We start from the raw sequence: 72,089 nt of genomic DNA on the forward strand, positions 1-72,089 counted from the left end.
TTGTCCCTCAGGGCCTTTGCGTTATCACAGGGTTTATCGAGATGAAGCATTAAAGGTAAGGAACACAGTGCTGAGGTGTCTGAGTCAGACAGGGCAGAGGATAATTCCACTTGGCCGTCTGGAGTGAAGGTGATAGATGCTTGCAGGTGAGAGAGAACATCAGCACCTAACAGGTTTATGGGACAGGTGGATGATACCACAAAATGAGCAAGCAGACTTGGGCAGCTGCCAACCCGTAGAGGAGTAGACAGGGGACTCTGCCTTGGAAGGCCATACACTCCTACACAGGAAACATCAATATTGGAAAGGAAAGAGATGTCAGGCAGGTCTTGTTCTCTTAGAACACTACGGGCTGCACCTGTGTCAACAAGAAAAGTGGTGGGGTGGCCTTCGATGGGTAAAGTTACAGTAGCTAGAGGCCCCCTTTGTTCCCCTGAAGACACTGCCATAACAGGGGTTAATGACACAGGCTTGCCGATGTCCTATTCTTCTTGTGTTGAATCAGGTGAAGGAGGGTTTGGGGCCTTTGCAGTAATTGCAGGTCTGGACACTTGCCTGCCAGCATATGGTCTTTGGTATTTAAGGGGTGCAGGGCAGTCACTCTTAAAATGGCCCTTTTCCCCACAGTTAAAGCAGATTCCATCTTCAGGCCTGGTGCCTCTTGGGATCGGTGGTCGTGACACCATAAGAGGGGTAGGGTTAGATCTTCTTGGGACTTGTGCTGCCTCTAGTCCTCTGGCAACCAGAAGCAGCTTATCAAGGGGAACAACTCTATACTCAGGGCGCACAGCAATAATACCCTTGCGTATAGGGTCCTTGATGCCCTGGACAAAGGCACCAGACAGCATTTGAGCGTGTATTTTGTTACTGAGTTCAAACCCTAAGTCTGTGAACAACTGGAAAAGTCTAGCATGAAACCTCTCTACTGATTCGCCTTTTTCCTGGATAATGTCATTAAGGCCAGCTGCTAGATCCGCAAGTTTATCCTTAGCCCAGGCTCTCAGTTGATCACAGAATTCAACTCCGGACATATAATCAGTATCACTAACCAGCCAGTTAGTGCATAGGTGGCGGGCAATATTAGGCCAATAGGCATCCCCAGCCTTAATGGCACAGAGACTCAATAGATCTCGCCAAGCGGCGGAATAGGTTTGTTGGATCTGAACGACTGCCCTATAGAAGGGCATGGGCTGCTTTTCAGGGTCAGGAAGTGATTTCATCAGGGTACTGGCCTGTGTTGGGTTAAAGGTGACATACATTATAGGGGCCTTGTCTCCCGGATACTTGCGACCAAAAGGGTCGCTTAGTGAACGACGGGGTGGTTGGGGCGATACCTCCCTGGATTCTAGTGGGATCTGGTAACCATGAGAACTAAACGTGTCAGACTCGTCTGCACGGGTTACCCGGACTCCCGGAGGGTGTACTACCTGTGGTGTCAGGGGCGGAGGTAGGAGAGGTACTCCACCAGCCGGGGCTGCTGGTGAATCATGAGTTGGAGGCAGCAGATCATTCGGAAGGACTGGCATGATAGGTGCCGTATTACTGGGGGACACCATATTGGAGGCGTGAAAGGAAGTGGCGTTTGGGTTAAGTGGGGAAGTGGTGGCCATGCTGGATGTGGGCACGGTGTGGGTAGGTGTGATCGGGGTCGGCTGTGTGACTACAGGAGGTACAGGGGAGATGGCTGAATAGGGCGGGAGTGCGGGGTATGGATAGGTGAGAGGCCAAGGCATTTGGGCAGAGTAGGTGTAGGGCGGTGGTGATGGGTAGGGATGAGGATAGGCGGAGGGATATAGAGGGTACGGATATGACGGCGGGGAAGGGGAAGGATGGGACGCGGGTGGAGTGGGAGGAGTCGAGGGTGGAGTAGGAGGGACTGGTGGAGTAGGAGGGACTGGTGGAGTAGGTGGAGCCATCAGCATTCAGGACTGGGCAAACGGGGGCAGTGATAGGGAAGGGACCAGAGGTGGGAGCCGTGGTCAGTTGCATTTCAGTCATTGCTGATGTGATGCCAGGAGTGGCCACCTCATGTGCACCATAACCGGGCGCCGGCTGGGAGAACTTCCCAGCAACAAAGTTTTTATAATACACAAACAATCTTAAACCTTTATGATCAACCTCTTCCTCAATCCATCCCTCTTGCTGAATAGCTTTCGCTACTCGATACCAGGCTTCCGCTGTACGGACTAAATCATGGTCCGACAGCTTCCCTTTCTTTTCTGTCAGTAACTTACGCCAGCTCTCTGGCTGCAATCTACCGCACGGAGGTACGGCAATTCCACACACTTTAGCAATTTTATCAACTTTCTTAACCATCTCTTCTCCTTCTCTATCTTCTACCAAATCACATGCTAACCAACCCTTATTGGGTTTATCTAACTTCTGTCCCATCCTCCCTATACAAGGCGTCCCAGATATAGAGAAAGAAAAAGGAACAGAATGTCTACAGTGCTCGACTGCTACGTAAGAGTGCAAAACGTACGTCTTCCCAAAACGTAGACTAGTCACTGATTCTGCCTACCCGAGGTAGCCGCGGATTGGAGCGTGGCAAGAAGTGTGTGACCAATCACTTCTCTCAACAAAGAGAAATAGGAGGGGAAAGTGTAAATAGTACAGAGAGTAAGATAAAAGTAAGCACAGGAATCTGTGTGACAGACAATTAAGACAACATTTCAGTGTAAATACAGTGCATGCATCACAGTTCAAATAAGTTCAACAGTAATCCCTTTCCTTTACTCGTGTGGCCGAAGCCACCTCCCTCAACCTCGTAGTGTCCCCGCTCGGGGAATGACTGCAGATTAGCCGCACTACCTGACGGCAACAGAACACAGCAAACACCGGCCCGAGTTCCGTCCACCTCCCTCGTTACAGTAGTTCGGACCCGTAACCACCTCTTCCCTCACTCCCGTAGTGTCCCTGTTGCGGACCCACCCGCAAGTCACACTACCACGTGGTGATGGAGACAGCAATGCCTGCCCGAATCCACACGCCACAAAAGAAAAGAATTGGAATGTTACCAGCCTCAGCGCTCGAGGCTGGAATGTACCACCTCTCTGCAAGCAGAGAAAATAAGTGTCCAATGAGGCTAGCTAAGATGTCAGAGCGACACTATGGGGAACCCCCAGGAAGCAGTGAGTCTACACCGACCTCCACAGATCCCCCCTCTTTTTCCTTACTGCCGTAGCTACTCTGCACCTAAAATAGGTAAACAGGTAATAGAGGACCCCCAGGAAAACCTCCACAGGTCCACCCCCCTCTTTCCTTACAGCCACAGCCACTTGGCTCCTAAAAGGGGTAAACAGGCAAACACTCTACCCCGGCACTAAGCTAAGGACAAACCAAATCAGACACACCCAGGTAACAGATAGTCAACAGGTGCAGGTAATATAAGTATTAACAAGTAAGGTGTAGGGTCTCTGGGCAAGCTATTACCTGACTTTGATGTCCTCTCGGCAGCCAATCTCAGACGCTGGGGCAGGTCAATCACAGGGGCTGGAACATACCGGCCAGGTGCTGCAGCAAGCTCTACCGTGTATTCAGAGGTGATCAATCTCCTTCCTTCCCCCAGGATTCATCCACCCCGCGTCTTCTTAGCCTTAGCAAGGCATAACCCAGAGCCCCACGGTTGGGCGCCAAAATGTTAAGGATTCTTTTAAGCAAACCAATAAGTTTGAATGACTATCTGTTCCTGTCCAAATTAGAAATAATAAAGTTGCGTGCACGCAGAAGTAAATTCACACTGAGACACGAGGTTCAGGTTAAATGAAAGAACTTCAGGAAATGTAATGGCATCTGTTAAAATGTGGGTGCGCAGACCCTTATAAAGGCATACTTACATCACTAAAGAAATTTAAGATAACAACAAGTAAACATTATTAATTGGTTTAGGTGTTAAGTGGTTAGTTAAATGCCCTCCCTACTGGGTGTACCATCTTAGGTCACTACTGTCGTCATGAACTTCTCCTCCAGATTCCAGCACCATCTTGTTAGCACGAGGAGTTCACTCGATGGGAGGGGGGCTTTAGCAGCCATTTTGTGTAGTTGGCAAGTTAGTCTCAAGGTTAGTTTCTCAAGGCTTTTAGTAACTTCACATTTTATTAAGACTAGCTGCTACAGTCTTTATTAAGACTAGCTGCTAACTTTGTTTTCCTGACACTATAGTGATCCTTTAAGAGTTTAAGGGGTTATTTTGGCCTGGGGAAGCCAAATGGTTATACACCTATGCTCTAAACCAGGAATAGACATCCTTTGCCACTCCAGATGTTGTGGACTACACCTCCCATGATGCTTTGCAAGCCTTAATGGAGATGTATTCAAAAAGCAAAGGGAGTGTCGAAGGTTACCTACCCCTGCACTAAACCAAAAATATATAATACAGTTCCTACCCCATAACTATAATATTTAATGCTATAATATTTAATGCTCTCATCCAACCCCCTTCCCTCTCCACAGTTCCTAATAAATATATTACAAATATAATTCCCTCACCCCTGTAGCCCCCTCTATTTACATTTCCTTCTACACACACACACATATATACATATATATATATTGGGCCACAAATATAAATGTAAAAAATATAATTATTGCCTCATCTCAAATTCCCAAGTCAGCTCTTTCCCGTCCCCCTCTCCCCCCTATCTAATACACTGCTGACCCCCCTCCCCCTAATTTACTGCTGTCACCCCCCTCCTCTAATATACTGCTGTCACCCCCCCTCCTCTAACTGCCCCCCTTCTTCCCCTCCCCAATACATTACTAACCCCCTTCCCCAATACATTACTGCCCTCCCCTTCCCCAAAACATTACTGCCCCCTCCCCTAAATACATTACTGCCCCCTCCCCTAAATACATTACTGCCCCCCTCCCCAATACATTACTGCCCCCTCCCCTAAATACATTACTCCCCTCCCTAATACATTACTGTCCCCCTCCCCTCCCCAATACATTACTGCCCCCTCTCCCCTCCCCAAAACATTACTGCCCCCCCCCTCCCCTCCCCAATACATTACTGCCCCCCTCCCCAATACATTACTGCCCCCCTCCCCAATATATTACTGACCCCCTCCCCAATATATTACTGCCCCCTCCCCAATATATTACTGACCCCCCTCCCCTCCCCAATACATTACTGCCCCCCTCCCCAATACATTACTGCCCCCCTCCCCAATACATTACTGCACCCCTCCCCAATATATTACTGACCCCCTCCCCAATATATTACTGACCCCCCTCCCCTCCCCAATATATTACTGCCCCCCTCCCCAATATATTACTGCCCCCCTCCCCAATACATTACTGCCCCCCTCCCCTCCCCAATACATTACTGCCCCCTCCCTTCCCCCATACATTAATGACCCCCTCCCCTCCCCATACATTAATGACCACCCCCTTCCCTAATACATTAATGACCACCCCCCTCCCCTCCCCAATACATTAATGACCACCCCCTCCCCTCCCCAATACATTAATGACCACCACCCCCTCCCCTCCCCAATATATTAATGACCACCCCCTCCCCTCCCCAATATATTAATGACCACCCCCCTCCCCAATACATTAATGACCACCCCCCCTCCCCTCCCCAATATATTAATGACCACCCCCTCTCCCCAATACATTAATGTCCACCCCCCTCCCTAATACATTAATGACCCCCCCTCCCCAATACATTAATGACCACCCCCCCTCCCCAATACATTAATGACCACCCCCCCTCCCCTCCCCAATATATTAATGACCACCCCCTCTCCCCAATACATTAATGTCCACCCCCTAATACATTAATGACCCCCCTCCCCAATACATTAATGTCCACCCCCCTCCCTAATACATTAATGACCCCCCCTCCCCAATACATTAATGACCACCCCCTTCCCTCCCCAATATATTAATGACCCCCCCTCCCCTCCCCAATATATTAATGACCACCACCCCTCTCCCCAATACATTAATGACCACCCCCCTCCCCTCCCCAATATATTAATGACCACCCCCTCTCCCCAATACATTAATGTCCACCCCCCCTCCCTAATACATTAATGACCCCCCTCCCCAATACATTAATGACCACCCCCCTCCCCAATACATTAATGACCACCCCCCTCCCATCCCCAATATATTAATGACCACCCCCTCTCCCCAATACATTAATGTCCACCCCCCTCCCCTCCCCAATATATTAGTGACCACCCCTCTCCCCAATACATTCATGTCCACCCCCCCTCCCTAGTACATTAATGACCCCCCCTCCCCAATACATTAATGTCCACCCCCCCTCCCTAATACATTAATGACCCACCCTCCCCAATACATTAATGACCACCCCCCTCCCCTCCCCAATATATTAATGACCACCCCCTCTCCCCAATACATTAATGACCCCCCCCTCCCTAATACATTATTGACCACCCCCCTCCCCTCCCCTCCCCAATACATTAATGACCCCCCCCCCCCTCCCCTCTCCAATACATTGATTAATTAATTAGGTCCCCCAAACCCCTTTATTCTTACCTTTACAAGTTCCAACAGCTCAGGGAAAAAAGGCCGCGATGCAGTTTCAGTAGAGCCGCCGCCGCGCAGCCGCCGGATGTGACGTCATGTCGTCATTTGCCGCTCACATCCGGCGGCTGACAGGAAGCAGCAGCGGCCGGCTCAGGTGTGGCTGCGGCCGCGCGGTTGTGGCTGCGGCCGCGCGGCCGCATAGGGTAACAGAAATGTTAAAGCGGCCCCAGGGCAGCCAAATGTTAAAGCGGCCCCAGGGCAGCCAAATGTTAAAGCGGCCCCAGGGCTGGCGGCCTACCGGGAAATTTCCCGGTATCCCGGTAGGCCAGTCCGGCCCTGGTAATAGTTATTTAGTGACTGGTGTAACTGCTGTGTGTGTACGGGAATTCCCTGAGTGTTTTGTTGTGTGCGTTTCGCTTAGTAACTGTACCACGTGGTGCTGTTGCCGAGGGAACGGGTGTGACCGTTGGAAGAGTGTTTGTTTAGTTTCTGTTGGAGACGAAGCTTCATTGTTAAGTATGGGCGCGTCAGATTCAACGGTTTTGGATCCCTTAGGATGTATGTTAAAAAACTTTAAAAAGGGATATACTGTATGTGATTTTGGGGTAAAGATGTCTCCAGCACGCCTTTATGTAGTAGGGAATGGCCTACTTTGGTTGCCGCATGGCCACCACGTGGCAGTTATGATCCTAATCTGGTACAGCGTGTACACGTGGCTGTATCAGGTAGGCCTGAACTTTACGGCCAGTTTCCATATATTGACTGTTGGAGGCAGGCCGTAAATGACTCGCCAAAATGGATCCGAGTATGCCACGAGGAACAATGTCGCCTCATGGTGGCCAGGACTCGCTTGTCCACTAAGGCCGTAATTACGCCCATTTTGGACACGCCCCCTGAGTCTGAGATCCCCATGCCGCCCCCTTACTCCTCCTCCACCGGAAGAGGAAGAGGAGGTGCTGTTGGAAACACTCCTCCCCTTACCCCGTTGTCCCCACCTACTCCCTCCTCTAGCTCTGAGCCCAGCCCTCTTGTTTCAAACCCTCCCCTTCCGATACCTACTTCCGTTAACTCCACCTACCCAGATTTGGCACCATATCTAGTTTCCGGTCAGGCTCCTCCTAGCCCGGCCCGGAATATTTTACTTACCAACCTTCCCCTTAGTAAAGCGTCCCCATCCCCTTGTCTTACTACCCCTCGACCGGAACCCCTAACTGACGCATCTCAACGAAGCCCCATACTAACCCGACAAATGACTGGTACCCTACAACCCCGACATTATCAAATGCCTCTTCGACTGACTCCTGGCCCGACACACATTAACGGTGATGGCCAGATACAATATGCTGATCCAGTCTTCGTCTATGTCCCTTTTACAACCACCGATCTATTTAATTGGAAACCCATAACTCCTCTTACACCGAAAAGCCTCAAGCCATGACGGATTTGTTTACCTCAATAGTCCAGACACACATCCCCACTTGGGCTGATTGCCAGCAATTGTTGATGACATTGTTTAATAATGAGGAAAGGACAAGGATAAATCAAGCAGCAATTAAAGCGCTGGAAGAAGTGGCCCGTACACAAAATCAGGCCAACCCGGCAGCATGGGCCGCAGCCCATTATCCAAACACCGATCCAAATTGGAATGCCAATGGCGCAGACATGGTCCATTTAAAAGCTTACAGGGATGCTATTATTGCTGGCATGAAAGCTGGAGGAAAGAAGGCGATTAACATGTCTAAGACGGCTGAGGTATTACAGAAATGTGATGAATCGCCCAGTGTCTTTTATGACCGATTATTGGAGGCATACCTTTTGTATACCCCCTTTAATCCGGAGGCTCCTGAGAATTCCCGGATGGTTAACTCTGCCTTTGTCAGCCAAGCCTACGGAGATATAAAGCGCAAGCTACAAAAGTTAGAAGGGTTTGTAGGGATGTCCATAACCCAACTAATGGAGGTAGCAAATAAGGTATACATGAATAGGGAAACAGAGACAAAGAAGGAGGAAGAGCGTAAGATGCGTAGAAAAGCAGATATGCTAGCGGTAGCTATCGCAGGCGTAGATAGAAGGGAAAAGGAAGTGTATAGGGCAGTGATGGGGAACCTATGGCACGCGTGCCACAGGTGGCACGCCGGGCCCTTTCTGTGGGCACGCGGCCATAGGTTCACCAATAATGCAGAGTAGGCGCCTGCCTGCCCGAAACGGCAGGTGCCTACTCTGCTTCCGGGTCGGGAGGCAGGGGAGGGATCTTTGCAGCAGCTCCCCTGTCCTCCCGCGAGCAAGCTGTGTGGAGCGTTGCCGCGCATTACCATCCCCTACATTGGATAATTCGGACAAGTTGGTATGGTAGGTTTCAAGCTGGCTTGTGGCCAGAATCTGGGGGTGTAGGGATATCTCAGAATTGGATCACTTTATTATGTTTCATGATGTTATTTATGTTATATTGTTACGGTGTTAAGTTGTTAATTTTAGGGTAATTGTCATTGTAATGTTGTGGGGGGTTAGTTATATACTGTTTCATAGGGTTTGTTTGACAATGACTTTTTATATTAAAATTTATATTATAATATATTAAAAGCTGTGGACATAATTTTACCCAACATAGTGGCGTCCGTGCATTATTGGGTATGTATAGGGTTTTTATTCTTTTTTTTTTTTTAATTCTTTATTTTATTAGTGCATGTTATGACATATAAGCTTGTGATGCCACGACAGCATTGACAAGCGCAGTACAGTATCATAGGTTTATACAGCGTCACGGCAAGTTAGGATTTGCACATTTTTATAAGTTAAATAAACAAGCTGGAACATAGGCCTGCAGTTGCGACCTGAGGAAATACAAGATATATACCAGTAACACTAGTAACAAATAAACAAGCTTGATCATTCCTTGGAAACACTGACATAGTGTATAGACAGAAACTTCTATAATTCACGTGTAGCTTGGAATGTGTACTGAATCGTACCGTGAGTGGACGTGGAGTATGGACCTATAGGAGGTAGGTGTTCATGCTGTGTATGTTACGAGCTCTACACATTGATGGTCTGCAGGCTTTGTCAGTGTGCCTGATAGTGGTGTAACTGGGTCATGATTGCTATGAGGGCAGCAGAGCATTAGTAAAGAAAGCCCTGGTGACTAAGATTCCCTCGCTTCGCTGGGTGGTATATGGGGGAGGACAAGTGCGTGTCGGTATCAGCAGACCCGCAGGGGTGGATGTGTGTAGTGGCTGAACAGATGTAAGGGCCGCTGAGGTCGTGTGTATGGTAGCTTCAGGAGCATTTGTGTATTGCAATGTGAGAGTGGTCATCGTGTATAACAAAGGAACATTAGAACATTGAACTATGTGGATACTACTGAAAACGTTGGTAGACGTATCTGCAAATGGTGTAACAGTTCAAAACATTGAGGCTTCTTATTCAGGAAACCTGGTGCAGTCGAGGTCACGTTCAAGTGACAGTGTCCCATTCCCCTCCGGGAATGAAAGGAGGTATGTTGTCAACGTCCCATACTCTTTGGGGCTGCGTCGCTGGATCCGGCACAGGCAGGCCCAGATCTTGGTAGCTTTGTAGGTTTTTCCTCATTTAGTGCACATCAGTGCTCTTGAGTTAGTCCATCGATAAGGGAGGCCAGCCTTTTGTAGTGGCTGCGTGATTGGGCGCATTGTTTTTCGCCACAGGAGTGTGGCTTTACTGAGATCTTGATAGAATGTAAGTGAGTGAGTCTCGAACTGGAATGGGGTGTTCCCCCGTAGTGCCTGCAACAGTCGTTGTTTATCCGCAAAGGATCGACAGCAGAGTATAACATCCCTAGGTTGGGAGTTTGGCGTTTGTAGGGGTGTTGCGATGCTGTAAAGTCCGTCGTGGGCAAACAGTTTAGCGTGCTTGGTTGGGAGAATAGCTGCTATGAGTCGCCTGATGAGGTGAGGCAGTTCTTCTGCTGGTACGGTGTCCTCAATTCCTCTTATCTTGACGTTGTTTTGTCTGCTTTTGTCTTCCAATGCATCCAATCTGGCTGCGATTTGGGAGTGAGAGGTTTGTAGCTGCTTTAAGGCTTCCCCCTGGGTGGCCATGTCTCGCTTTGTATCAGCAGAGTCCTCCTCGGATGCTCTGAGGCGTTCTGTTATAGCTTGCATTTCGGCTTTGACTAGGTTGAGTTCTGCAAAGAACATGTCCTGGAAGTGTGCCAAGAGGTCGTGGATGTCCCGCTTTGTTACAGGTGGTTCTGTTTCAGGCGTAGCCTGAGTTCCTTTCCCGGGCACAATGTCCACCACTGCGTCAGGTGTAATTTCCCGCCTGGGGGATGGCGGCTCCCGCGTGCGGGTTGTTGAGGTCAGCATCTGGCTGATATCATGGTTGGAGGCTGCCGCGGCCGGAGCCGGTTTTTGTGATTTGCGGCCCATCGGGAGTTCTGGTATGGCCCCTCTAACGTCCGCTGCCTGAGGGATCGTGTCCCAGTAGTCTCCGTCCCAGGAGGTGATGCGTGGCTGTCGCGGTAGTCCCGCTCGGTAGGCCCGAGGCGCCTTGTGCCGGGTTTCGTGCCCGACGGGCATAAAAAAGGCATCCACGGGTCCGGAATGTAAACCCCTATGCGAGGGTCTCTGTTCCACCTCTGGTTGCTCACTAATGCGCCATTTCTTGTCGATTTTTCGAGCAATGATCGAGGAGCTGGGTGAAATGGCGTCTGCTCCTGAACGCCGTTGGCTCCGCCCCCCAGGGTTTTTATTCTTAATGCCCAAGCGTACGACTATGCGCCTGTCAAGTAAGCTGTCAGGGAATTTATGTGTTCAAATTTCCAGTAAGTGTGTGAGAGCAAGAAAAAGCCAAATACATAGCATGATTCTGACGCTCTATGGCTTAAGGATGTAGGAGACCCTGAACCAAACCATTTACTAACTTATCAGTTTTACGGAGAGTTAAACAAGAACAAAGAAGTTGGTAAGTTTTTTTACACAGACCCCCTAACTTCAGTCCTTCACATGAAATATTTATCTCCCTATTACAGCAGTATGCATTAGGGGTGAGTATGGGCCAAAAATTTGGTTTGGTTCAAGACTTCGGCAATTCAAAATTTTGGCACTTCCCTATCCCCAACCCCCAACCCTAACCCTAACCACCACAACCACTTATACATGTAGGGTTAGGGCTAGATTCCTGTCATGATTCCCGTAATTTTCCCTCCCTCTCTTGTTTTGCCACTTTTCAGAAATCCAAAGCACTTCCATAATTCAGCAATTCGGAAGCATCCGAATGTCCGAATTGCCGTAACATTCGGAACGAAACCAATTGCATATGTCTAGTATGCATGACTCTGAACTTTACAAATTCTTTCAAATTGGGATAGTCTGATATTCAAATACATAGACTATAAAGAGGGAGTAGGACAAGTAAGAATAGATAGCTCTAAAACTGGAATGAAAAGGATCACCACATTTTTAGAGAAATAGGGGAAACGAGAACATCCCATCTTTTATATTTTATATATTAGAGTATATTAACTGCCATTGGTGCCAACAGCCCTGTGTTGTTTTCGCAAGCTGGGTTAAGGACACGTATACTACATATATATTGGACTTACACAGGATACTATTGGACTTGTTGGATATAAAATTGGGCATTCCCAGATATATATGTATATATATATTTTTTCATTGTATTGCATTTTATCACTCAGTAAGGTTTTTAGCTCCTGGATATTTGCACTATATTACACGGTGTTCTCTTTTCCCCTTTACAAATTCTTTGTCCACTATTGGTCCACATCACAAATGTGTATATACAAAACCCCGTCTAAACATCATTCCAGTGTTGCTGCCTTTAATTCCACGGATTTCCTTGTCAAAAAACTGAAACGTCCATGAGGTGTATCAGGACACATTTTTTTGTATAAAGGCGTTCTAATACCTGGCTAGTTATCTGGGATGGGCGTTCTAATACCTGGAAACACAGTGGAAGCCATAAAGTGGCTATGTTTGTCAGTGAAGTGGTTTTTATGCCACTTTTAGTGGCGTATATATTTGTAAGTGCAGAGCATTATTTATTTTATTTACATATTTGATGGTTTTACACTATGCCTGTTTCTTATATGTGTTTTAAGCAATCAGAATTTTTTGATGGCATTTAAATTTGTCTGCTATTTAATCAGGACTAGTCCATACTCTGTAACACTTAGAGAAAGCCTGTTATCTTTGGCGAAATGCATCAGTGTTTATTCTTTTTATGGTTTTCATCTTTATTTTCAATACATTTAGTTATTTTTAACCATATCTGGACCTTCCTGATTTTATCCAGAAGATTGTATCCAGAAGATTCTAACATCCGATTCCTTGGGGGGGAACATACCACCCAAGCTATAAGGATTCGGCAAAACCCATTGTTGCTCTCCACTAGTGAGTATATCTCCTTTTATCGCCTTTATTTATTTTACTACAGAGATCACTGTATATATTTTTTTCTTTTATATATTTTGAATATCCTGGTGACCCTTTGCTGCTATACTCCTGGGCACTGACAAGCGCAAATGCTGAATACCTCGAGATAGGGAGCTCATACCACACCAGCTACAAAACAACTATCAACCAGAAAGACTACCACACGCAAGATCAATATATTCCACAGATCCATAGTCGGGGATTATACCTCCCGAGCGCATATATTTGGAGCTAATTACTAGCTCCAAAAAAGTGTAAGTGCTTTTCCTTTTATTTACCTCACCAACTATCTGAAAATACTACTTCATACTTCGTTTTTGTCCCCTGTTTTCCATATTGTATTGTATTTTCCTGGTTGGAATTTTACACATGGACAGGGCCCTAAAATAGGAAATCACTCATTGAGTTCAGAGTTAGTAGGTGGCCTGATATTTTAAGAGTCTATAATATAGTGTGATAACATATATGCTCCATAATGACTGGAGAGTGATGGAAGTTGCATTCTGTAGTATCTCTAGTGTAAACATTAAATTAGGAGACTAACCATGATGGTTAGAGGTATTCTTTGTGGGAATAAGTCAAGGTTACAGTGCAGGATATACACCTCTATATTGTGTGCTGTGCTGACCAGTGCATTATGGCATCACTGTGATGATGTAATAACCATATCTCATCACTAGAATTACTCACCATTGTGAAAGAGTTGTTTTGATATTAAGATATATATCAAATTGCTCGAGAACGTTCTTGTTTTCATACCTAATCTTTACCTGAAATTGGACATTAGAGGGCGCTACTTTTCGCAGGACTAAGTACCGAGGCAGCACAGGGCAGCCTGATGGCTGGATTATTGCCTTTCGTTGGGCTCCTGCTATGTACCCCAGTATTACTGCTGGCAGAAACACTGGGTAAGTGCTTGTGGAGTACGTGTGCAGATTGTGTGATACTTGTACTATTATCTAGTTTGACTGCCATTAGGATAATGTTATATGTCTAAATTAATGACATAGTTTCAGCTTGTTTCAATAGTTAGTAAGGTATACAATTTGGAGAAAAAGTGTAAATGTCTCTGAATGTAGTGTAGCGATGTACAATGGACTGTAAATGTAGCAGGACGTTTACTGGAGCGAAGCAGTGGTCAGTGCATTGGGCTGTAGGAGGGAGTACAGTGTACCTGATTTCATTTACCCGTAGCTTTATATCAAGTTGTTTCTGTTACCAAGTAGGTGCGTACCTGGGGTATTTGTCAGCCCCCCAAGAATTGTAACATTTAAAGGGACACTACAAGTATTATAACTACTACAACATACATAATGAAAAATGTTTAAGGAGAAAAATGTTCAAAAATGGTTTCAAATGTCCTGAGAAACTGAGGAAAAGAAAATTAGTTCTACTGCGTTGACTTATATGCTCCACCTAGATAGGTGTCCTATTGGTAAAATATTTACTTTGTGTCTTTTAACTAATTTATATCTCATACTGTTTCTTTTTTAGAGATCTACCCGGACTATATTTTGTCATTTGCCTTTAAACCATGTATTTATTGTTATTTATACACTGTGATAACTTATATGCCCCATATTGGCTGGAGAGTGATGGGAGTTGCATTCTATAGCCTCTCCAGTGTCTACATTAGGCTAGAATATTAATAACAATGGTTAGGGGTATTTTGTGTGTTAATGACTTAAGGTTACAGTGCCCTGACCAGTGCATTATGACATTACTGTGATGATGTAATATCTATCTCATCACTATAATTACTCGCCATTCTGAAGGAGCTTTTTGATATTAAGACATATATCGAACTGCTGGTGAACATTCAGGCATTGCTAAGATATTAGCGATAATTACTTATAATAATAATTAGGAAGCACTGTTATTCACAGGACTAAGGACTGAGACAGCACAGTACAGCCTAATGGCTGGATTATTGTCTTTCATTGGGCTCCTGCTATGTGCCCCTCTATCACTACTGGCAGAAACGTTGGGTGAGTACTGGTCGCTTTGCTATGCTGTTCAGCTCAATGCTGAGAGAGAACATGATTTAACCAGCACCGATTTACCTGGAATTGGGCTTCTCCTATGGCCTTTATGCTGAGTATGCGGGCAGCGAACATACATATTGTGTGATACCTGTGCTACTATCTGATTTGACTGGTGTTGGGATAATGTTATCTGGTCTACTTACTAACATCCGAATCGCGTAACGAACGGGGCATAACCATCCAGTACGAGGCCATTCCTAAATCTGGACATTGGTCACAGTATGTAACAATTTCCAGATCAGGCATTTTAGGCTGAATTATGCCATTTGGATTTAATTTGGCTACAGTTTGGTTAGTGAATAACCCTCTCAGTGTCCCACGTTGCTGGTTAAAAAATGATGTGTCTAGTAGACCTTGGTGATGGTTTATGGTTAATCCCAGGATCCTGTAAAAAAATACACCATCCATGGACAATATTGTTATGTGAGTCTGTATTATTTATAAGTGCGCAGTATACACCTTGTCCATTACAGGGTGACACCTCGGATATTCATTATTTTTTTCACAAGGGACATTTCTCTGTTTCCTACAGTGGATGGATGTGGCCACGTGGTCATGAATGATGAGGGTGGAACTCTTACATCAAAGAACTACCCTGAAACATACCCCGACCACTCAGTTTGCCAGATTACCATCAGAGTGCAGAGCGGTAAACAGCTGTACATCAAAGTGGCTGATTTGGACCTGGATATTGACTCTGCATCTCTGAAAATCTACAAGGGTTCATCCACTGAGGAATATGGTGAGTCTCTATAAATTCTACAGTATGGTGGGATGGAAAGCAAATGCTGGGGATTTGGAACATGTACTGGTTTTATAAAATTCTCACAGTTCATTGGAAATCATTTTTTCAGATTAGGATTAAGTACCAGACGTGATCAGCAGCATTATAGAATACAGTTTATTACAGACGCTATCCATACATATAAAATACAAATGATATTCTGCATCTCTAAGCTACTGACACTTCCATATATTATTTCAGTGAGTTACAGTGGAGATCTGAGCAAGGCAAAGACGGACATTTTCTTAGATGATAATACTGCCACCATTCGTTTTGAAAGTGGCCTCCACGTGTCTGGCCGAGGATTTCTGATTAATTATGCCAGCAGTGATCATCCAGGTACTGTGTCTACTAAACTGTGAATGTGTGTTACGAAGGATTCAGTTTGTGTCTCGGGGCTCCTTTGTACATGTCATGTCAATATTGTCCGTCACTGACAGTGAGAGCATTAAATTCATAATTCTTTGACAGTAGCTTCAAGATTGACCATACTCTGCAGGCATGAACACTACTGCTACATTACCTGCGGAGAAATGTGACCCGTGTTTGATCTCTCGGCTATGGCTCTTACTGCTGTAGAATGCTGCAAGTTAATTTGTTTTAAATAAATACGGCTCTTAAGGTGTTAAAATACGTGTGCAGGAATCTCACCCTGCTCCTGTTTTTTATTGATAGATTTCATTACCTGCTTGACTCGCTGTGACTATAAAGAAGACCCAAAGTTCAGGTACGCTTGATTTGGCTAATTATACCTTCATAGAACATGTTGATGTTAAATAAAATGTGATCATAGAATATTGTAATGCCTTTCTATTGGTCTGCAACAAGCGTTCTGAGATCCCTGTCTTTAGACTTTATGCTTGACAAAGAGGGGATCTCCTGAAAGCTTGACACTCCAAAAATGTCCAATAAAAAAACTACGCTTATCTAATACTTACAACAGGGCTACCCAATCCAGATCCCCAGATGTTGTAAAACTACAACTCCCATGATGCGTTGCATGCCTTTAGAATGCATTTTGAATGACAAAGCATCATGGTAGTTGTAGTTCTACAACATCTGGGGATCTACCTGTTGGGCAAGCCTGCTTTACAAGAATTTGTTTTATGAGAAAATGATGGTAAATGCAGGGAATTATTCACCAACATTGAACTGAGGTGAATCATCAATCAACCTTTAAAATTCAGGCAGTAAATCAGCTGAGCGGAGAGTGTATGTGAATTGGGGAATCTGAATTAGAATTCAATATGTCAGTGTGATAATATACCGGTGTACAGTACGAGTATTAAACGTAATCTCTTCTTCTGTGTTTTGATTACCCTTTGTACAGCACTGCGGAGTAAGTTAGCATTTTAGAAACAATAACATTATTTCTACAATTTCAGTAACTATTGTCCAGCCGGCTGCTGGGATGTAGCTGGAAACGTATTTGGAGATGTGACTAATGGATACCAAGAGGTGCGTAAACTGAGCTGTGCGAACATTTCTTCCTAGTGCACATTTTCTATTGGGCAAAGTATTTAAACAAAGCATTCGTGGTAATCCCTGCCCATAGTTCCATCTGACAGTGACTGGGTCCTGTGTAAAGTCCCCTCGCTTGTGGAGTTGGTGTACGATAGAAGTTGGTGGGGAGCTTGACTAACCTTTGGGGACTATCATGAGAAAAAACATCACCAATAGAATAGCACTAAACATTTCTACAAGGGCACTCTAACACCATAACCACCACAGCCCATTATAGTCCTTATGTTGGGAGTCTCCTTGTGCTGTGCCATCGTTACGATTTAGATTATTTTCACATGGTTAGATAGACACCCAGGTCTACACAGATATCAATAAAGTGGACATTTCTATTAATAGTGATCTCAACGTGGTGCTTTTTTGAATGGAATTCATTGGCTTAAAATGTCAGCTGGCACACTCGGTCAATGAATTAAGTCTAGATAGGGACACCATTGATATTTGTAAAGAGGAAGGTGACCCTGCTTTAGCTGTAATATATCTGTGAAGAGTATAGAACCCCGGGTGCGGAGCAGTCACTAATAAGCAGTGGGGGGTACGTCCTGGGTCACAGACCTTCCTTCTTCCACCTGTCACTCTGCGTTAAGTGGGATTGTGGACCTCGGTAGAGGAGCTTCATTACCCTCTTCCAAATGAGAGAAAGCAGCTCTACGCACGCAGGCCATGGAACAAATATCTGTTTTAGAAAATGTAGGCTGTTCCAGACATTATTATTATTTTCCTGAAAACTGATAAATAGTCAACAGAAACAAATGATCTACATCAGTTTTACCTCGCGTAGTAATAAGAAAGAATTATTGTCATCAGCTGATCTAACTCTCATCACTCCAGGCAGCCCAGCAGTGTCATTCACAGTATCTCAGTGGGAATTACAGCTATCGCATACTACGCGGTGTGATATTACACTGTGCGATATAGAATTTCAAAATATGATCTTTCCTATAAAATGCCAGTTATGTGAGGGATTAGTTACTTTAATTACCCAAACTAACACATCACACAGATTACAGGAGGGATCCAAGTATCAATACGTACTAATAAACTGACTTCATTTCAAGGCATCTAAGTGCTTGTTTACTACCAATCTGTGTTAATATTACAGACGTTAATACATTTGACAGATATTAAGCTTTCTCTTTTTATTTCTTTGCAGTCGTCCTTCGTTTGCAAATCGGCTGTCCATGCCGGCGTTATCGCAGACAATCTGGGCGGTCAGGTTCTTATAACTCGATTACAACGCACATTCCAATTCAAAGGGATGGTGACCAGTCAGATTTTGCCAAAAGGGTAAGTTGGAATTATTGTGCTATTAAATAAATGATTATTTATACACAATATCCTTATTTAGAGCAGATTGTAAAATTCCTATTGGACAGGTGATGCTAGCTTCTCACTGATTGGTTGTGTGTGATTGATTAGCCGGAGAAGCCGGCCCGGCTACCCTAAGAGACCTAATGTGGGCTATAGAATCCTCCATGTTCATCATAGCCCATATGTTCATGCTACAGGGACACAATCCATATATATTTCATAACTAGAGGGCTGTCAAATCAAGTTCATTTATATTAACCCCTTAAAAAAAGAGGTTTAAACATACGGGTTTATATGATGACACACGTGAGGATTGAGTTTATTTATTTAATTGAACTTATTACTGCTGGACAATGCTTTTAAATATCTGAAAATAACAGCAAAGCACTCCCTGTAGTTTATTTTGATGCTTGTGCCAGACCTGTCCTGCTATAATAAAGGATTCGTTACCTACCTCAATTCTAAAAGGAGCTTTTTTAATTTGATTTATGTTTTTGCAGTGTCTCCGATTCAAATGTCCAGTTTATGTTCAACAATCCGGGTAAGAAAAATACCTTGTTAATGCCCGTAAAATGTGCTTAAAGAGACACTCTAAGCTGCATGTGGACAATGTTTAATCTTTATATAAATACTGCATTACAAAATGTACAATAAAAAATAAGATAGTGATCTTAAAGAAACACGGTAACGCTAGGAATATATATAACTATATGTATACAGTATGTATTCCTAGCAGTATATTGTCCCAGTCACAGCTTAGGTGGCCAGGGCAGCACTGCCAGGGTAAACAAAGGCTTTTTATTTATAATTTCTCCCTCGTAGCTCTGCTTTCCTCAATGTAGCTCTAATTTCCGTAGGAAAGCAATGGGGGGCTAGTGCAAATGTGCAGCAAAACGCTACGCTGCACCAATCAGATGGTTTCTCTTAGACAATCTGATTATAACTGCACAGTGGGAACTTCGTGGGTTCTCGATCACCTCAGGGGGACTTAGCCACGAATGTTATGGAATGGTTTTCGGCATGAGGTGACCGTGCGGTTCCCAGACAACTTGGATCGCAGTTTTGAACCACTTTGAAATCTGCCAAGAGAGCGCTTTTTGGAGGGAAGGTGCCTCAGACTAAAGGGAACAAATGCTACCTAAGAGCCAGACGGACCAACCCGTACTGCGGCCTCAGGAGCTCAAGAGCTGACTGGCAAAAGCACCAAATGCCCTGAAACTATTTGGGGCATAGGACCACGTGTGCGGCTGGTCAGAACTTTAACACGGTGGCGTTTCCCCTACACTGCATGGGTTATTTAACAATGTATTATTTGTGGGGTTATTTTATGTTTTTATTATGTTTTGGGGTATTTTTATGGTTTAAATGTTTAGGTTTGCCTCTCTGTTCCTGGGAGATAATTAGCTTACCGATCTTTAACGCAATTATCTCCCAGGCCTAGAGATTGGCTGTGTTTGGATGCATTAAACAAGTTGACTCCCAGAACTATGTGTCGTCTAGTTACTGGGAGGTGAAGGGATATAATCACTGCTTAGCACCTTGTTCCAGCTCTTGGAGGATTCGGCGGTGAAAGTCCTTATAAGGACTAGAGCTCCCAGGACCGTGTGTCGTCCAGTCCTTGGGAGGGAATAGAGCTAGTCTCCTATCCTGCTCCAGGAGGACCCCAGTCAAGCCACAGCGACTGGGGCAGAAGCGCTGGGGTTTTACCTTGTTCCAGCTAGGAAGCGGTCCTTGGCAGAGATACCCAGTCAGGGTACAGGGAGCTCCGCTACAATGTAGTTTATCTCTTGGCAGCAGTTCCATTAATTGGGCCACATTGATGGAACTACTGAACAAGTTGATAGCATCCACGGGAAGTTCTACACATGGAGTTATATACTTGGATCGCTCCATTGTGTGCATGCTATCGGCAATGGCTCGGGTTCTCTCACAGAGTGTGTCAATAAAGGTAACTCATTTACATGAGAGAGTCTGGTAATATCTGTTTTCAGCCTGCATTGATGATTTAACTGGGAAGTAGAGAAAGCAGGCAAAAGTTCCATGTGTGCAAACAGTTATTTACTTGATCTTCTCCTCTGCAGGATACATTTCATCTACGCGTCCCACATGGACAGATACAACAATGGGAGAGTTCACCAAAGACCAGATAGCTACTGATAAAAACAAAGCAGGTGAGGATCTGACATTAGTGTTGGGATATCACAGTTTTCCTTTTAAATGAGCACGACAAATAATAGTTACCAGCCACAGGCCTAGCTTTATAAAAGAACAAAAGATTTCATAAAGAGCACTTGGACTTGTTCATTCCAAAACTTAGTTCCAAGAAGCCAGATGTTCAGGAGGACTTAATACAGGCATACCCCACTTCTAAGTACACAATGGGACCAGAGCATGTATGTAAAACGAAAATGTACTTAAAGTGAAGCAATACCTTTTTTCACTTCCTAATGCATGTACTGCATTGCGATAGTCATTTACAGGCGTAACTGATATAAAGTTCCTCAGGGAACCATTAGTACTGGACAGTAATGCTGTAACGTGTTAGGGTCATGTTGAAAGCTTTTGCCTTCAAAAATATTGTCAATTTCTGTGTCCTTCAGGGATATCCAAAATGTATTCAGAAGTGAATGTACACTGTTTGTAGAAATCAAAAAGCCTTATAGTGTACATTGTTTTATTCCACATGTCTCTCATTCGAAAGCTTGGGAAAGTTTGTAATGAGCTGTGACTCAAGTTGAGAATGACTACGGAAAGAACTGTACAGTATACTTACCTTTATTTCATAAGAGTAAGAACTGCTTGTAATGCTGTCAACAGACCCATAACTGGTTAAACATTGCTCAACCAACAGATGGCGCTGTGTATGAGACTACTCCTGCAACTATTTTTTAAGCTGTAACAACAGATGGTGCTGTGTATTTAAATACTGAACTGTATTTAGACAATTTCAGCCTGTATTAACATAGAGGCTCGCTGCAAAGCTTGCACGGGAACTCCGTGCATCAGCTCCGCCTCTTCGGCCATACTGCGGCTGTGCGGCGGCTGAATGTCCGTTCTCGCGAGGCACTTTAACGCACACTCGTGGGTATGTCCGTACTCACGAGTGTACGCAAAGTGAGGGTCCGCAAAGCGGGGTATGCCTGTACACAAAGTTCTATGTTTCTGTAGTGTCCTACCAGCAGAGGTCCCAGACAGTAAAACAAGAAATGACGCTTCTTGTTAGAATGAAAATCGATGATTTGCTTTTTGTAACATTTGTCACTGATTGTAAACTTTGTAATAATAAGTGAATTTCTAACATCATGTTTGTTTAATTCTAGGATTTCCAGTCTTTGTTCTTGTCATGGCAGTTACACCGATTGTGTTTCTAATTGGAGGTGTGATTACCATGTGTATGTTGCTAAGGTATGTGTTTCACCATATATAACAATATATGTAGAAATCACTGCATTACAGTGTTAAATAAAGAGATGGAGGTTTTAGTTTACCAGTTTGACGTGTTTACAATTGAAGTGACATTTTCTGACTGTAGTAACTTTTGCCCTGACGCCAAATAGTAAATGTTTCAAGCTGAAATACTGAAATAAACAGGAAATGCAATGCCATTTGGTATTTACTAATTGGCGTTGTGCTATCATAGATTTGAGACAACCTTTTTGTTTATTGTGGAAACGCTAATGACTCTAGTTGTATGGTCCTACTAAGCACGTGGCATATTAAAGGGACACTATAGTCACCCAGATCACTTCAGCTCAATGAAGTGGTCAGGGTGCAATGTCCCTCAGGATTTAACCTTTCAGATGCAAACAGAGCAGTTTCAGATAAACTGCTATGTTTACATTTGGGGTTAATCCAGCCTCTAGTGGCTGTCTTCTGGACAGCCACTAGAGGTGCATCTGCGACGCTGGAGGCATATTATGCCTCCATCGCGCAGAGCGTCCATAGGAAAGCATTGATAAATACTTTCCTATTGACAGTTTGAATCCGCGCATGTGCATTCGGCTCTGCTGACGTTGGCAGAGGGAGCTGACGTCGGCGGGGGAGGAGAGGTCACCAGCGCCGAGGGTGCCCGCCGCTGCAAAAAGGTTGTAACGGACCGTTTTAGCAGAAAAGGGGTAAAAATCGTTTAGGCGATAATCCCCTTTTCCATAGACCAGCAGCTACTGCAATCACCAATCTCCCGAACTGCAAACTGTACGAATTCACCAACTCCCGAACTGCAAAGACACGAACAAGAGGTTATAAAACAGATCCCATAGGCTACCACACATTGAGGTAGCCAGTCACGTCTCTGAGTTGTCATCAAGTAGTTTAATAAATAATAATTCTGGGGTTTGTTCACATTTTGTGCCAATGAGGACGGCAATGCATCGAGCTGCTACAAACTGTAAAACTGAATGGGTCAATGGTGGGTTCTCAAAGACTTGTATTTTTTAAACTGTTTTGCCACAATTATAGCTACAAACAGCAATGGAGCTGTTAGCAGCTTTAATTTAAAGGCTGTACGTTATCAGTTATGGTTCAGGCATAACTGATATAGTGATAGCCAGAAATATTCAAATATTATTACTTTTCGATTTTACAGGCTCTTTTGAACTACTTAGAGGACTACCAGGCACTTTTCACGTTTACCACATTATAAAGCATTGCTCATTTGACACTTAAACGTGGAAAATGGTGTTTTCATTTTTTTGGCACTTACATCGTTTACCACTTTTAGTCTTTGATTATCAATCCAGACTGACTAAGAGCTCAGAAACATAAAACAAGTTGGCTCTGTGTTAGGGTTGATCAGCAGACAAGAAACTAAACTGGGAATTGCAAAATTGGGGGAAAAATAGCTGAATTGGAACATGTATCCCACTCAGCTATTTGTCCAGCTCGGCTGTATTGTGCTTGAAAGTACGATTCGTGGGTCAATTCCCAGACTAGTGAATAACACTCAATCACTAAATTTGATTTATAAACCACCAGGTGATCCTTGGCTCACAGCCCTGACACAAATAGATCCATTTTTTATGTTTATAAACATTGGTGGCAGAAAGCACATTTTCTTTCCTTTCCTGTTGAAAGCCAACAGATCCTTCGTAGATATTGATCAGTGCATATCTATTTTATCACATGTGGACTATTGTGTTTATAAGGTAATACTATGTACACAATGCTTTGGAAAAGTACCATGCTTCAGAGTAAGGGCAGTTGACTAGGTGCATTGATGGATGCTGATAATTTAAATGTGAATTTTCATTATTTACAGGAAAAGAAGAGACTTTGGTCATGACATAGAAACAGGTAAGTACAGACTATGTGTAATGTTGCTCTTGTCTGGACAAAGATTACAGAAAAAGATCAAATATATTGTCTGTTTCCTGCAGGTGTCTGTATGCAACTAAAGTCATTTGGAAGAAAGGAATTGACAGAATCTAATCTCAGCTACGAGAATGAGGATAAAAAGTATAAAAGGCCAACACCACATGTCTCTCTTCTGGATCCTCAATATTCTCATCATCTCCCCATGATTGATCCTGGCTTCCTGATAAGAAAGGCGCCCACCACCAAGTACATAGATAAAGTGATCAAGGATTCTTGTGGAAGTGGGAAGACTGAGAGCCTCGCTCATAATCAGTCAAGTCACAGTAGCCATGACAATGCAACGTGCGTCACGTCCTCTGTGCCTCAATATGAAAAGCCATGTTTAGAAGACGATGCAAAAAGAAAACCAGTATATACTGACTACAGATTCCCTTCAGATTATCCTAGTCGTCATCACCATCTTCCCATTGATTATTGCCAACTTCAATGTCCTCAATATCATCTTCTTCATCATCTTCCTCAACGGCATCATCCTAATCCCCATTTTCATGATCATCCCTCCCATCTTTATCATTTTTATCCCCAAATTCCTGTTCGTCCTCTTTCTCCAACTCATCATCATGATGTCCACTAGTTCAGAGACCAGATGTGATGATTCCCCCCCCACCGAGTTCAGTAGATCTCCCGTGACATAGATACACAAGTGTACATACCAACTGACTACTGTGACCACTGAACATTGAATACAATAAAGATGATTATTTGCATTACTTGTGGCTTTTTGAACAGTATTAGTGTGAAAGAGCAAAACACTATATAAAAAGAACTAGGATTGGTGCAATCCAGTCTTTGGAAGGTGGGATGAAGGAAAAAATAAAAAAACATAACTCAAAATAAAACAACTTATAATAATAAAAAGATATCTTGTATCCATTCCCCAGACACCTAATTAGTCACATTGTATATACACTAAAGCACACTTTGTTTCACTTCATCTCACACATTATATTGCTTTAAGGCAACCTAATGTTTGTCCTCTTTTTATTGGTGTATTTAGCACCCATTTGTAGTCACTACTCCATTTTCCTGTACTTGGTTACTAGTAATGGCTGATTTCCTGGGAGGCCATAAGCTTTCTAAAGAGATGGATTTTAAGGCATTTCTTAAACGATTGAAGACTAGGGGAGAGTCTGATGGCGGTAGGCAGGCTATTTCATAGGAAGGGAGCCACCCGCGAGAAGTCCTGCAAGCGTGAGTTGGCCGTACGGGTGTGAGCAGCGGACAGGAGAAGGTCATGGGCAGAGCAGAGAGACCGAGAAGGGGCATACCTATGGATCTGTAAAGAGATTTAAAAGGAGAATTGTTCAGTGCTTTATATATATGGGTTAGCACTTTGAATTGACTCCTATAGGATACCACAAGCCAATGTAAGGACTGATAGAGGTGTGAGGTGTGAGAGAACCGACTAGAGAGGAAAATCAGTCTGGCAGCAGCATTCATTACAGACTGTAGCGGGGCAATACGGCTATTGGGAAGACCAATTAGGAGAGAGTTAAAATAATCCATGCGGGAAATTACTAGAGCATGGACAAGCTCCTTGGTAGTATCTTGCGTAAGAACTATGTTTTTAGGATGGAATCTACAGGATTTGGCAACATACTGGATGTGAGTCTCAAAGGTGAGGCCAGAATCAAGTATGATGCCATGACAGCGCGCTTGCAATGATGGACGTATGTGGATACCACTAACTTGAAGGGAGAGGAGGAAAGACAAGGAGCTCAGTTTAGAGCGATTGAGTTTCAGAAAGCGGGTGGACATCTAGTCAGAGGTGGAAGAAAGGCAGGCATTCCCCATTGCAGGACAGCAGGGGAAAGGTCCAGGGAGGAAAGATATATCTGGGTGTCATCAGCATACAGGTAGTAGTGGAATCCAAATGAGGTAATAAGTGTGCCAAGATAGGCAGTGTAACGAGAAATTAGAAGGGGACAAAGTACAGAGCCCTGGGGGACTCCAACAGGGACAGGACAAAGGGAGGAAGTATCATTAGAAAAGGAGACACTGGGGGCGGGGCCTGACAAGCATGGCGGCGAGACGTGTTCTCCTCGAGCTCCCGCACACACTCGGCGAAAAGGCGAAAATCGGGCCCCCACAGGCAACTCAAGCGGCATCCCTAGACACCCTCCTGCCACCCACACCAGGGGGCACGAGATGGGCCACCGGGAAACCCGATGGGGATCTGCCGATACCGAGACAGGCACTGCGGCCTGGTGCGCGACGGGCGGGGGAGGCGGCCGCTCCCTCAGCCTGGAGGCGCATGGAGGATACTCGCAGCACACGGCAGCCCTGTAACCCCCCCCCCCGGACCGGCGGGGGTAATACCGGTCCACCCAGGCGAATGGAAAAACGATCTGACAAGCGAGGAACATATCAGAGGGCCGCAAGGTCCATCCAAGATGGCGGAGAACACACGACCAGCGAGCGGACACGAGGTACAACAAGCCCCCCTGTCAAGCCTGGAACTCATATTCGCAAACTTCTGGCTCAAGCTTGAGCACAGAATGAGACAGGGGACACCGCTACCACTAACCTCTAACCATCCTTCATGCCATCTACCGCCCGACCCACAGCGACAACCGGCACACTTGAATAGGCCCAAAACAACGAGGCCTCCGGTAGCTCAACGCAGCGCCTCCACTTCAAGCGAAGTCACTAACAAGATGGCGGTGGGGCAGACGTCGCCCCCTACATCTGTGCCACATGGTGGAGACAACGACACTGCGGTTGAATGCATACTCACCCGAATCGACATAAGTTTCCAACGATTCTGGGCATCACTGGAAAAACGCATGACCATGAAACCGGTACAATCAGAGAGGGAGAAGACGGAAGCTGGGCTGGAGACGGAGCGACTGCTCCTGGGCACAACTGCTACTCATACCGCTCCTACTTACCTTCCCAGGCTGAGGGCCCAAAGGAGGAAACCTCCACAGCATCGCCCACCTCGCAGGAAGACCGCCCGCCGCTGGCGGCGGATGTCCACCCGGGTCTCTCACTGCTCCCGATACGGGAAAGCCTCGGACTCACGAAGCCACCGAGCCTGTGGTTCACAGATGCAGCCCTCCACAAAGGCCTGGGGCCGGAAGAAGGCTCCGACATTGGAGCAGCGCATTATCGCCTCTTGGGGCCGGACAGATTCCTCAGCCACTCTGCCAAGATTGGGCATCGGATGACATGAACTGGACTTCTAGCCAGGGATTTCAGGGCAGCCAGGTGTAACTTTCATGATTAAAACACTTATACAAATGCTTTAGCCGCAACTAGCTTGAGACGACGCAACCTTACCTGCATACATACTTAACTATCTGGCAACACCTGACGGTTCCACTAAAGCCTGTGACTACTGACCTGCTTAAAGTTAACCTTGTGCAAATACTCGTGCCATTGTTAGAATTGTTAGTATATGTGGTCGCGCTGCTGTAACACAACACGTGACTTAATAATGACATAACAAAACTGTACATGACTTACCTGCATACACACTTAGTTGTCTGGCAGCACCTGACGGTTCAGTTACGTCTACGACTACTAGCCTGTTAAAAGCTAAAATTGTGCAGACGCTCGTGCCATTGTTAGACTTATTAGTATATGTGAAACGTAAGATCACTAGCCTGTAATGTTTTAAGTCTTACTAACCAATTTATGGTGCAGCCTGTCTCTTTAAATCTTTAAATGGAAAAAGTGCAACTGTTTCGTCTGCCATGGCACTATATCTGTAGCAGATCTAGCACTGTTAAGCAACGACTACTCTTATTATTATTTTATTATTATTTTATTTTTATTTTATTAACCAAGCCTGTATTAATCTGTTTACATGACGTTTCAAAAAAAACACAAAAAATATGGCAGTCCTTCTTAGAGGTGTATTGCTCACCGTCTTGTTATCAACTCGTGTTACCCCACAATGCCTCCTCTTTCTATTCTGTATCCCATTTCGCATATGCCATAATAAAAGAAAGATTTACAAAGAAAAGGAGACACTGAATGAGCGTTGGGAGAGATAAGAGGAAAACCACGAGAGGACAGAGTCACAGAGACAGAGTGATTGAAGAGAAGAAGGAGAGCATGATAAACTGTGTCAAAGGCAGCCAAGAGGTCAAGAAAAATTAGTATGGAATAGGGGCCTTTGGATTTAGCTGCAAGTAGGTCGTTAGTAACTTTGATAAGAGCAGTCTCAGTAGAGTGGAGAGGGCGGAAGCCAGATTGAAGTGGGTCAAGGAGAGAGTTGGAATTGAGGAAGTGAGACATATGGGTAAAGACAAGTCTTTCCAGAAGCTTTGAGGAAAAAGGGAGCAGGGATATCGGACGATAGTTAGAGTGGGAGGACGGGTCAAGAGATGTTTTTTTTTTATGATAGGTACTACAGTGGCATGTTTAAGGTCAGCAGGGACAACGCCAGAAGAGAGAGAGCAGTTTCAGATGTGTGTTAAGGAAGGTACAAGACAAGGGAGAGAGATCTGATAAGAAACAAAGTAAATCAGTTGGGAAATTTACACATTGCAAAATTATCTCAAAAAAGATCTAATACCGAGAGTAGCATCAGCCAGTCAAATTGAACAGACAGAAGGAATTGAAGGAGGCTGAGACCGCGTGCTCTAAAAAAATTAATGAATATAATTCTAAATATGAGCTCTGAAACCTAAGACTTTGCAACAAGTGCTAGATAAAGTGCAAATATTTAAGATTGACCCTTCATTTAATACAAATAAGGTGAGATTAAAAAATCATTTGGATAAGATTAAAAAATTATTTGGATAGATTTACCAGTTAAGAACAAAAAACATCAGAAGTTCTTACGACATAACTAAGACTATAAGTCAGTATGTGTCTACCATAGGTTTAAACATACCACCAGACTAAACTCTGATCATTACGCTACATCGTAATATGACACGTCAGACATGGACTAAGACCTACCACAGTCACAAGAACTCCCCACACCGATCGCCCCCACCCAAAAGCATCCTGAAAAAAAGGTTTTATTTTTTAGGGCTGATACAACCAGATGAGTTCCAGGGACAGCAAACAAGACAGGGGTCCAGAATGGGGAGAAGGCGGACATTTTAGGCTCTAACTACAACACACATCAGCCCCAATATATAGTAAAAATCAAAGAAAAGAAAAACGTTACCTGCGCTTTCTCCTTAATCCCTATGTATATTTAGACAAATGGAGGTCATTTAGTTGCTCCAATGGCCATTGGAGGGAATGCCCGCCTGCCAACGTCAAGGCAGACCCCCCTAAGCGGGTCCTAACACTGACCCTTCAGCCTGCTTCCTTGAGCTTCTGGCAAAGATATCTCTAATGAGACAGAAAGGGATATTTTTTATATACACCCCTATACTTATTAACCCTTAATAGGGAACACATGGGATGGGTAGCAGCATTGTAACCAGGCAGCATTGTAACCAGGCTGTGTGACCCCTAAGCGGGTCCTAACACTGACCCTTCAGCCTGCTTCCTTGAGTTTTAGGACCCGCTTAGGGGGGTCTGCCTTGACGTTGGCAGGCGGGCATTCCCTCCAATGGCCATTGGAGCAACTAAATGACCTCCATTTGTCTAAATATACATAGAGATTAAGGAGAAAGCGCAGGTAACGTTTTTCTTTTCTTTGGTTTTTACTATATATTGGGGCTGATGTGTGTTGTAGTCCTTGCTGCTTAAGCGCAGGACTTCTCTTTTTGTATTTGTATTTACTTTGTATCACACAGCCTGGTTACAATGCTGCTACCCATCCCATGTGTTCCCTATTAAGGGTTAATAAGTATAGGGGTGTATATAAAAATACCCCTTTCTGTCTCATTAGAGATATCTTTGCCAGAAGCTCAAGGAAGCAGGCTGAAGGGTCAGTGTTAGGACCCGCTTAGGGGGGTCTGCCTTGACGTTGGCAGGCGGGCATTCCCTCCAATGGCCATTGGAGCAACTAAATGACCTCCATTTGTCTAAATATACATAGGGTTTAAGGAGAAAGCGCAGGTAACGTTTTTCTTTTCTTTGGTTTTTACTATATATTGGGGCTGATGTGTGTTGTAGTCCTTGCTGCATAAGCGCAGGACTTCTCTTTTTGTATTTGTATTTACTTTGTATCACACAGCCTGGTTACAATGCTGCTACCCATCCCATGTGTTCCCTATTAAGGGTTAATAAGTATAGGGGTGTATATAAAAAATACCCCTTTCTGTCTCATTAGAGATATCTTTGCCAGAAGCTCAAGGAAGCAGGCTGTAGGGTCAGTGTTAGGACCCGCTTAGGGGGATCTGCCTTGACGTTGGCAGGCGGGCATTCCCTCCAATGGCCATTGGAGCAACTAAATGACCTCCATTTGTCTAAATATACATAGGGATTAAGGAGAAAGCGCAGGTAACGTTTTTCTTTTCTTTGGTTTTTACTATATATTGGGGCTGATGTGTGTTGTAGTCCTTGCTGCTTAAGCGCAGGACTTCTCTTTTTGTATTTGTATTTACTTTGTATCACACAGCCTGGTTACAATGCTGCTACCCATCCCATGTGTTCCCTATTAAGGGTTAATAAGTATAGGGGTGTATATAAAAAATACCCCTTTCTGTCTCATTAGAGATATCTTTGCCAGAAGCTCAAGGAAGCAGGCTGAAGGGTCAGTGTTAGGACCCGCTTAGGGGGGTCTGCCTTGACGTTGGCAGGCGGGCATTCCCTCCAATGGCCATTGGAGCAACTAAATGACCTCCATTTGTCTAAATATACATAGGGATTAAGGAGAAAGCGCAGGTAACGTTTTTCTTTTCTTTGATTTTAGGCTCTAAACCATCCAGTTTTAGAGCTATCAATCTGTCCCCACTAACACTATCCCATGTTTGAGTTGACATAAGATATCCACTTATTTTCCACACACTAGCTCTTCACAAATATAATTTCACATGTAATGAAAATAAGGCCAAAACTATGGGCCTATCAGTATGAGACTCTGACTGCTTACAAACTCTGCTGGATCTTATGGATCTCAGCAAAGGCACAATCAGCCCCAATCTACCCAACATCAGTTTATGCACCCGTAGTCCCTTTGCACCAGACCCCAAAGATTTCCACAACATTAAAGTCTTTGTGGATCGGTTATGAGAAATGAATCGTTGTGGCCTAACAAAATTGATTACTAAGCATTGGAGAGTTCTCTGCTTTGAGAGAAATTTAGGATAACTCTGATATTGTCACTAAACCTTCTGAGGGGTCTACATCATGGTTATGGATCAGAAGAAATATATTGATATGGCCAAAAAATTATTAAATCACCCATTTACATATCACATATTGAAACAAGAGCCTACCGTTCAATATCTTTATGAGTTGAATGTTCTGCTGTCTGTTGGCTTTGATGATAAACTGGTTAACAGGGACAAACTTATTTTTTTCTGAACCAGAGACCCATCAACTCAATTTTCTATTGTCTACTTAAGGTCTACAGAAAGTTGTTGGAACCCTCAGGTAGACCAATAGTTTCAGGCACTAGCAAAAAACTGTTTCATTCATTAGCATTATAATGGAATGAGATGGCTGTTTCATAGTTACATAGTTACATAGCTGAAAAGAGACTTGCGCCCAGGGCCGGATTAAGAGCCCAGTGGGCCTGGTGCTGATAATTATGATGGGCCTAATTACAAAATCTTATTGACCAAAAACACTAAAACAGTCCTACCTCCTAAGCGTCATGTATCTGATGGAGATGATGCTGTAGGGAAACTCATAGGATGCAACTATGAGAAAACACATACCCTTTGCTAATCTCATGCTTTCATCTTTCAAGTAAACCCATACCCCCTAACAGCAGTGTCCAGTAAAGCAGAAAGTCTATGGATGCGGTAAAAGGGTGGGCTACTGACACAAATCACATAACCAGAACGGCCGAAAGGGCGAACATACACAAAAAGGGGGAATGTCTGTGTCCCTATGTCTCCCAGTCCCTTAGTGTTTGTGTCCTCATGTCTCCCAGTGTCCCCATGTCACTAGGGGACATTGAGAGACATTGGGACACTGGGAGACATGGGGACACAGATACTAGGGAACACTGGGAGACCTGGGAAATCTGAGACTCTTGGGGACACTGGGTGACAGACACGAGGGGACACGGGGAGACATGGGGCACTGAGACACTGTGATATATAGGGGACACTGGAGACTTGATAAAAACCTGGGTACAGGTCAAAATGTTGCGGTGTCCAATAAACCTGCTTAAAGCTATCACAGTGAGTGCCTGAGATTTTTTTCTTTTATACTAGGGGACACAGACACTACGGGCACAGAGACACTACGGGCACAGAGACACTACAGGCACAGAGACACTACGGGCACAGAGACACTACAGGCACAGAGAGACATGGGGCACTGAGAGACATGGGGCACTGAGACACTGATACATAGGGGACACTGATACATAGGGGACATTGGAGACTTGATAAAGACCTGGGTACAGGTCGAAACGTTGCGGTGTCCAATAAACCTGCCTAAATCTATCACAGTGAGTGCCTGAGATTTTTTCTTTTATACTAGGGGACACTGAGACACTAGGAGACATGGGGACACAGAGACATTGGGAGACAAGGGGACTTTGGGAGTCTAGGGAACACTGAGACACTAGGGACACTGGCACACTACAGACACTGAGAGACACCAGGGACACATGGGGATACGGAGATACTAGGGACACTGGCTGGGAGACATGGGGACACTGCCATGTCTCCAATGTCTCAAAGTCACCCAGTGTCCCCATGTCTCACTGTGTCTCCATGCCTCTGTGTCCCCATGTCGCCCAGTGTCCCCTAGTGTTTGTATCCCCATGTCTCCCAGTGTCCCTTAGAGTCTGTGTCCTCATGTCTCCCAGTGTCCTGATGTCACTAGTAGCAGAAAGTAGCAGAAAGGTAAAGGAGCAGAAGAAGCCTCAGAAGACAAAGAAGACTGTGTCAAATGAAGGAGAAGAAAATGAGATTGGAGCACTTCATTCTGGACACCACATCATAAGGCGTTGGTACCTGGGCCTGGCAGGGAAACTTTGGACCTTCTCATCTCCCCAGGTAAAAACAAACAATATCAGTGTTAATGTAACTTTTATTTACTGAGTGTCAGCAAACACAGAGGGCCGCTGGGTATGGGTGCCGCTGATTGGCTAGATGGGTCAGCTAGCACTCTAAGCCAATCAGTAGCTCCCCATTCATAAAAACGTAAAACATTGTTATGAATCGGGAACTAGCGATTGGCTTAGAGTGTCAGCTGACCACTCTAGTCAATCAGCGGCACCCATGCCCAACGTCAATCTGCACTTCCTGACACTCTGTTTCAGAAGTCGATTACCACTGAGCAACCTGGAGATCTGGAGCTGAAGGAAGCCTTTGGGGGTAAACCATTTGAGAGCGGTTTCACTCCTTCAAAGAAAGAGCACCCAGGGGCCTCCTTGCATCACAGCATTTTCATTTAGATAAAGCTGTTTTGGTGACCAGAATGTTCCTGTAATTTGATGAAAGGAACACTATAGTGTCAGGAATACAAACATATATTCCTGACACCATAGTTGTGAAAACGCTATTCATCCTTGCTTTATGTGAAAATGACTATGCTCCTTCCCTTTAATGACACTGTCAAAAAGGGGCCAAGCATGGATGTCATTACAATTATGTCCCCCCCCCCTGCGGACGTCCATGCTCAGGGTTCCCATGTTCCCCAGTGTCCCAATGTCTCAGCGTCCCCATGTCTCGGAGCTGCTGTCTGGACTCTCTGTGCAGAGCTGCTCCCCCGCGGATCAGTGAGTAGAGAGAGGCAGGGAGGGAGATGCCGTAACTTCTTTTCACTGCCTCTCTCCACACAAACAGCGACCCCTACTGGCCGGCGCTGGTATTGCAGAATAAACTATGTTTATACTGAGACAGACATTTGTATTGCCGGTATTACTGCAATACCGGCACCGGCTAGGCAGCCTCAAATACCTGAGAAATACTTCTGAGAAATACCTGGCAACCCTAAGAAATACATGAGAAATACCTGGCAACCCTAAGAGTAGTGTGTAAAAAAAAAAAAAGAAATGTAAAATTTATTTTTATTTTTTTCTTAAACCAATGGGCCTATTCCATGGGCCTGGGCCTGGAGCTGCAGCTCCATCAGCCCCTATGTTAATCCGGCCCTGCTTGCGCCTGTTGGCTTTGATGATAAACTGGTTAACAGGGACAAACTTATTTTTTTCTGAACCAAAGAACCATCAACTCAATTTTCTATTGTCTACTTAAGGTCTACAGAAAGTTGTTGGAACCCTCAGGTAGACCAATAGTTACAGGCACTAGCAAAAAACTGTTTCATTCAGTAGCATTATAATTGAATGAGACGGTTGTTTCATAGTTACATAGTTACATAGCTGAAAAGAGACTTGCGCCCATCAAGTTCAGCTTTCCTCACATTTGTTTTTTGCTGTTGATCCAAAAGAAGGCAAAAAAAAAAAAGCCTAGTTTGAAGCACTTCCAATTTTGCAACAAACTAGGAAAGAGACAGAGTGATTGAAGAGACAGAGTGATTGAAGAGTTTGAAGAAGGAGAGCACGATCAACTGTGTCAAAGGCAGCCAAGAGGTCAAGAAGAATTAGTATGGAATAGGGGCCTTTGGATTTAGCTGCAATTAGGTCGTTAGTAACTTTGATAAGAGCAGTCTCAGTAGAGTGGAGAGGGCGGAAGCCAGATTGAAGAGGGTCAAGGAGAGAGTTGGAATTGAGGAAGTGAGACATATGGGTAAAGACAAGTCTTTCCAGAAGCTTTGAGGAAAAAGGGAGCAGGGATATCGGACGATAGTTAGAGTGGGAGGACGGGTCAAGAGATGTTTTTTTTTTATGATAGGTACTACAGTGGCATGTTTAAGGTCAGCAGGGACAACGCCAGAAGAGAGAGAGCAGTTTCAGATGTGTGTTAAGGAAGGTACAAGACAAGGGAGAGAGATCTGATAAGAAACAAAGTAAATCAGTTGTGAAATTTACACATTGCAAAATTACCATATATACTCGAGTATAAGTCGAGGTTTTCAGCACAATTTACATTGCCATAATACAGACTGGGGGCTGTGTAGGAGGGGGCTGGCAGAGAGCTGTAACTTACCTCTCCTGCAGCTCCTGTCAGCTCCCTTCTCCTCCACGCCAGTCCGGTCAGCTCCCCTGTCAGCTCCCAGTGTAAGTCACGCGAGAGCCGCGGGGTCATAGCGCGGCCGCGAGATTTACACTGTGTGCTGACAGTGGAGCTGACCAGACCGGCGCGGAGGAGAAGGGAGCTGACAGGAGCTGCAGGAGATGTAAGTAAGAGCTTCCTGCCAGCCCCCCTCCACTGAACTGCAAATGCCACTGGACCACCAGGGAGTGAGAGCCCCCCTCCCTGCCATGTATCAAGCAGGGAGGGGGGACGAAAAAAATTAAAATAATAATAAAATAATAATACTTAAAAAACAAAAAATTATTAAAATAATAATTTAAAAAATAATAATAATAAAAATGCCCACCCCCCCACCAAGGCTCTGCAACACATACACAAACACTGCATCACACACACACACACACTGCACTCATACACACACACTGCACTCATACACACACACTGCACTCATACACACACACTGCACTCATACACAAACTGCACTCATACACACACACTGCACTCATACACAAACTGCACTCATACACACACACTGCACTCATACATACACACACTGCATTCATACACACACACTGCACTCATACACACACACTGCATTCATTATATACACGCACTGTAAATAAATATTCAACTAATATAATTTTTTTAGGATCTAATTTTATTTAGAAATTTACCAGTAGCTGCTGCATTTCCCACCCTAGACTTATGTTTATTCGGGTCGGCTTATACTCGAGTATATACGGTATCTCAAAAAAGATCTAATACCAAGAGTAGCATCAGCCAGTCAAATTTAACAGACAGAAGGAATTGAAGGAGGCTGAGACCGCGTGCTCTAAAAAAATTCATGAATATAATTTGTAAATATGAGCTCTGAAACCTACGACTTTGCAACAAGTGCTAGATAAAGTGCAACTATTTAGGAGTGACCCTTCATTTAATACAAATAAGGTGAGATTAAAAAATCATTTGGATAAGATTAAAACATTTTTTGGATAGATTTACCAGTTAAGAACAAAAAACATCAGAAGTTCTTACGACATAACTAAGACTATAAGTCAGTATGTGTCTACCATAGGTTTAAACATACCACCAGACTAAACTCTGATCATTACGCTACATCGTAATATGACACGTCAGACATGGACTAAGACCTACCACAGTCACAAAAACTCCCCACACCGATCGCCCCCACCCAAAAGCATCCTGAAAAAAAGGTTTTATTTTTTAGGGCTGATACAACCAGATGAGTTCCAGGGACAGCAAACAAGACAGGGGTCCAGAATGGGGAGAAGGCGGACATTTTAGGCTCTAAACCATCCAGTTTTAGAGCTATCAATCTGTCCCCACTAACACTATCCCATGTTTGAGTTGACATAAGATATCCACTTATTTTCCACACACTAGCTCTTCACAAATATAATTTCACATGTAATGAAAATAAGGCCAAAACTATGGGCCTATCGGTATGAGACTATGACTGCTTACAAACTCTGCTGGATCTTATGGATCTCAGCAAAGGCACAATCAGCCCCACTTTATTTTTTCTGAACCAGAGACCCATCAACTCAATTTTCTATTGTCTACTTAAGGTCCACAGAAAGTTGTTGGAACCCTCAGGTAGACCAATAGTTTTAGGCACTAGCAAAAAACTGTTTCATTCAGTAGCATTATAATGGAATGAGACGGTTGTTTCATAGTTACATAGCTGAAAAGAGACTTGCGCCCATCAAGTTCAGCTTTCCTCACATTTGTTTTTTGCGGTTGATCCAAAAGAAGGCAAAAAAGGCCTAGTTTGAAGCACTTCCAATCTTGCAACAAACTAGGAAAAAAATGTCTTCTTGACCCCAGAATGGCAGTCAGATTTATCCTTGGATCAAGAAGCTATTACCCTACATTGAAATATTATATCCTTGAATATTAAATTTTTGCAAGTATGCATCTAGTTGCTGTTTGAACATCTGTATGGACTCTAGTTTCATTTTTACATAAAATAAAAAACATAAATTTATAATACTTACCTGTCATCATCCCCCAATTTCCACACCCCCTAGATGTATACAGTCTTCTCAGGTAAAGGGAGAGTGCATACCGCACTTACTCAACCTTGGCCGATCCGGTTACGCAAACACTTTCAAAAGGAGATCAGAAGAGTTCTAATTGCAAAAAAGTGCAAATTGCTAAATTGTAGAGAAAAAAACGGTATCAATAAAAGTTCTATTTGAACGTATTACATTCATCCAAGTGACATCACATAATTTCATATCCATATTGTTTTACAAATGCCCAGGGTACCAAAGGTTCCTAAGGAAGAAATTCTTAGACTTATTGTAGGGAAAACATTTTGAAAAAGTTAGTAAAATTGCTTTGCCATCAGCAAAGGTATGGGAAGAGATTAAATCTTAATTGTGACCAGGACCTTAGTTTGGAATGTGCAGACGAAACAGGACCCTGACCAGACAGTAAAAGATGAAACTGATAAGAGCACCTCCAACTCTGAGCACAGTGAGTCAGGGCCGCCATCAGGGGGTGACAACCATAACGGCGGTTATGTAGCGGCGGACCTGCCTGCACCGGCGCCCGCACGCTGATGACCCCATATCTTCAGGGCCCGGTCAGCGTTGTGGCCGTGGTATAGCGCGACCGGGCCCCTTTAAAAAAAAAAATGCTGCCGCAGCGCCCGCCCGACAATGAAGAGGGAGAGCCAGCCGACTGCCAGTCCCATCAGCCCCAGCCAGCCACCCTCCTGCAAAGACAAGGTAAGAAACAGGAGGGTGGCTGGAAAATGAGCTCTGTGTGTGTTTGAATGTATGTCTGTCTGTGTGTCTGTCTGTGTGTCTGTCTGTGTGTGTGTATGTCTGTCTGTGTTTATGTCTGTATGTCTGTCTGTGTGTCTGTCTGTCTGTATGTCTGTATGTCTGTCTGTGTGTCTGTCTGTCTGTCTGTCTGTCTGTGTGTATGTATGTCTGTGTGTATGTCTGTCTGTCTGTTTGTGTGTATGTATGTCTGTGTGTGTGTGTCTATCTGTTTGTGTGTGTCTGTCTGTCTGTTTGTGTGTATGTATGCCTGTGTGTGTATGTCTGTTTGTGTGTATGTATGTCTGTTTGTGTATGTATGTATGTCTGTTTGTGTATGTCTGTATGTCTGTGTGTATGTCTGTATGTCTGTGTGTATGTATGTCTGTCTGTGTATGTATGTCTGTGTATGTCTGTCTGTATGTCTGTCTGTATGTGTGTATATATGTCTGTATGCATGTCATTATGTGTGTATGAATATCAGTGTATGTATGCATGCATGTCATTATGAATGTGTGTATGTCTGTCTGTCTGTATGAATGTATGTCTGTATGCATGTATGTCTATCTGTATGCATGTCATTATGTGTGTATGAATGTCAGTGTATGTATGTCTGTATGTCATTATAAATGTGTGTATGTGGGGGCGGGGCCTGACCGCCAAGCCGAGTGGACGCAACTCACTTCGGCTCCTGTCCAAGACTCACATTAAAGCCCAATTTCACGACTTTATAGCCTCTCCAGGCGCACAACCAACATCCAAAGACTCCTGGGCATCACTACAAGTAATCAGCAGACCGAGATCTAGCTTTGGCCTGCATCGGCCGGCGGACAGCACTCGAGGCCTTGCCTGAGGCCTGGCGGAGGAGGCGGACGATCCTCTGGACCGGACCGGGCATTCCGAAGGTGCTACCAGAGCCCTGTACACCCCCCCCTGTGGTCCGGTGGGGGTTATCCCGGACCCCACCGAGATAGTGCTCACCCTCGAAACACACCCGGGCGAACAGCTCCCACGCCGTTTGCACAAAATGGGCGACGACATTGCTGCTCCGTCGTATGAGGCGACAGATGCAACCCTAATAAAACTGGACTTACTCTTTGAAGCATTTTGGCAAAAGATTAGGGAGAGGCAATGCAGCACAGCCCTGAAGCTACACCCACCTCCTGCAGTCCAGCAGTCCAAGACCCTCCCAAAGGGGAATGGTGCCACAAACGGGCGCCGGATGAGACCCAGGCGGACCGACACAGATGCAAAGCAACACTCTGCAAAACTAGCACATCGCTTGCACCACCGAGCCACACACGGCCCACGTCGTCAAGTAAAAAAGGACCCCCAGAAACCACAGAGGAATCACCTTTGTACAGCGGAGAGGCGGGCGGCAGCGCGACATGGAACCCATAGAGACTCCGACTCTCCTGCCGACCACGGGCGGGAAATGCTAGCTGATGCCGACGCAAGGAGCCAGAGAGACAAGCTTGAAGATTCATGCCCCCCTACGGTGCGATCTGGATCGGGCCTGACTGCCTCGGGCATAGGCTGAGACACCTATATGTGAGAGGACACTGGGTCTGTTACTGGCCTTGTAATACTGCTCTCTAAATTGCCATTCTTAACATGTACACTCTCATCACAATATGTACAGCCCTGCTTTACCTGTTATGTCCACTGCCCTCCGATTTACTTAATCTGTCTCATGTAAACCATACTCGCCAATGTGTTTCCTAATATCGCGTACTTGGTGGTAACATCATTAACAGAACTGTCAGTCAACACAGCATGGCAAATTTCCTGTCTCCCCTTAACACAATACTCCTGTGTTCTTTATATTACTCATGTTATAATCTACTATTATAGCTAACAAGAGGTCAGTTACCTAGCTTGTTTCCATATAACACTTATACCAACATACCTACTGACACATATATAAGCTTGCTTAAATATTTAAAAATGTGCAGTTACTTCCATGCCATTTATGTTCAAAACCTGTTTCTATTTTCACGTTGGACCACGCTGTTGTGGCATTGTCAAATGATTGTAAACCCCTGCACAACGAAAATAAAGAATTAAAAAAAAAAAAATGTGTGTATGTATGAATGTCATTGTATGTATGTCTGTATGTCATTATGAATGTGTGTATGTATGAATGTCAGTGTATGTATGTCCGTCTGTCTGTATGAATGTATGTCTGTATGCATGTATGTCTATCTGTATGCATTGCATTATGTGTGTATGAATGTCAGTGTATGTATGTCATTATGAATGTGTGTATGTATGGATGTCAGTGTCTGTATGGATGTATGTATGCCAGTATGAATGTATGTATGTAACTATGTATGTCTGTATGTATATCTGTATGTATGTCTGTATGTCTGTATGCATGTCATTATGTGTGTATGAATGTCAGTGTATGTATGTATGCATGTCATTATGAATGTGTGTATGTCTGTCTGTATGAATGTATGTCTGTATGCATGTCATTATGTGTGTATGAATGGCAGTGTATGTATGTATGCATGTCATTATGAATGTGTGTATGTCTGTCTGTATGAATGTATGCCTGTATGTCTATCTGTGTGTGTATGTCTGTCTGAATGTCTGTATGCCTGTATGTCTATCTGTATGCATGTCATTATGTGTGTATGAATGTCAGTGTATGTATGTCTGTATGTCATTATGAATGTGTGTGTGTATGAATGTCAGTGTATGTATGTCTGTATGTCATTATGAATGTGTGTATGTATGAATGTCAGTGTATGTATGCCTGTATGTCATTATGAATGTGTGTATGTATGAATGTCAGTGTATGTATGTCTGTATGTCATTATGAATGTGTGTAGACTGTAGTAGAGACTGTAGTAGATTATTTTATGCAAACCAATAAGTTTGAATGACTATCTGTTCCTGTCCAAATTAAAAATAATAAAGTTGCGTGCACGCAGAAGTAAATTCACACTGAGACACAGGGTTCAGGTTAATGAAAGAACTTCAGGAAATTTAATGGCATCTGTTAAAAAATGGGTGCGCAGACCCTTATAAAGGCATAATTACATCACTAAAGAATTCAAGATAACAACAAGTAAACATAATTAATTGGTTGAGGTGTTAAGTGGTTAGTTAAATGCCCTCCCTACTGGGTGTACCATCTTATGTCATTACTGTCGTCATGAAGTTCTCCTCCGGATTCCAGCACCATCTTGTTAGCACGAGGTGTTTACTCGATGGGAGGGGTGCTTTTGCAGCCATTTTGAGTAGTTTGGCACTGTTAGTTTCAAGGTTAGTTCTCAGGCTTTTAGTGAATGTACATTTCATTAGGACCAAAGTATGTGGCCTTGCTTCTACAATGTTTCATTCAACAGGAACTTTATTGTTCCGTTGATGCTCATTTCTTTCTATTAAAGTATTTCTCTTAAAGGAATATTATGGAATTAATAATTCTACAACAAGACAAACATTTGTTGTAGGTATCTCACCAGTAAAGACATCAGATATATTGAAGGCCACAACTATGAGGTCTTGAGACAAGGTTCATGGACTCATATAATCCATGAAACCATCTAGGTTTCAAAAGAATATCTATGTACATGGGTTTTTAAGAGGGCAATAAGGGGCAAAGTATAGGAAAATTCAAAGCTCCTAAAAACAAACAAAGACCAAACAGCAACACTGAATTGTGAAGTATATAAACGTGAATATCACGTCAGGCAAATCAGAAAGTCAGGAAATGTATGTGTGACTGTGTGAGAGCAAGAAACAGCCAAATACATGGCTTGCCTCTGAATTTCTATGGCTTATTAAAGTTAAACAAGAACAAAGAATTCGGGAAGTTTGTGATAAAGACCTCCTAACATCTGTCCTTTACATAAAATACCTACCTCCCTATTATGGCAGTGTGTATGACATTGGACTTGACAAATGATTTCTCCACTGTTGGTCAACATCACAAATGTATATATACAAAACCCTGTCTAGACATCATTCCAGTGTTGCTCCTTTTGATGTCACTGATTTCCTTGTCAAAAAACGGAAACATTCATAAGGTCACATTTATTTGTTTGAAGGCGTACAAATACCTGTAAGTACAGAGGAAGCCATAAAGTGGATACGTTTGTAAGTGTAGTGCTTTTTATGCCACTTTTAGTGGCATATATATTTGTACGTGCATAGCATTATTTCTTTTATTTACATATTTGATGGTTTTACACTATGCCTGTTTCTTATATGTGTTTTAAGCATTCAGAATTTTTGTGATGGCATTTAAATGTCTGCTATTTAATCAGGACTGGTCCATACTCTGTAACACTTAGAGAAAGCCTGTTATCTTTGGCGAAATGCATCAGTGTTTATTCTTTTTATGGTTTTCATCTTTATTTTCAATACATTTAGTTATTTTTAACCATATCTGGACCTTCCTGATTTTATCCAGATGATTGTATCCAGAAGATTCTGACATCCGATTCCTTGGGGGGGAACATACCACCCAAGCTATAAGGATTCGGCAAAACCCATTGATGCTCTCCACTAGTGAGTATATCTCCTTTTATCACCTTTATTTATTTTACTACAGAGATCACTGTATATATTTTATTCTTTTATATATGTTGAATATCCTGGTGACCCTTTGCTGCTATACTCCTGGGCACTGACAAGCGCAAATGCTGAATATCTCGAGATAGGGAGCTCATACCACACCAGCTACGACACAACTATCAACCGGAAAGACTACCGCACGCAAGATCAAGATATTCCACAGATCCATAATCGGGGATTATACCTCCGAGCGCATATATTTGGAGCTAATTACTAGCTCCCAAAAAGTGTAAGTGCTTTTCCTTTTATTTACCTCACCAACTATCTGAAAATACTACTTCATACTTCGTTTTTGTCTCCTGTTTTCCATATTGTATTGTATTTTCCTGGTTGGAATTTTACACATGGACAGGGCCCTAAAATAGGAAATCACTCATTGAGTTCAGAGTTAGTAGGTGGCCTGATATTTTAAGAGTCTATAATATAGTGTGATAACATATATGCTCCATAATGACTGGAGAGTGATGGAAGTTGCATTCTGTAGTATCTCTAGTGTAAACATTACATTAGGAGACTAACCATGATGGTTAGAGGTATTCTTTGTGGGAATAAGTCAAGGTTACAGTGCAGGATATACACCTCTATATTGTGTGCTGTGCTGACCAGTGCATTATGGCATCACTGTGATGATGTAATAACCATATCTCATCACTAGAATTACTCACCATTGTGAAAGAGTTGTTTTGATATTAAGATATATATCAAATTGCTCGAGAACGCTCTTGTTTTCATACCTAATCTTTACCTGAAATTGGACATTAGAGGGCGCTACTTTTCGCAGGACTAAGTACCGAGGCAGCACAGGGCAGCCTGATGGCTGGATTATTGCCTTTCGTTGGGCTCCTGCTATGTACCCCAGTATTACTGCTGGCAGAAACACTGGGTAAGTGCTTGTGGAGTACGTGTGCAGATTGTGTGATACTTGTACTATTATCTAGTTTGACTACCATTAGGATAATGTTATATGTCTAAATTAATGACATCGTTTCAGCTTGTTTCAATAGTTAGTAAGGTATAAAATTTGGAGAAAAAGTGTAAATGTCTCTGAATGTAGTGTAGCGATGTACAATGGACTGTAAATGTAGCAGGGCGTTTACTGGAGCGAAGCAGTGGTCAGTGCATTGGGCTGTAGGAGGGAGTACAGTGTCCCTGATTTCATTTACCCGTAGCTTTATATCAAGTTGTTTCTGTTACCAAGTAGGTGCGTACTTGGGGTATTTGTCAGCCCCCCAAGAATCGTAACATTTAAAGGGACACTACAAGTACTATAACTACTACAACATACATAATAAAAAATGTTATAGGAGAAAAATGTTCAAAAATGGTTTCAAATGTCCTGAGAAACTGAGGAAAAGAAAATTAGCTATACTGCGTTGACTTATATGCTCCCCCTGGATAGGTGTCCTATTGGTAAAATATTTACTTTGTGTCTTTTAACTAATTTATATCTCATACTGTTTCTTTTTTAGAGATCTACCCGGACTATATTTTGTCATTTGCCTTTAAACCATGTATTTATTGTTATTTATACTCTGTGATAACTTATATGCCCCATATTGGCTGGAGAGTGATGGGAGTTGCATTCTATAGCCTCTCCAGTGTCTACATTAGGCTAGAATATTAATAACAATGGTTAGGGGTATTTTGTGTGTTAATGACTTAAGGTTACAGTGCCCTGACCAGTGCATTATGACATTACTGTGATGATGTAATATCTATCTCATCACTATAATTACTCGCCATTCTGAAGGAGCTTTTTGATATTAAGACATTTGTGGTCGGCTAATTAGTGACTGTGAAATACCATTTGATGTAAAAGTCGGTGGGGTGTGCCGGAACCGACGTAGGGTGTAGGCCTGTAAAAAGAGGGCCCCCCCGAAGGTATTGTGTGGAAGTGAGAGGGTGCGGTGGGTGGGGTAAACAGCGTACGTCACGGCAAGGTAAGGAGAGAGGAGTAGCGTTATATAGGAACGCTAACTCCTCCCACAAATACAGGCCTATGGCCTTACAACTTGTGGTCGGCTAATTAGTGACTGTGAAATACCATTTGATGTAAAAGTCGGTGGGGTGTGCCGGAACCGACGTAGGGTGTAGGCCTGTAAAAAGAGGGCAAAAAAGGTTGCAGATAAACACACTTTATTCTTTACACAATTATGATACAAGATTCTTAAATGCTTGTCTTAATTCTTTCTCTGGATGAGGTATATATCGGTGGTATATAGCTGATTCCCAACGCCCTAGTTTCTTGATTATATGAACTGGTGTATTAGTACTGGACGCGGCTGACGCGGCCCCTATCCTAAATGAATGTCCAGAATAGGATGAGGGGTCCCATCCTAACTTAATGCACAGAGTACGAATGTGAAAGATAAACTTGGTCGTAGTAAGGGGATTACCTAGCAGAGTAAAAAGCGGTGAGTGGCTGGGACTATCTTTGATCTGGCCCAAGTATGTGTCTATGACTTTAACCGGGCACCAGTTATTCCCAGTCGGGTACAAGGGTATTCCAACCGGATGGCCTGATTGTTTGGTCTTTGAGTGTCGGAGCGATAGGACATAATGGTCATTTACCTTTTTTAAATCCTCTTTAACGAGGCACAACGGCTGGTTTGATTGTGTTGATATTGTGAACTCACTGGGCCTTAGAAACCCGTAAAAGGCTATGTACATCGAGGTTTTTATAACTATATTAGTGGATGGTTCAAACGGTAGTGTGTCGAGTATGTCGGATAACGCCCGGAATTTCTCCCCATCTATGGGTAGACGTTTGTTTTTTGTGTGATGATCGAGTTTATTTATGCCTTTTAATATGTTTTTTATCGGGTAAGTACTGAGGAATGGAGTACAGTTTGGAATGGCGGTCAAGACGTGATGCTGTATGCCTGACAGGTATAGTTTAATTGTATTGTATGAGAGTTTGAGTTGAAGGTGGCAAAAAGCAGCAAATGCGACCATGGTACGAACAGAATAATCTTTTAAGTCAAAATCTACTGAAAACTTTTGAAAGACGGTCATGGCTCTGTCGTACGTTCTTTTGGTATTCACAGATAAAGCAGCCTGAGCCAATTCACAACTGTGGGCCAAAACCCGGTCTAATCCAGGATTAACCTGTCGAAATTCGGGGTTTGGGTTGGGTATTTGTCGGCCGTTGGGTGGAGGCTGAAGAATTCCTGCAATTTACAACGGGACAAAGCGTCAGCAGCGGAGTTAGAATAACCAGGAATGTGTTCGCAACGCAGAAAGAATTGAAATGTGGCTGCCAACCATGTTAGTCTGCGAACTAACTTCATAATTACCAATGAAGACGAACGGCCCTTATTGATTATTTCGCAGGCTCCCATGTTATCCGTGTAACATTTAACGGCCATACCTGACCAGTCTTTACCCCACGTAAAGGCAGCCGCCACTATCGGGTAGATTTCAAATAAGGCTGACGTTTCGTGAAAGGAGGGTAACCCGAGGGTCTCCTCTGGCCAGCAATCTCTCAACCAAGAGTTTTTGTATATTGCAGCAAACCCGGTATTGGCAGCTGCGTCTGTCCAAAAGACTGGTGAGTGGTCGGAGATAGGAGGGATGAACATAGAGAACCCATTCCAATGTTCTAAAAACTCTTTCCACATGGCCAGGTCTGCCATTGCCGGGGGATCTAGGTGACCGATACGATCATCTGGCAGACCTGGCAATAAACACAACAACCTGGAAATAAACGATCTACCCTGGGGAATTATGCGCATTGCAAAGTTCAAGGAACCTAACAAAGACTGTAAGTCTTTACGAGTGTAAGTACCCTGTCTCATGAACCTGTCTATCTCATTGCGTATGCGCCCGAGCTTGTCCTCAGGGAGACTCGACTGCATCGTGTCTGAATCCAGCGTGATGCCTAGGAAATCGAGTTTGGTCGTTGGTTCTGTTGTTTTGTCCAATGATAGAGGGACGCCTAATGTCGTAAATAGTGCTATAGTGCTCTTTAGACTGATCGGAGTGCAGCTGCCGTATTCTATCAACAAAAAATCGTCTAAGTAATGTATCACCGTGGGGCACCTAGCGACATTGAGGAGGAGCCAACAGAGAGTCTCCGCAAACGTGTTGAATATTTTAGGGCTGCTCTTAGCCCCGAAGGTAAGCCTAGTCGCAAAATAATAATTCCCTCTCCACTTGACGCCGTGAACATGCCACAACGAAGGATGGATAGGTAACAACTTAAAGGCATTAGAGATATCAGTCTTACTGAGCCAAGCGGCTTTACCTGCCCTCAAGATCGCTTGTATGGCATTATCCACTGTGGCATAGTGAAGAGAGAATTCAGTAGATGGTATGAGGGAGTTAAGGCTTGGGTTTACAGAGGAATGAGGAGCAGACAGATCAATTATCAAACGTTTTTTATTGGAATATTTGCTGGTGGCTATCCCTATTGGATTTGTGCGCCAGGAGGTGAAGGGGGGGGAGGAAAATGGGCCTATCATGAAGCCTTTTTGGATTTCTTTATTGACCAGTTCATCCACTGTTTGTGGATCGTTCGTAGCTGATAGGAGGTTTGGGCATTCTAATGTGCCTGCGGGGAGTGACACTAACCCGGTGTGAAACCCTTCCGAAAACCCAAGTAACAAGTATTCCACCAAGTCAGGAGACGGGTGCGACTTCAAGTAGAATTCAAGGTTACTTGTATTTACCTCGGTTAGTCATTTCTTTGGATTCAGTTTGGACGGGCACATGGTTTTAGTATGTGCCCTAAAGCATACGGAACAGATGTGTAGCAATCTGCAGGCACTAAAACTACATGCCCCTGCATTAAAGTTGTTACATATTTGGGCTTTGCCTAAATAGACGATGGGACGACCAAGCTTATCTTTTAGACTACGTTGGTCAGTCTTGCTAGCTCCTCCTGTGACACCAGAAAAGGAGGGGTCAGCCTCCGAAGGGCACAGGTTGGTGGTATGAGAGGTGGAAGAGCAGACCGAACAAGACGGAGGTACTAAACCCGCGAAATGTCTGCAAAAGAGTTCCGTGTCTAAGAGACTCCAGTCAGTGCGTATGTTAAACTGGGCCAAGGTTGCGGCTGCTTTTGCTGACACGGATTTGTGGAAATCATAAAACATGAATCCTCCGTACTTGTGGCCTAGGTCTACCACCTTGTGTAGATACAAGTCTAGTTCCTCCCGACGTTGTGGATAAACAGAGCACAACACATCCCTGTAGATGCCGAAGGCTAGGACAAACTCTGGTATGGTAAGTTTTTTATTGAGCCTTGGGTCTCTAGCCTTCATAACGACAGCTAAATCTCCGTAGTTGTACACTCTGTTCTCCACAACGTCTTGGGAGGCAATCAGCAAGGAAACCAGATTTACATCTTTCCCATCTAGTATGTCCTTACGGAGGGCAGGAGGGACCATGTGTGCTGGGGTTATCACTTGCGTAGTAGAAACAGGGGAGAATGGAGAGGCCGGGGGCCTACCCTGTGAGCAGTCAGGAGTGGGTGCTTGCACTGAAGCAACGGGAGAGGAGCCCGTGTCGGCTGAGTTGGCGTTTTCTAACTTGGTCAGTCTATCGCTGATAGACTGTAGGGACGACAGGATGGTATTTAGTGTCCCTTGCAAGTCCGAGCTGTTCCCCTGTGAGCTGGTACCCAGCCCTGGATCTTCTGGATGCGCAGTGAGAAGCCTAAAAAGTTCGGCTTTCCTTGCCGTTGCTGGGAAAGGGATGCCCCTACGGCGTAATTCGGCCGATATTTTTGGGACAGTCCAGGATCTCAAAGAGCCTGGCGTGGAAGGTTCTTGGAATTCCCCTGAGGTCCCAGCTCTAACGGGGGTGATAGGCCTAGCGGGAGTGCTAGGGGGTGACGACTCTTCGCGTGTGTCGGCTTCCTGAGACATGCTGGAAAAAAAAAACAACACAACAGCAACAACCTGGTTAAAAAGGTATCATTAAGGATAATTAGAACTGGCTGTCTAACTAGTGCCGAAGTGAAAAGCTCTCTACCCCGTGACAGGTGAGGCCCTGCTAGTTGCCAAGCGGCATGTGAGAGGCTCTATCTATGATTTGGTCGTGGGGCTCGAGCCACTTGCGTGGTGGCGGGGTGTTGGCCTCTCGGTGACGGATAAAAGATTCAAAACGTGTGGCCGTGACAGGTGAGGCCCTGACTGTAAACCCAATAGGCGGGTGAATGCGAGGCTCTACCTATGGTTTGGCCCGAGGGGCGAAATCTCCGTGTTGAGATTGGGGAGTTGGCCTCGCGGGACCATCTAACGTACAATTAAGGCCAGCTCCTAGCCCTATACAGCCAGTTCTCTGACCCTGCACGGGGGCTTGACAAGTAGGGCAAATGCAACGTACCTAGCGAAAACCCAAGCGGGGTTTCAGTGAGGAAATCCTGTAACAGACCTATGACGTAGGAAAGCCGGAGGAGGGAGAGGAAAAGGGGAGTAGTTAAGAGTAATAATAAAGAGGGGAGGAAAAGAGGAGAGAAGAAAAAGAGAATTACATTTTTTTTTTTTTTTTTTTGTGAACATATTGTAAAGCGTGACCCCGTCGGCCCTGATGGTTCTGAAGGAACCGAGGAAAGTAGTTTAGGCCAACCAAATGAGATTATAGAAACTATAGTGCCTAAAAGAGGTTTAGTTAGAAAACAGGTTAACGTTGAAGGAGTATAGAACGTCTAGTGTGAGATAGTGTAGATAATAACGAGTAGTAGAGTGAAGCCGTGGCCTGACGAGGCAAGGCAAGAATCAAGCCCCCGTATATTAATAACCCTTTTGGCGTAGCGTGGCCTAGTATAGGCAGTAAATAGCGACGTGGCTCGTGATAGATTAGTACCTGATAACCGCCAAGATTAGTGGGGCTACACGCTGGCTGTGGCGAAATGCCGTGCGAGACCTGTAAATGAGGTAGCACATAACAGAAAAGGAACGTAAATAATACTTAACTTATCTTCAATATATCATCTCGACAGGAAAACATATGTCAAATATACCCAGTAATACGAGTACCTACTGGTGAGTTTATCCCACACTACAAGTATAACCCAGACTTACATCAAAATGTGTAACCTGGCATTGTAACAGAACAAGTTTGTTCTCCAGGGAAGTATCTGAGGTATAAACCAAACGAGCACCAAGAAAGGCTTCCAAAAGTGTCAGGATGCCAGTCAGAACCCAGATATAACAACATGTTTCAGGAAAGGGACGATACCACCGTACATTCGGCATGAGAACCAAAAAGCATTACTTTACCCCCACAACCTCCCCTCTTTACCCCTATCCTCACTATTCACAATAGGAACAAAATCCACAGGGAGGTATTTAACAGTAAAATCATGCACATCCCTAACTCCACAAAAATATCCATCACTGCACGTATAAAACATCGTTGTAGCTAGAGCACGCAGTAAGTCCAATCTAAGTAGCTAGGAAGTACGATAGAAAGAACACAGTTACAATACCTCTTCCAGGTTTATCCTCCCAGGAAGTAAACTTAACAGAGAACGAATTTAAAACAATACTTTCAAATGAAATCGTAATAAAATGCCGAACGGCGGAATAGCCGATTTGAATGAAGAAGCAAATAGATTGCACCGTGATTACTATGAACAATATGGCGAAATAGAAGAGTCGAACGGCGGGAATAGCCCGAGCTGAGGCTATTCCCGCCGATTACCTGGCGTACAGTCGTTTGAACGTTTTGCGATAGTGCTTGCTGGCGGGAAGGCAGCAAGGGATGATGGGACCGGAAGTGTACTGTCGTGACCCGGATATCCGACTGGACGAGGGTAAACAGCGTACGTCACGGCAAGGTAAGGAGAGAGGAGTAGCGTTATATAGGAACGCTAACTCCTCCCACAAATACAGGCCTATGGCCTTACAACATATCGAACTGCTGGTGAACATTCAGGCATTGCTAAGATATTAGCGATAATTACTTATAATAATAATTAGGAAGCACTGTTATTCACAGGACTAAGGACTGAGACAGCACAGTACAGCCTAATGGCTGGATTATTGTCTTTCATTGGGCTCCTGCTATGTGCCCCTCTATCACTACTGGCAGAAACGTTGGGTGAGTACTGGTCGCTTTGCTATGCTGTTCAGCTCAATGCTGAGAGAGAACATGATTTAACCAGCACCGATTTATCTGGAATTGGGCTTCTCCTATGGCCTTTATGCTGAGTATGCGGGCAGCGAACATACAGATTGTGTGATACCTGTGCTACTATCTGATTTGACTGGTGTTGGGATAATGTTATCTGGTCTACTTACTAACATCCGAATCGCGTAACGAACGGGGCATAACCATCCAGTACGACGCCATTCCTAAATCTGGACATTGGTCACAGTATGTAACAATTTCCAGATCAGGCATTTTAGGCTGAATTATGCCATTTGGATTTAATTTGGCTACAGTTTGGTTAGTGAATAACCCTCTCAGTGTCCCACGTTGCTGGTTAAAAAATGATGTGTCTAGTAGACCTTGGTGATGGTTTATGGTTATTCCCAGGATCCTGTAAAAAAATACACCATCCATGGACAATATTGTTATGTGAGTCTGTATTATTTATAGGTGCGCAGTATACACCTTGTCCATTACAGGGTGACACCTCGGATATTCATTATTTTTTTCACAAGGGACATTTCTCTGTTTCCTACAGTGGATGGATGTGGCCACGTGGTCATGAATGATGAGGGTGGAACTCTTACATCAAAGAACTACCCTGAAACATACCCCGACCACTCAGTTTGCCAGATTACCATCAGAGTGCAGAGCGGTAAACAGCTGTACATCAAAGTGGCTGATTTGGACCTGGATATTGACTCTGCATCTCTGAAAATCTACAAGGGTTCATCCACTGAGGAATATGGTGAGTCTCTATAAATTCTACAGTATGGTGGGATGGAAAGCAAATGCTGGGGATTTGGAACATGTACTGGTTTTATAAAATTGTCACAGTTCATTGGAAATCATTTTTTCAGATTAGGATTAAGTACCAGACGTGATCAGCAGCATTATAGAATACAGTTTATTATAGACGCTATCCATACATATAAAATACAAATGATATTCTGCATCTCTAAGCTACTGACCCTTCCATATTTTATTTCAGTGAGTTACAGTGGAGATCTGAGCAAGGCAAAGACGGACATTTTCTTAGATGATAATACTGCCACCATTCATTTTGAAAGTGGCCTCCACGTGTCTGGCCGAGGATTTCTGATTAATTATGCCAGCAGTGATCATCCAGGTACTGTGTCTACTAAACTGTGAATGTGTGTTACGAAGGATTCAGTTTGTGTCTCGGGGCTCCTTTGTACATGTCATGTCAATATTGTCCGTCACTGACAGTGAGAGCATTAAATTCATAATTCTTTGACAGTAGCTTCAAGATTGACCATACTCTGCAGGCATGAACACTACTGCTACATTACCTGCGGAGAAATGTGACCCGTGTTTGATCTCTCGGCTATGGCTCTTACTGCTATAGAATGCTGCGAGTTAATTCGTTTTAAATAAATACGGCTCTTAAGGTGTTAAAATACGTGTGCAGGAATCTCACCCTGCTCCTGTTTTTTATTGATAGATTTCATTACCTGCTTGACTCGCTGTGACTATAAAGAAGACCCAGAGTTCAGGTACGCTTGATTTGGCTAATTATACCTTCATAGAACATGTTGATGTTAAATAAAATGTGATCATAGAATATTGTAATACCTTTCCTATGGTTCTGCAACAAGCGTTCTGAGATCCCTGTCTTTAGACTTTATGCTTGACAAAGAGGGGATCTCCTGAAAGCTTGACACTCCAAAAATGTCCAATAAAAAAACTACGCTTATCTAATACTTTACAACAGGGCTACCCAACCCAGATCCCCAGCTGTTGTAAAACTACAACTCCCATGATGCGTTGCATGCCTTTAGAATGCATTTCGAATGACAAAGCATCATGGGAGTTGTAGTTCTACAACATCTGGGGATCTACCTGTTGGGCAAACCTGCTTTACAAGAATTTGTTTTATGAGAAAATTATGGTAAATGCCGGGAATTATTCACCAACATTGAACTGAGGTGAATCGTCAATCAACCTTTAAAATTCAGGCAGTAAATCAGCTGAGCGGAGAGTGTATGTGAATTGGGGAATCTGAATTAGAATTCAATATGTCAGTGTGATAGTATACCGGTGTATAGTACGAGTATTAAACGTAATCTCTTCTTCTGTGTTTTGATTACCCTTTGTACAGCACTGCGGAGTAAGTTAGCATTTTATAAACAATAACATTATTTCTACAATTTCAGTAACTATTGTCCAGCCGGCTGCTGGGATGTAGCTGGAAACGTATTTGGAGATGTGACTAATGGATACCAAGAGGTGTGTAAACTGAGCTGTGCGAACATTTCTTCCTAGTGCACATTTTCTATTGGGCAAAGTATTAAATCAAAGCATTCGTGGTAATCCCTGCCCATAGTTCCATCTCACAGTGACTGGGTCCTGTGTAAAGTCCCCTCGCTTGTGGAGTTGGTGTACGATGGAAGTTGGTGGGGAGCTTGACTAACCTTTGGGGACTATCATGAGAAAAAACATCACCAATAGAATAGCACTAAACATTTCTACAAGGGCACTCTAACACCATAACCACCACAGCCCATTATAGTCCTAATGTTGGGAGTCTCCTTGTGCTGTGCCATCGTTACGATTTAGATTATTTTCACATGGTTAGATAGACACCCAGGTCTACACAGATATCAATAAAGTGGACATTTCTATTAATAGTGATCTCAACGCGGTGCTTTTTTGAATGGAATTCATTGGCTGAAAAATATCAGTTGGCACACCCGGTCAATGAATTAAGTCTAGATAGGGACACCATTGATATTTGTAAAGAGGAAGGTGACCCTGCTTTAGCTGTAATATATCTGTGAATAGTATAGAACCCCGGGCGCGGAGCAGTCACTAATAAGCAGTGGGGGTTACGTCCTGGGTCACAGACCTTCCTTCTTCCACCTGTCACTCTGCGTTAAGTGGGATTGTGGACCGCGGTAGAGGAGCTTCATTACCCTCTTCCCAATGAGAGAAAGCAGCTCTCCGCACGCAGGCCATGGAACAAATATCTGTTTTAGAAAATGTAGGCTGTTCCAGACATTATTATTATTTTCCTGAAAACTGATAAATAGTCAACAGAAACAAATGATCTACATCAGTTTTACCTCGCGTAGTAATAAGAAAGAATTATTGTCATCAGCTGATCTAACTCTCATCACTCCAGGCAGCCCAGCAGTGTCATTCACAGTATCTCAGTGGGAATTACAGCTATCGCATACTACGCGGTGTGATATTACACTGTGCGATATAGAATTTCAAAATATGATCTTTCCCATAAAATGCCAGTTATGTGAGGGATTAGTTACTTTAATTACCCAAACTAACACATCACACAGATTACAGGAGGGATCCAAGTATCAATACGTACTAATAAACTGACTTCATTTCAAGGCATCTAAGTGCTTGTTTACTACCAATCTGTGTTAATATTACAGACGTTAATACATTTGACAGATATTAAGCTTTCTCTTTTTATTTCTTTGCAGTCGTCCTTCGTTTGCAAATCGGCTGTCCATGCCGGCGTTATCGCAGACAATCTGGGCGGTCAGGTTCTTATAACTCGATTACAACGCACATTCCAATTCAAAGGGATGGTGACCAGTCAGATTTTGCCAAAAGGGTAAGTTGGAATTATTGTGCTATTAAATAAATGATTATTTATACACAATATCCTTATTTAGAGCAGATTGTAAAATTCCTATTGGACAGGTGATGCTAGCTTCTCACTGATTGGTTGTGTGTGATTGATTAGCCGTAGAAGCCGGCCCGGCTACCCTAAGAGACCTAATGTGGGCTATAGAATCCTCCATGTTCATCATAGCCCATATGTTTATGCTACAGGGACACAATCCATATATATTTCATAACTAGAGGGCTGTCAAATCAAGTTCATTTATATTAACCCCTTAAAAAGAGAGGTTTAAATATACGGGTTTATATGATGACACACGTGAGGATTGAGTTTATTTATTTAATTGAACTTATTACTGCTGGACAATGCTTTTAAATATCTGAAAATAACAGCAAAGCACTCCCTGTAGTTTATTTTGATGCTTGTGCCAGACCTGTCCTGCTATAATAAAGGATGCGTTACCTACCTCAATTCTAAAAGGAGCTTTTTTAATTTGATTTATGTTTTTGCAGTGTCTCCGATTCAAATGTCCAGTTTATGTTCAACAATCCGGGTAAGAAAAATACCTTGTTAATGCCCGTAAAATGTGCTTAAAGAGACACTCTAAGCTGCATGTGGACAATGTTTAATCTTTATATAAATACTGCATTACAAAATGTACAATAAAAGATAAGATACTGATCTTAAAGAAACACGGTAACGTTAGGAATATATATAACTATATGTATACAGTATGTATTCCTAGCAGTATATTGTCCCAGTCACAGCTTAGGTGGCCAGGGCAGCACTGCCAGGGTAAACAAAGGCTTTTTATTTATAATTTCTCCCTCGTAGCTCTGCTTTCCTCAATGGAGCTCTGATTTCCATAGGAAAGCAATGGGGGGCTAGTGCAAATGTGCAGCAAAACGCTACGCTGCACCAATCAGATGGTTTCTCTTAAACAATCTGATTATAACTGCACAGTGGGAACTTTGTGGGTTCTCGATCACCTCAGGGGGACTTAGCCACGAATATTATGGAATGGTTTCCCAGACAACTTGGATCGCAGTTTTGAACCACTTTGAAATCCGCCAAGAGAGCACTTTTTGGAGGGAAGGTGCCTCAGACTAAAGGGAACAAATGCTACCTAAGAGCCAGACGGACCATCCCGTATTGCGGCCTCAGGAGCTCAGGAGCTGACTGGCAAAAGCACCAAATGCCCTGAAACTATTTGGGGCATAGGACCACGTGTGCGGCCGGTCAGAACTTTAACACGGTGGCGTTTCCCCTACACTGCATGGGTTATTTAACAATTTATTATTTGTGGGGTTATTTTATGTTTTTATTATGTTTTGGGGTATTTTTATGGTTTAAATGTTTAGGTTTGCCTCTCTGTTCCTGCGAGATAAATAGCTTACCGATCTTTAACGCAATTATCTCCCAGGCCTAGAGATTGGCTGTGTTTGGATGCATTAAACAAGTTGACTCCCAGAACTATGTGTTGTCTAGTTACTGGGAGGTGAAGGGCTATAATCACTGCTTAGCACCTTGTTCCAGCTGTTGGAGGATTCAGCAGTGAAAGTCCTTATTAGGACTAGAGCTCCCAGGGCCGTGTGTCGTCCAGTCCTTGGGAGGGAATAGAGCTAGTCTCCTATCCTGCTCCAGGAGGACCCCAGTCAAGCCACAGCGACTGGGGCAGAAGCGCTGGGGATTTACCTTGTTCCAGCTAGGAAGCGGTCCTTGGCAGAGATACCCAGTCAGGGTACAGGGAGCTCCGGTACAATGTAGTTTAGCTCTTGGCAACAGTTCCATTAATTGGGCCACATTGATGGAACTACTGAACAAGTTGATAGCATCCATGGGAAGTTCTACACATGGAGTTATATACTTGGATCGCTCCATTGTGTGCATGCTATCAGCAATGGCTCGGGTTCTCTCACAGAGTGTGTCAATAAAGGTAACTCATTTAAATGAGAGAGTCTGATAATATCTGTTTTCATCCTGCATTGATGATTTAACTGGGAAGTAGAGAAAGCAGGCAAAACAGTTATTTACTTGATCTTCTCCTCTGCAGGATACATTTCATCTACGCGTCCCACATGGACAGATACAAAAATGGGAGAGTTCACCAAAGACCAGATAGCTACTGATATAAACAAAGCAGGTGAGGATCTCACATTAGTGTTCGGATATCACAGTTTTCCTTTTAAATGAGCACGACAAATAATAGTTACCAGCCACAGGCCTGGCTTTATAAAAGAACAAAAGATTTCATAAAGAGCACGTGGACTTGTTCATTCCAAAACTTAGTTCCAAGAAGCTAGATGTTCAGGAGGACTTAATACAGGCATACCCCACTTCTAAGTACACAATGGGACCAGAGCATGTATGTAAAACGAAAATGTACTTAAAGTGAAGCAATACCTTTTTTCACTTCCCAATGCATGTACTGCATTGCGATAGTCATTTACAGGCATAACTGATATACATAATGCATTGATAACTAAAATACATTTCAATGATCAATCTCAAGTTCCTCAGGGAACCATTAGTACTGGACAGTAATGCTGTAACGTGTTAGGGTCATGTTGAAAGCTTTTGCCTTCAAAAATATTGTCAATTTCTGTGTCCTTCAGGGATATCCAAAATGTATTCAGAAGTGAATGTACACTGTTTGTATAAATCAAAAAGCCTTATACTGTACATTGTTTTATTCCACATGTCTCTCATTCGAAAGCTTGGGGAAGTTTGTAATGAGCTGTGACTCAAGTTGAGAATGACTACGGAAAGAACTGTACAGTATACTTACCTTTATTTCATAAGAGTAAGAACTGCTTGTAATGCTGTCAACAGACCCATAACTGGTTAAACATTGCTCAACCAACAGATGGCGCTGTGTATGAGACTACTCCTGCAACTATTTTTTCAGCTGTAACAACAGATGGTGCTGTGTATTTAAATACTGAACTGTATTTAGACAATTTCAGCCTGTATTAACATAGAGGCTCGCTGCAAAGCTTGCACGGGAACTCCGTGCATCAGCTCCGCCTCTTCGGCCATACTGCGGCTGTGCGGCGGCTGAATGTCCGTTCTCGCGAGGCACTTTAACGCACACTCGTGGGTATGTCCGTACTCACGAGTGTACGCAAAGTGAGGGTCCGCAAAGCGGGGTATGCCTGTACACAAAGTTCGATGTTTCTGTAGTGTCCTACCAGCAGAGGTCCCAGACAGTAAAACAAGAAATCACGCTTCTTGTTAGAATGAAAATCGATGATTTGCTTTTTGTAAAATTTTTCACTGATTGTAAACTTTGTAATAATAAGTGAATTTCTAACATCATGTTTGTTTAATTCTAGGATTTCCAGTCTTTGTTCTTGTCATGGCAGTTACACCGATTGTGTTTCTAATTGGAGGTGTGATTACCATGTGTATGTTGCTAAGGTATGTGTTTCACCATATATAACAATATATGTAGAAATCACTGCATTACAGTGTTAAATAAAGAGATGGAGGTTTTAGTTTACCAGTTTGACGTGTTTACAATTGAAGTGACATTTTCTGACTGTAGTAACTTTTGCCCTGACGCCAAATAGTAAATGTTTCAAGCTGAAATACTGAAATAAACAGGAAATGCAATGTCATTTGGTATTTACTAATTGGCGTTGTGCTATCATAGATTTGAGACAACCTTTTTGTTTATTGTGGAAACGCTAATGACTCTAGTTGTATGGTCCCACTAAGCACGTGGCATATTAAAGGGACACTATAGTCACCCAGACCACTTCAGCTCAATGAAGTGGTAAGGGTGCAATGTCCCTCAGGATTTAACCTTTCAGATGCAAACAGAGCAGTTTCAGATAAACTGCTATGTTTACATTTGGGGTTAATCCAGCCTCTAGTGGCTGTCTTCTGGACAGCCACTAGAGGCGCATCTGCGACGCTGGAGACATATTATGCCTCCATCGCGCAGAGCGTCCATAGGAAAGCATTGATAAATACTTTCCTATTGACAGTTTGAATGCGCGCGTGCATGTGCATTCGGCTCTGCTGACGTTGGCAGAGGGAGCTGACGTCGGCGGGGGAGGAGAGGTCACCAGCGCCGAGGGTGCCCGCCGCTGGAATAAGGTAAGCAGCTAAAGGGGTTTTAACCCCTTCAGCGCCACTGGGTGGGGGCACCCTCAGGGCACTATAGTGTCAGGAAAACTGCTATGTTTTCCTGACACCATAGTGATCCTTTAATCTTTCTGTGCCAGAGTGGAGATATGGGAAATACACCTCTCTCCTCTGCGGCACTGTAAGTGATATAAAACAGTTTAAACAGTTTTACAAGAGGTTATAAAACAGATCCCATAGGCTACCACACATTGAGATAGCCAGTCACGTCTCTGAGTTGTCATCAAGTAGTTTAATAAATAATAATTCTGGGGTTTGTTCACATTTTGTGCCAATGAGGACGGCAATGCATCGAGCTGCTACAAACTGTAAAACTGAATGGGTCAATGGTGGGTTCTCAAAGACTTGTATTTTTTTTTAAACTGTTTTGCCACAATTATAGCTACAAACAGCAATGGATCTGTTAGCAGCTTTAATTTAAAGGCTTTACGTTATCAGTTATGGTTCAGGCATAACTGATATAGTGATAGCCAGAAATATTCAAATATTATTACTTTTCGATTTTACAGGCTCTTTTGAACTACTTAGAGGACTACCAGGCACTTTTCACGTTTACCACATTATAAAGCATTGCTCATTTGACACTTAACGGTGGAAAATGGTGTTTTAATTTTTTTGGCACTTACATCGTTTACCACTTTTAGTCTTTGATTATCAATCCAGACTGACTAAGAGCTCAGAAACATAAAACAAGTTGGCTCTGTGTTAGGGTTGATCAGCAGACAAGAAACTAAACTGGGAATTGCAAAATTGGGGGAAAAAATAGCTGAATTGGAACATGTATCCCACTCAGCTATTTGTCCAGCTCGGCTGTATTGTGCTTGAAAGTACGATTCTTGGGTCAATTCCCAGACTAGTGAATAACACTCAATCACTAAATTTGATTTATAAACCACCAGATGGTCCTTGGCTCACAGCCCTGACACAAATAGATCAATTTTTTATGTTTATAAACATAGGTGGCAGAAAGCACATTTTCTTTCCTTTCCTGTTGAAAGCCAACAGATCCTTCGTAGATATTGATCAGGGCATATCTATTTTATCACATGTGGACTATTGTGTTTATAAGGTAATACTATGTACACAATGCTTTGGAAATGTACCATGCTTCAGAGTAAGGGCAGTTGACTAGGTGCATTGATTGTTGCTGATAATTTAAATGTGAATTTTCATTATTTACAGGAAAAGAAGAGACTTTGGTGATGACATAGAAACAGGTAAGTACAGACTATGTGAAATGTTGCTCGTCTGGACAAAGATTACAGAGAAAGATCAAATATATTGTCTGTTTCCTGCAGGTGTCTGTATGCAACTAAAGTCATTTGGAAGAAAGGAATTGACAGAATCTAATCTCAGCTACGAGAATGAGGATAAAAAGTATAAAAGGCCAACACCACATGTCTCTCTTCTGGATCCTCAATATTCTCATCATCTCCCCATGATTGATCCTGGCTTCCTGATAAGAAAGGCGCCCACCACCAAGTACATAGATAAAGTGATCAAGGATTCTTGTGGAAGTGGGAAGACTGAGAGCCTCGCTCATAATCAGTCAAGTCACAGTAGCCATGACAATGCCACGTGCGTCACGTCCTCTGTGCCTCAATATGAAAAGCCATGCTTAGAAGACGATGCAAAAAGAAAACCAGTATATACTGACTACAGATTCCCTTCAGATTATCCTAGTCGTCATCACCATCTTCCCATTGATTATTGCCAACTCCAATGTCCTCAATATCATCTTCTTCATCATCTTCCTCAACGGCATCATCCTAATCCCCATTTTCATGATCATCCCTCCCATCTTTATCATTTTTATCCCCAAATTCCTGTTCGTCCTCTTTCTCCAACTCATCATCATGATGTCCACTAGTTCAGAGACCAGATGTGATGATTCCCCCCCCCCCACCGAGTTCAGTAGATCTCCCGTGACATAGATACACAAGTGTACATACCAACTGACTACTGTGACCACTGAACATTGAATACAATAAAGATGATTATTTGCATTACTTGTGGCTTTTTGAACAGTATTAGTGTGAAAGAGCAAAACACTATATAAAAAGAACTAGGATTGGTGCAATCCAGTCTTTGGAAGGTGGGATGAAGGAAAAAATAAAAAACATAACTCAAAATAAAACAACTTATAATAATAAAAAGATATCTTGTATCCATTCCCCAGACACCTAATTAGTCACATTGTATATACACTAAAGCACACTTTGTTTCACTTCATCTCACACATTATATTGCTTTAAGGCAACCTAATGTTTGTCCTCTTTTTATTGGTGTATTTAGCACCCATTTGTAGTCACTACTCCATTTTCCTGTACTTGGTTACTAGTAATGGCTGATTTCCTGGGAGGCCATAAGCTTTCTAAAGAGATGGATTTTAAGGCATTTCTTAAACGATTGAAGACTAGGGGAGAGTCTGATGGCGGTAGGCAGGCTATTTCATAGGAAGGGAGCCACCTGCGAGAAGTCCTGCAAGCGTGAGTTGGCCGTACGGGTGTGAGCAGCAGACAGGAGAAGGTCACGGGCAGAGCAGAGAGACCGAGAAGGGGCCTACCTATGGATCTGTGAAGAGATATAAAAGGAGAATTGTTCAGTGCTTTATATATATGGGTTAGCACTTTGAATTGACTCCTATAGGATACCACAAGCCAGTGTAAGGACTGACAGAGGTGTGAGGTGTGAGAGAACCGACTAGAGAGGAAAATCAGTCTGGCAGCAGCATTCATTACAGACTGTAGCGGGGCAATACGGCTATTGGGAAGACCAATTAGGAGAGAGTTACAATAATCCATGCGGGAAATTACTAGAGCATGGACAAGCTCCTTGGTAGTATCTTGCGTAAGAACTATGTTTTTAGGATGGAATCTACAGGATTTGGCAACATACTGGATGTGAGTCTCAAAGGTGAGGCCAGAATCAAGTATGATGCCATGACAGCGCGCTTGCAATGATGGACTTATGTGGATACCACTAACTTGAAGGGAGAGGAGGAAAGACAAGGAGCTCAGTTTAGAGCGTTTGAGTTTCAGAAAGCGGGTGGACATCTAGTCAGAGATGGAAGAAAGGCAAGCATTCCCCATTGCAGGACGGCAGGGGAAAGGTCCAGGGAGGAGAGATATATCTGGGTGTCATCAGCATACAGGTAGTAGTGGAATCCAAATGAGGTAATAAGTGTGCCAAGATAGGCAGTGTAACGAGAAATTAGAAGGGGACAAAGTACAGAGCCCTGGGGGACTCTAACAGGGACAGGACAAAGGGAGGAAGTATCATTAGAAAAGGAGACACTGAATGAGTGTTGGGAGAGATAAGAGGAAAACCACGAGAGGACAGAGTCACAGAGACAGAGTGATTGAAGAGAAGAAGGAGAGCATGACCAACTGTGTCAAAGGCAGCCAAGAGGTCAAGAAAAATTAGTATGGAATAGGGGCCTTTGGATTTAGCTGCAAGTAGGTCGTTAGTAACTTTGATAAGAGCAGTTTCAGTAGAGTGGAGAGGGCGGAAGCCAGATTGAAGTGGGTCAAGGAGAGAGTTGGAATTGAGGAAGTGAGACATATGGGTAAAGACAAGTCTTTCCAGAAGCTTTGAGGAAAAAGGGAGCAGGGATATCGGACGATAGTTAGAGTGGGAGGACGGGTCAAGAGATGTTTTTTTTATGATAGGTACTACAGTGGCATGTTTAAGGTCAGCAGGGACAACGCCAGAAGAGAGAGAGCAGTTTCAGATGTGTGTTAAGGAAGGTACAAGACAAGGGAGAGAGATCTGATAAGAAACAAAGTAAATCAGTTGGGAAATTTACACATTGCAAAATTATCTCAAAAAAGATCTAATACCGAGAGTAGCATGAGCCAGTCAAATTGAACAGACAGAAGGAATTGAAGGAGGCTGAGACCGCGTGCTCTAAAAAAATTAATGAATATCATTCTAAATATGAGCTCTGAAACCTACGACTTTGCAACAAGTGCTAGATAAAGTGCAAATATTTAGGATTGACCCTTCATTTAATACAAATAAGGTGAGATTAAAAAATCATTTGGATAAGATTAAAAAATTATTTGGATAGATTTACCAGTTAAGAACAAAAAACATCAGAAGTTCTTACGACATAACTAAGACTATAAGTCAGTATGTGTCTACCATAGGTTTAAACATACCACCAGACTAAACTCTGATCATTACGCTACATCGTAATATGACACGTCAGACATGGACTAAGACCTACCACAGTCACAAGAACTCCCCACACCGATCGCCCCCACCCAAAAGCATCCTGAAAAAAAGGTTTTATTTTTTAGGGCTGATACAACCATATGAGTTCCAGGGACAGCAAACAAGACAGGGGTCCAGAATGGGGAGAAGGCGGACATTTTAGGCTCTAAACCATCCAGTTTTAGAGCTATCAATCTGTCCCCACTAACACTATCCCATGTTTGAGTTGACATAAGATATCCACTTATTTTCCACACACTAGCTCTTCACAAATATAATTTCACATGTAATGAAAATAAGGCCAAAACTATGGGCCTATCAGTATGAGACTATGACTGCTTACAAACTCTGCTGGATCTTATGGATCTCAGCAAAGGCACAATCAGCCCCAATCTACCCAACATCAGTTTATGCACCCGTAGTCCCTTTGCACCAGACCCCAAAGATTTCCACAACATTAAAGTCTTTGTGGATCGGTTATGAGAAATGAATCGTTGTGGCCTAACAAAATTGATTACTAAGCATTAAAGGGAATCTGACACATGGAGAGTTCTCTGCTTTGAGGGAAATTTAGGATAACTCTGATATTGTCACTAAACCTTTTGAAGGGTCTGCATCATGGTTGTGGATCAGAAGAAATATATTTATATGGCCAAAAAATTATTAAATCAACCATTTACATATCACATATTGAAACAAGAGCCTACCGTTCAATATCTTTATGAGTTGAATGTTCTGCTGTCTGTTGGCTTTGATGATAAACTGGTTAACAGGGACAAACTTATTTTTTTCTGAACCAGAGACCCATCAACTCAATTTTCTATTGTCTACTTAAGGTCTACAGAAAGTTGTTGGAACCCTCAGGTAGACCAATAGTTACAGGCACTAGCAAAAAACTGTTTCATTCATTAGCATTATAATGGAATGAGATGGCTGTTTCATAGTTACATAGTTACATAGCTGAAAAGAGACTTGCCCCCATCAAGCTCAGCTTTCCTCACATTTGTTTTTTGCTGTTGATCCAAAAGAAGGCAAAAAAAAAAAAGCCTAGTTTGAAGCACTTCCAATTTTGCAACAAACTAGGAAAGAGACAGTGTGATTGAAGAGACAGAGTGATTGAAGAGTTTGAAGAAGGAGAGCACGATCAACTGTGTCAAAGGCAGCCAAGAGGTCAAGAAGAATTCGTATGGAATAGGGGCCTTTGGATTTAGCTGCAATTAGGTCGTTAGTAACTTTGATAAGAGCAGTCTCAGTAGAGTGGAGAGGGCGGAAGCCAGATTGAAGAGGGTCAAGGAGAGAGTTGGAATTGAGGAAGTGAGACATATGGGTAAAGACAAGTCTTTCCAGAAGCTTTGAGGAAAAAGGGAGCAGGGATATCGGACGATAGTTAGAGTGGGAGGACGGGTCAAGAGATGTTTTTTTTTTATGATAGGTACTACAGTGGCATGTTTAAGGTCAGCAGGGACAACGCCAGAAGAGAGAGAGCAGTTTCAGATGTGTGTTAAGGAAGGTACAAGACAAGGGGAGAGAGATCTGATAAGAAACAAAGTAAATCAGTTGTGAAATTTACACATTGCAAAATTACCATATATACTCGAGTATAAGTCGAGGTTTTCAGCACATTTTTTGTGCTGAAAAACCCCAACTCGACTTATACTCGAGTCAATGTCTGTATTATGGCAATTTACATTGCCATAATACAGACTGGGGGCTGTGTAGGAGGGGGCTGGCAGAGAGCTGTAACTTACCTCTCCTGCAGCTCCTGTCAGCTCCCTTCTCCTCCACGCCAGTCTGGTCAGCTCCCCTGTCAGCTCCCAGTGTAAGTCACGCGAGAGCCGCGGGGTCATAGCGCGGTCGCGAGATTTACACTGTGTGCTGACAGGGGAGCTGACCAGACCGGCGCGGAGGAGAAGGGAGCTGACAGGAGCTGCAGGAGAGGTAAGTAAGAGCTTCCTGACAGCCCCCCTCCACTGAACTGCAAATGCCACTGGACCACCAGGGAGTGAGAGCCCCCCTCCCTGCCATGTATCAAGCAGGGAGGGGGGACAAAAAAAAATAAAATAATAATAAAATAATAATACTTAAAAAATAATAATACAAAAAATTATTAAAATAATAATTAAAAAAATAATAATAATAAAAATGCCCACCCCCCCACCAAGGCTCTGCAACACATACACAAACACTGCATCACACACACACTGCACTCATACACACACACTGCACTCATACACACACACTGCATTTATATATACACACTGCACTCATATACACACACTGCACTCATACACACACACTGCACTCATACACACACACTGCACTCATACACACACACTGCACTCATACACAAACTGCACTCATACACAAACTGCACTCATACACAAACTGCACTCATACACAAACACTGCACTCATACACACACACTGCATTCATACACACACTGCACTCATACACACACTGCACTCATACACACACTGCACTCACACACACACTGCACTCATACACACACTGCACTCATACACAAACTGCACTCATACATACACACACTGCATTCATACACACACACTGCACTCATACACACACACTGCATTCATTATATACACACACTGTAAATAAATATTCAATTAATCTAATTTTTTTAGGATCTAATTTTATTTAGAAATTTACCAGTAGCTGCTGCATTTCCCACCCTAGACTTATGTTTTTTGGGGTAAAATTAGGGGCCTCGGCTTATATTCGGGTCGGCTTATACTCGAGTATATACGATATCTCAAAAAAGATCTAATACCAAGAGTAGCATCAGCCAGTCAAATTGAACAGACAGAAGGAATTGAAGGAGGCTGAGACCGCGTGCTCTAAAAAAATTAATGAATATAATTTGTAAATATGAGCTCTGAAACCTGCGACTTTGCAACAAGTGCTAGATAAAGTGCAACTATTTAGGAGTGACCCTTCATTTAATACAAATAAGGTGAGATTAAAAAATCATTTGGATAAGATTAAAACATTTTTTGGATAGATTTACCAGTTAAGAACAAAAAACATCAGAAGTTCTTACGACATAACTAAGACTATAAGTCAGTATGTGTCTACCATAGGTTTAAACATACCACCAGACTAAACTCTGATCATTACGCTACATCGTAATATGACACATCAGACATGGACTAAGACCTACCACAGTCACAAGAACTCCCCACACCGATCGCCCCCACCCAAAAGCATCCTGAAAAAAAGGTTTTATTTTTTAGGGCTGATACAACCAGATGAGTTCCAGGGACAGCAAACAAGACAGGGGTCCAGAATGGGGAGAAGGCGGACATTTTAGGCTCTAACTACAACACACATCAGCCCCAATATATAGTAAAAACCAAATAAAAGAAAAACGTTACCTGCGCTTTCTCCTTAATCCCTATGTATATTTAGACAAATGGAGGTCATTTAGTTGCTCCAATGGCCATTGGAGGGAATGCCCGCCTGCCAACGTCAAGGCAGACCCCCCTAAGCGGGTCCTAACACTGACCCTTCAGCCTGCTTCCTTGAGCTTCTGGCAAAGATATCTCTAATGAGACAGAAAGGGGTATTTTTTATATACACCCCTATACTTATTAACCCTTAATAGGGAACACATGGGATGGGTAGCAGCATTGTAACCAGGCAGCATTGTAACCAGGCTGTGTGACCCCTAAGCGGGTCCTAACACTGACCCTTCAGCCTGCTTCCTTGAGTTTTAGGACCCGCTTAGGGGGGTCTGCCTTGACGTTGGCAGGCAGGCATTCCCTCCAATGGCCATTGGAGCAACTAAATGACCTCCATTTGTCTAAATATACATAGAGATTAAGGAGAAAGCGCAGGTAACGTTTTTCTTTTCTTTGGTTTTTACTATATATTGGGGCTGATGTGTGTTGTAGTCCTTGCTGCTTAAGCGCAGGACTTCTCTTTTTGTATTTGTATTTACTTTGTATCACACAGCCTGGTTACAATGCTGCTACCCATCCCATGTGTTCCCTATTAAGGGTTAATAAGTATAGGGGTGTATATAAAAAATACCCCTTTCTGTCTCATTAGAGATATCTTTGCCAGAAGCTCAAGGAAGCAGGCTGAAGGGTCAGTGTTAGGACCCGCTTAGGGGGGTCTGCCTTGACGTTGGCAGGCGGGCATTCCCTCCAATGGCCATTGGAGCAACTAAATGACCTCCATTTGTCTAAATATACATAGGGTTTAAGGAGAAAGCGCAGGTAACGTTTTTCTTTTCTTTGGTTTTTACTATATATTGGGGCTGATGTGTGTTGTAGTCCTTGCTGCTTAAGCGCAGGACTTCTCTTTTTGTATTTGTATTTACTTTGTATCACACAGCCTGGTTACAATGCTGCTACCCATCCCATGTGTTCCCTATTAAGGGTTAATAAGTATAGGGGTGTATATAAAAAACACCCCTTTCTGTCTCATTAGAGATATCTTTGCCAGAAGCTCAAGGAAGCAGGCTGTAGGGTCAGTGTTAGGACCCGCTTAGGGGGATCTGCCTTGACGTTGGCAGGCGGGCATTCCCTCCAATGGCCATTGGAGCAACTAAATGACCTCCATTTGTCTAAATATACATAGGGATTAAGGAGAAAGCGCAGGTAACGTTTTTCTTTTCTTTGGTTTTTACTATATATTGGGGCTGATGTGTGTTGTAGTCCTTGCTGCTTAAGCGCAGGACTTCTCTTTTTGTATTTGTATTTACTTTGTATCACACAGCCTGGTTACAATGCTGCTACCCATCCCATGTGTTTTCTATTAAGGGTTAATAAGTATAGGGGTGTATATAAAAAATACCCCTTTCTGTCTCATTAGAGATATCTTTGCCAGAAGCTCAAGGAAGCAGGCTGAAGGGTCAGTGTTAGGACCCGCTTAGGGGGGTCTGCCTTGACGTTGGCAGGCGGGCATTCCCTCCAATGGCCATTGGAGCAACTAAATGACCTCCATTTGTCTAAATATACATAGGGATTAAGGAGAAAGCGCAGGTAACGTTTTTATTTTCTTTGATTTTAGGCTCTAAACCATCCAGTTTTAGAGCTATCAATCTGTCCCCACTAACACTATCCCATGTTTGAGTTGACATAAGATATCCACTTATTTTCCACACACTAGCTCTTCACAAATATAATTTCACATGTAATGAAAATAAGGCCAAAACTATGGGCCTATCAGTATGAGACTATGACTGCTTACAAACTCTGCTGGATCTTATGGATCTCAGCAAAGGCACAATCAGCCCCAATCTACCCAACATCAGTTTATGCACCCGTAGTCCCTTTGCACCAGACCCCAAAGATTTCCACAACATTAAAGTCTTTGTGGATCGGTTATGAGAAATGAATCGTTGTGGCCTAACAAAATTGATTACTAAGCATTAAAGGGAATCTGACACATGGAGAGTTCTCTGCTTTGAGAGAAATTTAGGATAACTCTGATATTGTCACTAAACCTTCTTAGGGGTCTACATCATGGTTGTGGATCAGAAGAAATATATTGATATGGCCAAAAAAATTATTAAATCACCCATTTACATATCACATATTGAAACAAGAGCCTACCGTTCAATATCTTTATGAGTTGAATGTTCTGCTGTCTGTTGGTGTGGCGAAACCAACCTCGCCACTGGGCCCTGGAGAAGCCTGTTTGCTAGCCTCCTACCTGCTGACTATGGCCCCTGGGTTATTTGGGGCATATTGTACTGTATATTGCTGCTACTGGCCCTTTTAACAGCATCTATGGACATATTGGGACTTTTGGGACTACTGTCCCTTTAAGACTGTGATACATATTCTAGTGTACTGCCTGTACTATTATATGTGTATTAAGTTTAACCTGGGCTATGTATGCAGCATTCATCTGATTGTTCGGTAGAATCACTCCATTTATTATATTGAGTGAAACTACCGAACAACCAGACCACCCAGGAATAAGTGTGCCTCCAATTACAGTTTGCAACAATGTTGCAAACGGGTAATTGGCAATCAGTGTAATGTATTCTTTGTCCTCTGGGTGGCCGCCATTCGGGAAACAAACACGTGGCGGCGGCCATCTTAAACTACCGAACAGCGGTGTTTTGCCGTCGAGTGTCTGGAACTAAAATCGGACACTTGACTAGGCAAACACCGCTGAGACCTCCATACTTCCAGAAATTCGTATGGAAACTACCGAATGACCCGCCGTTCGGTAGAAAGAACCCCATAAACAAGGGAATTCATTCAAACCCTCTCCAGGCTCTATAACACAGGCAATTCGCCTGTTTTCATTCCCTTGTTTGTGACCGACCGCAGGTCCAAAATGCATGGAACTGTTTTCGGATACTTTACCCATGCGGTCGGTCAAATCTTTGGAACCCCATATCTCACGAACCATTCATCCGAATTACTTGAATTTTGGATATGTTGTCCCCCTGAATAAGGGCTATCCAGCGATGCTGGATTTAAAGGTGTACCCCCGGGTTTTGGGGTACATCCAGAACTTGGCTGAAAAAGTGTACCGGATAATTGAGTTTAATGTTATCTGAGGGGAGGGGATGTGTGGGCTGAACCATGTATGTGATTGGTTATTTTATGCCTCCCCCTGGGTGTGGCCTGTATGTGGATTAGTGTAATAAAAGCCAGGCTGGATGAGCCAGTCCAGAGTTCCTGTTTTAACCTCAAAGTGATGTGTCGTCTCATTATTGGGGGAAGGATTTATTGTATGCTGTTCCAGTTGACTGCTAGGGGTACAAGCCTATTCGTATGGTTCCTATTCAATGGTCTACAGCATTCATACGCTTGGGAGAATTTAAAGGTTTCTTGGATTCGGTGATTATGGTGTCTGCCAGAGTGCTTGGAGTCCTCAGGAAGCACTAGGAGCATCCTTTAACGGAGGTACCAAGTCGGGGTGCCAGGTGATCCGTTACAGTTGGCTTTGATGATAAACTGGTTAACAGGGACAAACTTATTTTTTTCTGAACCAGAGACCCATCAACTCAATTTTCTATTGTCTACTTAAGGTCTACAGAAAGTTGTTGGAACCCTCAGGTAGACCAATAGTTTCAGGCACTAGCAAAAAACTGTTTCATTCATTAGCATTATAATGGAATGAGATGGCTGTTTCATAGTTACATAGTTACATAGCTGAAAAGAGACTTGCGCACAGGGCCGGATTAAGAGCCCAGTGGGCCTGGTGCTGATAATTATGATGGGCCTAATTACAAAATCTTATTGACCAAAAACACTAAAACAGTCCTACCTCCTAAGCGTCATGTATCTGATGGAGATGATGCTGTAGGGAAACTCATAGGATGCAACTATGAGAAAACACATACCCTTTGCTAATCTAATGCTTTCATCTTTCAAGTAAACCCATACCCCCTAACAGCAGTGTCCAGTAAAGCAGAAAGTCTATGGATGCGGTAAAAGGGTGGGCTACTGACACAAATCACATAACCAGAACGGCCGAAAGGGCGAACATACACAAAAAGGGGGAATGTCTGTGTCCCTATGTCTCCCAGTCCCTTAGTGTTTGTGTCCTCATGTCTCCCAGTGTCCCCATGTCACTAGGGGACATTGAGAGACATTGGGACACTGGGAGACATGGGGACACAGATACTAGGGAACACTGGGAGACCTGGGAAATCTGAGACTCTTGGGGACACTGGGTGACAGACACGAGGGGACACGGGGAGACATGGGGCACTGAGACACTGTGATATATAGGGGACACTGGAGACTTGATAAAAACCTGGGTACAGGTCAAAATGTTGCGGTGTCCAATAAACCTGCTTAAAGCTATCACAGTGAGTGCCTGAGATTTTTTTCTTTTATACTAGGGGACACAGACACTACGGGCACAGAGACACTACGGGCACAGAGACACTACAGGCACAGAGACACTACGGGCACAGAGACACTACAGGCACAGAGAGACATGGGGCACTGAGAGACATGGGGCACTGAGACACTGATACATAGGGGACACTGATACATAGGGGACATTGGAGACTTGATAAAGACCTGGGTACAGGTCGAAACGTTGCGGTGTCCAATAAACCTGCCTAAATCTATCACAGGCATATGCCTGAGATTTTTTCTTTTATACTAGGGGACACTGAGACACTAGGAGACATGGGGACACAGAGACATTGGGAGACTAGGGGACTTTGGGAGTCTAGGGAACACTGAGACACTAGGGACACTGGCACACTACAGACACTGAGAGACACCAGGGACACATGGGGATACTGAGATACTAGGGACACTGGCTGGGAGACATGGGGACACTGCCATGTCTCCAATGTCTCAAAGTCACCCAGTGTCCCCATGTCTCCCTGTGTCTCCATGCATCTGTGTCCCCATGTCGCCCAGTGTCCCCTAGTGTTTGTATCCTCATGTCTCCCAGTGTCCCTTAGAGTCTGTGTCCTCATGTCTCCCAGTGTCCTGATGTCACTAGTAGCAGAAAGTAGCAGAAAGGTAAAGGAGCAGAAGAAGCCTCAGAAGACAAAGAAGACTGTGTCAAATGAAGGAGAAGAAAATGAGATTGGAGCACTTCATTCTGGACACCACATCATAAGGCGTTGGTACCTGGGCCTGGCAGGGAAACTTTGGACCTTCTCATCTCCCCAGGTAAAAACAAACAATATCAGTGTTAATGTAACTTTTATTTACTGAGTGTCAGCAAACACAGAGGGCCGCTGGGTATGGGTGCCGCTGATTGGCTAGATGGGTCAACTAGCACTCTAAGCCAATCAGTAGCTCCCCATTCATAAAAACGTAAAACATTGTTATGAATCGGGAACTAGCGATTGGCTTAGAGTGTCAGCTGACCACTCTAGTCAATCAGCGGCACCCATGCCCAACGTCAATCTGCACTTCCTGACACTCTGTTTCAGAAGTCGAATACCACTGAGCGACCTGGAGATCTGGAGCTGAAGGAAGCCTTTGGGGGTAAACCATTTGAGAGCGGTTTCACTTCTTCAAAGAAAGAGCACCCAGGGGCCTCCTTGCATCACAGCATTTTCATTTAGATAAAGCTGTTATGGTGACCAGAATGTTCCTGTAATTTGATGAAAGGAACACTATAGTGTCAGGAATACAAACATATATTCCTGACACCATAGTTGTGAAAACGCTATTCATCCTTGCTTTATGTGAAAATGACTATGCTCCTTCCCTTTAATGACACTGTCAAAAAGGGGCCAAGCATGGATGTCATTACAATTATGTCCCCCCCCCCCCCTGCGGACATCCATGCTCAGGGTCCCCATGTTCCCCAGTGTCCCAATGTCTCAGCGTCCCCATGTCTCGGAGCTGCTGTCTGGACTCTCTGTGCAGAGCTGCTCCCCCGCGGATCAGTGAGTAGAGAGAGGCAGGGAGGGAGATGCCGTAACTTCTTTTCACTGCCTCTCTCAACACAAACAGCGACCCCTACTGGCCGGCGCTGGTATTGCAGAATAATCTATGTTTATACTGAGACAGACATTTGTATTGCCGGTATTACTGCAATACCGGCACCGGCT

At 43.5% G+C, this 72,089-nt stretch overlaps 2 protein-coding genes across 2 annotated transcripts; both read left to right on the forward strand.

The window, feature by feature from the left end:
- The first annotated feature begins 11,160 nt into the window (after window positions 1-11,160).
- LOC134585716 (discoidin, CUB and LCCL domain-containing protein 1-like) lies at window positions 11,161-24,543 on the forward strand. Its single transcript, XM_063441177.1, has 11 exons — window positions 11,161-11,266; window positions 15,513-15,722; window positions 15,966-16,103; window positions 16,440-16,491; window positions 17,150-17,222; window positions 18,439-18,572; window positions 19,097-19,137; window positions 20,678-20,767; window positions 21,917-22,001; window positions 23,854-23,888; window positions 23,972-24,543. The coding sequence occupies exons 1-11, from the start codon at window positions 11,161-11,163 to the stop codon at window positions 24,541-24,543; spliced, it is 1,536 nt and encodes a 511-aa protein (XP_063297247.1).
- Window positions 24,544-50,199: 25,656 nt separating this feature from the next.
- On the forward strand, window positions 50,200-60,221 carry LOC134585726 (discoidin, CUB and LCCL domain-containing protein 1-like). The gene is made up of 11 exons (XM_063441188.1): window positions 50,200-50,272; window positions 51,125-51,334; window positions 51,578-51,715; window positions 52,052-52,103; window positions 52,764-52,836; window positions 54,054-54,187; window positions 54,712-54,752; window positions 56,253-56,342; window positions 57,535-57,619; window positions 59,534-59,568; window positions 59,650-60,221. Exons 1-11 carry the CDS (start codon window positions 50,200-50,202, stop codon window positions 60,219-60,221), a joined length of 1,503 nt encoding a protein of 500 aa, XP_063297258.1.
- Window positions 60,222-72,089: the final 11,868 nt, after the last annotated feature.

This window comes from Pelobates fuscus, chromosome 1, assembly GCF_036172605.1.
Source record: "Pelobates fuscus isolate aPelFus1 chromosome 1, aPelFus1.pri, whole genome shotgun sequence".
In the NCBI taxonomy this organism is placed as follows: domain Eukaryota; kingdom Metazoa; phylum Chordata; class Amphibia; order Anura; family Pelobatidae; genus Pelobates; species Pelobates fuscus.

Coding starts and splice junctions, on each gene's coding strand:
- LOC134585716 (XM_063441177.1), top strand. CDS start 11,161: ATGATCGAGGAGCTGGGTGAAATGGCGTCTGCTCCTGAACGCCGTTGG. Junction 18,573..19,096: donor AGTCAGATTTTGCCAAAAGG/GTAAGTTGGAAT, acceptor ATGTTTTTGCAG/TGTCTCCGATTCAAATGTCC. Junction 20,768..21,916: donor TACTGATAAAAACAAAGCAG/GTGAGGATCTGA, acceptor GTTTAATTCTAG/GATTTCCAGTCTTTGTTCTT.
- LOC134585726 (XM_063441188.1), top strand. CDS start 50,200: ATGGGACCGGAAGTGTACTGTCGTGACCCGGATATCCGACTGGACGAG. Junction 57,620..59,533: donor ACCATGTGTATGTTGCTAAG/GTATGTGTTTCA, acceptor CATTATTTACAG/GAAAAGAAGAGACTTTGGTG. Junction 59,569..59,649: donor TGGTGATGACATAGAAACAG/GTAAGTACAGAC, acceptor TGTTTCCTGCAG/GTGTCTGTATGCAACTAAAG.